The sequence below is a fragment of the Ovis canadensis genome, chromosome 9, assembly GCF_042477335.2.
Source record: "Ovis canadensis isolate MfBH-ARS-UI-01 breed Bighorn chromosome 9, ARS-UI_OviCan_v2, whole genome shotgun sequence".
NCBI lineage: Eukaryota > Metazoa > Chordata > Mammalia > Artiodactyla > Bovidae > Ovis > Ovis canadensis.
In genome coordinates this window covers 86363156-86435244 of record NC_091253.1, presented here as the reverse complement: position 1 = coordinate 86435244, position 72089 = coordinate 86363156, and the positions used below count along the sequence as shown (strand labels likewise).

At 42.2% G+C, this 72089-nt stretch overlaps 1 protein-coding gene across 3 annotated transcripts; it reads right to left on the bottom strand.

Annotated features, from left to right (window-relative positions):
* Positions 1–34662: 34662 nt before the first annotated feature.
* YWHAZ (tyrosine 3-monooxygenase/tryptophan 5-monooxygenase activation protein zeta) lies at positions 34663–69432 on the bottom strand. Of its 3 annotated transcripts, XM_069600491.1 has the most exons (7): positions 69306–69432; positions 68455–68637; positions 65189–65493; positions 41951–42074; positions 41041–41204; positions 40866–40961; positions 34663–36812 (listed from the first exon to the last, which is right to left on the bottom strand). In XM_069600491.1, exons 3-7 carry the CDS (start codon positions 65480–65482, stop codon positions 36753–36755), a joined length of 738 nt encoding a protein of 245 aa, XP_069456592.1. In that variant the 5' UTR covers positions 65483–65493; positions 68455–68637; positions 69306–69432; the 3' UTR covers positions 34663–36752. The 3 variants fall into 3 exon arrangements, with proteins under 3 accessions (XP_069456592.1, XP_069456591.1, XP_069456593.1); XM_069600490.1 differs by lacking the exon at positions 69306–69432 and having other exon boundaries at positions 68455–69232; XM_069600492.1 differs by lacking the exon at positions 69306–69432 and having other exon boundaries at positions 67943–68462.
* Positions 69433–72089: the final 2657 nt, after the last annotated feature.

Here is a 72089-nt window from a genome sequence, read left to right as displayed (position 1 = left end):
AATGGGGTTCTTAACCTTGGCTCTCGTGGGAATCATTTGGAGAGTTTATTTTTAAAATATTTAAGCCCAAACCCCTGAATCTGCCAACTCTGACTTATTTGGTCTGGATTGAGAGACTTGAATATACAAACTGACAATAGCCAAACCACATATGACAACAGAACTCTGACCACCGTCTGTAGCAACCAGCCCAGGAAACCAAACTACAACCTCTTTAGCAACTGGAACCAAACACATAGTACTTAATCTACCTCTGCCAGCTTCCCTAATTTTGGCTCCTGCTTCCAACCTAGGAAGAATCGAAAAAAGTCAAATATACACCCCTAACCAACTCTATAGGAAACCCTTCTTCTCGTTCTCCCATTTCAGTTTCCCCATGCCAGCAACCACAATCAGGGCACCCCTGGAGCCTTCCTTTTTTCCCACCCTAAAGCTTTCCTACTCTTCTGCCTGCCTCTGAGTCTACCAAATGCTGGTGATGGTGGCTGTTTCTCTTGCTAGAGCAAACTGTGAATAAATAGTTTTTGATTTGCTTTGGGTCTTTTTCATTTATTTCCACAGGGTGCAACTCAGGAATTGGGTGTTTAAAAGGTTCTAATGGACAACCTAGGTTGAAAACCATGGCTGTGAATCAGTGGCCAAAGTATAGTCCCTGGACCAACAGTGTTAGCATCACCTGGTAACTTATTAGAAATGCAAATTCTATCAGTTCAGTTCAGTCACTCAGTCATGTCCAACTGTTTGCGACCCCATGAATCGCAGCACGCCAGGCCTTCCTGTCCATCACCAACTTCTGGAGCTCACCCAAACCCATGTCCATTGAGTCAGTGATGCCATCCAACCATCTCATCCTCTGTCGTCCCCTTCTCCTCCTGCCTTCAATCTTTCCCAGCATCAGGGTCTTTTCAAATGAGTCAGCTCTTCGCATTAGGTGGCCGAAATTTTGGAGTTTCAGCTTCAACATCAGTCCTTCCAAAGAACACACAGGACTGATCTCCTTTAGGATGGACTGGTTGGATCTCCTTGCAGTCCAAGGGACTCTCAAGAGTCTTCTCCAAGACCACAGTTCAAAAGCATCAATTCTTTGGCAATGCTATATTTTCTTTATTATTTTTAGGCAATTTCCTCACAGTCCTAGTTTGCTGAGAGTTTTCCTGAAAGGTTATTGAATTTTGTCAAATGCCTCTTCAGTATCTATTGAGATGGCACATAAACAAACACAGAGTCAAGAGGGTAAGTTCTACAACAGTACAGAAAGGAAGTTCTGAGGCTACAAAGGAAGGGCTAATGTAAAGCTTCAGAAGGGAAGTGGTACATGAATAGTGCCTTAAAGGGACAGAGTCTCACTGAACCACGAGGGAGGGAAGAGGATTCCAGGCAGAAAGAACAGAATGACCAATATGCCAGCAAATCTGGAAAACTCAGCAGTGGCCACAGGACTGGAAAAGGTCACTTTTCATTCCAATCCCAAAGAAAGGCAACGCCAAAGAATGCTCAAACTACTGCACAATTGCACTCATCTCACACGCTAGTAAAGTAATGCTCAAAATTCTCCAAGCCAGGCTTCAGCAATACATGAACCGTGAACTTCCAGATGTTCAAGCTGGTTTTAGAAAAGGCAGAGGAACCAGAGATCAAATTGCCAACATCCGCTGGATCATGGAAAAAGCAAGAGAGTTCCAGAAAAACATCTATTTCTGCTTTAGTGACTATGCCAAAGCCTTTGCCTGTGTGGATTACAATAAACTGTGGGAAATTCTGAAAGAGATGGGAATACAAGACCACCTGACCTGCCTCTTGAGAAACCTATATGCAGATCAGGAAGCAACAGTTAGAACTGAACATGGAACAACAGATTGGTTCTAAATAGGAAAAGGAATATGTCAAGGCTGTATATTGTCACCCTGCTTATTTAATTTATATGCAGAGTACATCATGAGAAATGCTGGGCTGGAAGAAGCACAAGCTGGAATCAAGGTTTCTGGGAGAAATATCAATAACCTCAGATATGCAGATGACACCACCCTTATGGCAGAAAGTGAAGAAGAACTAAAAAGTCTCTTGATGAAAGTGAAAGTGGAGAGTGAGAGAGTTGGCTTAAAGCTCAACATTCAGAAAACTAAGATCATGGCATCTGGTCTTATCACTTCATGGGAAATAGATGGAGAAACAGTGGAAACAGTGTCAGACTTTATTTTTGGGGGGGCTCCAAAATCACTGCAGATGGTGATTGCAGCCATGAAATTAAAAGATGCTTACTCCTTGGAAGGAAAGTTATGACCAACCTAGATAGCATATTCAAAAGCAGACATTACTTTGCCAACAAAGGTCCATCTAGTCAAGGCTATGGTTTTTCCAGTGGTCCTGTATGGATGTGAGAGTTGGACTGTGAAGAAGGCTGAGCACTGAAGAATTGATGCTTTTGAACTGTGGTGTTGGAGAAGACTCTTGAGAGTCCCTTGGACTGCAAGGAACTCCAACCAGTCCAATCTAAAGGAGATCAGTCCTGGGTGTTCATTGGAAGGACTGATGCTGAAGCTGAAACTCCAGTACTTTGGCCACCTCATGTGAAGAGCTGACTCACTGGCAAGGACCCTGATGCTGGGAGGGATTGGGGGCAGGAGGAGAAGGGGACGACAGAGGATGAGATGGTTGGATGGCATCACTGACTCGATGGACGTGAGTTTGAGTGAACTCCCAGGAGTTGGTGATGGACAGGGAGGCCTGGCGTGCTGTGATTCATGGGGTCGTAAAGAGTCGGACACGACTGAGTGACTGAACGGAACTGAACTGAAGGCCTAGAGTGATGAGAGTGGAGGAGATGGTAGGGAAGATGGTAAGGATGGTTTCACGGCTGCCGTGAAAGATGAGTGCACAGGAAGAACAGAGGAAAGGTGGAAGAGTTAGTAGGAAATGTAAGGAGGAAAAGTGAAAGTGAGGTCACTCAGTCGTGTCCGACTCTTTGTGACCCCATGAACTGTAGCCCAGCAGGCTCCTCCATCCATGGGATTCTCCAGGCAAGAATACTGGAATGGGTTGCCATTTCCTTCTCCAGGGGATCTTCCTGACCCAGGGATCGAACCCAGGTCTCCCGCATTGCAGGCAGATGCTTTTAACCTCTGAGCCACCAGGGAAGACCAAGGAAGAAAAGTAGGGGTCAAATTAGCCTGGGCTTTGATGGTACGTGGGCTTTCCCAGTGGCTCAGCAGTAAAGAATCCACCTGTAATGTAAGAGCCACAGGAGACACAGGTTCGATCCCTGAGTTGGGAAGATCCCTGGAGAGGGGCATGGCAACCCCATTCCAGTATTCTTGCCTGGAGATTCCCCACGAGGAGCCTGGTAGGCTATAGTCCATAGGGTTGCTAAGAGTCAGACATGAGTGAAGTGACTTAGCATGCCTGTATGGATGCTATGTAAAAACCCACCGAAGCTGACAAAGGTCGAAAAGATGGAATTGCTTAAGAAATAGGAGATTTCTCAGAACCCAAAGACAAGACCACATCACAGAGTCAAGAAGACTGAAACTTGGAGGTAGGTCATGGTGAGCCCAGGCAGTGTTCACGCTTCAATTTTTCTCTTCTCTCTGCAGACAGAAGTGTTTCCTTCTTTCTCTTTTCAGACAGGAATTCTGGTCAATCCAGTCTCTGCGACACCTGTCCTGTGCATAGCACTAGCGTCTGCATGGAACAGATGCAGACACCCAGAGAAAACAACTCTGCGGTCCCAGTGCCAGTTCTTGATGTGACATTTCTGGTTGGTACAGCTCCCATCATGGGACCGCCCCTAGTTCATTCAACTATTGCTAAAGGCCGAGGTCACATTTTTGTGAATATGGTGCCTGGACAGACTGGTTCCAAATAGGAAAAGGAGTACGTCAAGGCTGTATATTGTCACCCTGCTTATTTAACTTCTACGCAGAGTACATCATGAGAAACGCTGGACTGGAAGAAACACAAGCTGGAGTCAAGATTGCCAGGAGAAATATCAATAACCTCAGATATGGCAGAAAGTGAAAAGGAACTGAAAAGCCTCTTGATGAAAGTGAAAGAGGAGAGTGAAAAAGTTGGCTTAAAGCTCAACATTCAGAAAACGAAGATCATGGCATCCGGTCTCATCACTCCATGGGAAATAGATGGAGAAACAGTGGAAACAGTGTCAGACTTTATTTTTTTGGGCTCCAAAATCACTGTAGATGGTGATTGCAGCCATGAAATTAAAAGACACTTACTCCTTGGAAGAAAAGTTATGACCAACCTAGATAGCATATTCAAAAGCAGAGACATTACTTTGCTGACTAAGGTCCGCCTAGTCAAGGCTGTGGTTTTTCCAGTAGTCATGTATGGATGTGAGAGTTGGACTGTGAAGAAGGCTGAGCGCTGAAGAATTGATGCTTTTGAACTGTGGTGTTGGAGAAGACTCCTGAGAGTCCCTTGGACTGCAAGGAGATCCAACCAGTCCATTCTGAAGGAGATCAGCCCTGAGATTTCTTTGGAAGGAATGATGCTAAAGCCGAAGCTCCAGTACTTTGGCCACCTCATGTGAAGGGTTGACTCATTGGAAAAGACTTTGATGCTGGGAGGGATTGAGGGCAGGAGGAGAAGGGGATGACAGAAGATGAGATGGCTGGATGGCATCACTGACTCGATGGATGCGAGTCTGAGTGAACTCTGGGAGTTGGTGATGGACAGGGAGGCCTGGCGTGCTGCGATTCATGGGGTCGTAAAGAGTCGGACACGACTGAGCGACTGAACTCAACTGAAGTGATCCCAGCCCTGGATGGGAGAAGGAACGATTCCCAGAGAAAGGGGACCTGTGACTCATGGACTGGGTAGATACCCCAGAAATTCTCACCTGTGGTCCTGGAAGCCACAATAAGGGGTTTGGACTTTATCCTGTGGGCAACTGGAGAGACTGAGAGGAATGAAAAAGATCACGTTTGGCTTTAGAAATGTGGACTACATGGAAATGGATCATAAGGGGGGAGAAACTCAGGGCTTGGGAAAGTGTTGAAATAATCAGGCCACAAAATGACAAGGCCCAAATTAAGAAAAAGTGATGAGACTGGAGAAGCATTTTAAGGATTGAAGCAATAGGCTTTGGTGACTGATCAGAAGTGGAGGCTGGGGGTGAAGGAGCTGAGAGGTTCCTTGCTTTCCTGCCAGTGGGATAAGGAGGAGAGTGAGCTAGTCAGTAGGACCGAGGCTACAGAAGGTGGAGGAACTGGGAGGGACAGGCATAGAACAAGGAGTGTGGGGAAGTAAGGCTAGCCTTACACACACTGAATGTGAGAGGTACCTGGATGAAGAAATCGATGGGTCACATCTGCTGAGCCTTTCCCCAGACAGACCCCCTTGAAACAAGCTGCATTGCTAATAAAAGAGCATTGGGAGGCATCATGAAATGATTCTCATCTCAATTAGTAATTGTGAAAACAGGAGGAAGCCAAATCTAGAAGGGAGAGTGTGGGCTTTGAAGTCAGTCCATGTGTGTATCCCTCCGCTGTGTGACCTTGAGAAAAGCAGTCAACCTTTCTGAGTCTCAATTTTGTCATCTGTGAAATGGTATATCAGGCTGATCTTATAGAATTATGATGAAAAATAAGTGTAATAATATCTGTAGAGTCCTTACAAAATAGAAGGCCCTCAGGAAGTGGTCACTGGGATCATTACTGTTTTTCACCATCATGTGATCTGGATTTTTGCAGGCAGGCAGAAATGCTGTAGGGCTTCCCAGGTGGTGCAAGTGGTAAAGAATCCCTCTGCCAATCCAGGAGACACAAGAGACAGAGGTTCAATCCCTGGGTTAGGATGATGCCCTGGAGAAGGAAATGGCAACCCACTACAGTGTTTCTTGTCTGGAAAATTCCATGGACAGAGGAGCCTGGCAGGCTACAGTTCATAGGGCCACAAAGATCTGCCATAACTGAGCACACATGCACAGAAATGCTATATCCTCAGTTTCAGGACTGAAGCTGGGTTTCCCGAAGAAGCAAGCCCATCCACTCCCTGCCATAAATGCTTCCTGAAATGATTCATCAAACCTATGGACCATTTAATGAAGCTCTAACGCAGCAATTGAAAGCAAAATAGATGCAAAATTTGGGTCTACACAAGTGATCAACTGACTCTAAGCTGATAAATTTGACTATTGAGAACGTCGGGAGGCATCAGTGCTCAAACTGATGGTGAAGATAAGAACAAGAGCCATCTATGGGCTCTTTATTGCATGTTGAATACTGTTCTGAGGATTTAGAAACTATAAACTCGTTAAACCTTCGCAAACAACCCTACAAAATCAGTGCTATTATTATCACCCCCGTTTTACAGGTAAGGAAACTGAGGCCCAAGGAGGTAAAGTAATCTTCCAAGACTGTACTGCTGGGATGCAGTAGAGCCAAGACTGGCTCCCAGAAAGTCTGCCCTGGGGCTCACAGGCTCATCAGGTCACAAATACTACATAATTCAAACTTATTTTTCATTGTTCTTCCAAAGGACATCTCACTGTTTAGCTGAGCATTGATTCAACTGAGTGTGAGGAATGTTGGAAATAATTTCTTTGGGGCGAATTTCCTCTCTGAAATACATTAGAGCATTTAGCTCCTCATACACCCTCGCTTGCATTCAAATATGCCCTTGTGAGGAGGAAAGAGACTTCTACTGAGGGAGCAGATAGTTACGGCACTTGCCAGCCAGGTAGTGTCCTGCTTCCCATCACAATTTGGGGTAGAGGAGAGGGAAGGATGTTAAAATCTGAACACGCAATGGGAGGGCATCCTTCAGCGGGAGGGCTCCTACGGGGCCTGTCTCGGGAAGCCCAGGCTCAGAGATGTGGAAAGAGATCAAGAATCTTAACCATTGAGGGTCAAGGGCCTCCCTGAGAATCTAAAGAAAACTGTAGACTCTTTCCTCATAAAAATGCATAAGCACAACCCTATATAAAAATGAAGTGAAGTCGCTCAGTTGTGTCCGACTCTTTGCAACCCCATGAACTGTAGCCTACCAGGCTCCTCTGTCCATGGGATTTTCCAGGCAATAGTCCTGGAGTGGGTTGCCATTTCCTTCTCCAGGGGATCTTCCCAACCCAGGGATCGAACCCGGGTCTCCCGCATTGTAGACAGATGCATTCTCTTTTTAAAAAGGGAATTCCTTGGTGGTCCAGTGGTTAAGAATCCGCCTTCCAATGAAGGGGACATGGGTTCGATCCCTGGTCGGGGAACTAGGATCCCACATGTCACAGGGCAACTAAACCCCCACGCCACAACCACTGAGCCCTCGAGCCACAAGCGGGGAGGGAGAAGCCCATGTGCCACAGTGAAGAGCCCGCGTGCCCCAGCGAAGACCTGAGGCAGCCCAAAGTAGATAAAATAGTTTTGAAATGCACAAGCACGACTCTAAATAAAAATACCATAAATCTGGGGGAACATGGATCCCCTGAAATGCACCCCAGAACCTCAGATTAAAAAGCTCTGCCACAGAAGATAGACCAGGCAGGCACTTTAATAATCATTCCCTCCAAATTCAGTCTCAGCTTATTAATTTGTAATGTAACTCCCTGGAAATCTCTCTGTAATATTGAAATTCATTATGCCCACTTATCATGCTCTGCCCTTGAGACACTTGTGAAATTAGCTGCGGAGACCAATTTGGATGGGCAGGCCCCATTTCTCACCTGACACGGCGTTATATAAGGAGTTATGCCCTGCCTAGCCAGTCTGGAGTACCGCATCACTTTGAAAATTCAAATAAAATGACTCAGCCCTCATCCTGATTATGATGGAAACTCTGTTCTTATTATAAGCATCTCCTTCCCTAAATAATGTCTGAAATGCTGAGGAATGGTTGCCGAGTCTGTGATCAGTCCTTCTGAAGCCCACTCACCACCAGGTGCGGCTGTTGCTGTGGTGGTCACAGTGCTCCATGCACCCAAGCAAGTCAGCAATAAGGAGTTTTCTTCAAACTCCTTAATTTGAGAAGTCACCGATGTCCCACCTGCGGGGCTGGCAGCAAGGCCAGCATCATTCTTCAACACATTTTATTATTTCTATTTTTTGGGCCATGCATCACGTCATATGGGATCTTAGTTCCTCAACCAGGGATCAAAATAATTGTCAAGGACCCACAGCTGAGATCCTGGGAAGATTAACAGAGGATTGGGAGGGGTTCCCAAGCAAAGTTGGGAGGAGGTGTGGTTTAACAATTTTGAAATGACTTTTTATATATTCTAGGGTTATGGAGATAAGTCAGTGTGTCACGGATAATAGGATCCAGGATTTTCATTGCTGGAAAATGAAATTATAAATATAGAAAATGCAAGGATGAGAGGTATCAGCATGAGCTCATGGTTTCTAATGGTTTTTAATATAATATAGATATATAAAATGTGAAGATATATATATATATAGTGTGTGTGTGTGTGCATATGTATATGCATTTATGGGCTTCCTTAGTGGCTCAGATGGTAAAGAATCCGCCTGCAAAGCAGGAGACCTGGGTTAGATCCCTGGGTCAGGAAGATCCATTGGAGAAGGGAATTGCTACCCTTTCCAGTATTCTTGCCTGGAGAATCCCATGGACAGAGAAACCTGGAAGGCTGCAGTCCACAGAGTCACAAAGAGTCGGACACAACTGAGCAACTTTCACTTTCACACACATACACACATATGTATATTTATATATTTCTTACTTCTTTCCACCAAGAAGGACAAAAATCACTGATACTCCAGTAGCAGAGAGCATGCCTGGCACCCAGATCTTGGTTTCTAAATCTTTCCCACTGAAAAGCAAGAGGGGTCCGTAGGAAAACAGTTGATTTCAAGGCTGGAGCAGGGATTGGACAAAGTGAGCATGGAACATCTTATGCCAAAAAAGTGTAAAAGTACTCAAAGAATGATGGAAAATTTGAAAGGATATAGAACCAGTCGAAGAGCCCCCTAAAGGCCAAATCTTGGACAACTTAAGCATTGGAATAAATCATGACAGGAGCAAATTATAACCCACTAAACCAAATACAAATACATCGGTAAAAACTGATAAAAATAAATAAATGGGAGAGAAGAGCTCTCTTACAATGTTATACATCAAATGCAGAGGAAATGATGAAGATAGAAAATCATCATTTGGCAATCACAGTGGTAATAACTGATTCATCAATTGACTCATTGATGGATACTAAAGCTAGTGGATTAAAGTGTCATGAGAAACAGGATAGTCACATGGTCTCGAAGAATCTCTATGTAAGACACCTATTAATAACAAAGAAAAAAACTGTAACTTTGAGAAAATTGTCAGAAACCATCACAACCAAGTTCAAATTCAACATCGCTGGTAATGAGGCAAATCAACAATGAATATCTTCTGGCTGAAGCACTGAACTGAATACTTCCAGAGTATTTCCTGTCAAAAATGTATAAGCTAAATCTAATCATGAGAAAATAGCAAAACCCATATTGAAGGACAGCCTGCAGGCTAACTGGCCAGTATTCTTCAAAAGTGTCAGTACCATGGAAGGCAAAGAAAGCCAGAGAAACTGGTACAAGTTAAAGGAGATAATAGAAACAGGACAAGTGAATACAATATGTGACCCAGGATTTTCTTTTACTGTAAATGACATTTTTTTTGTATGATCGGCAAAATTTGAGCAAGGTCTGTAGATTACATGATCACATTATAAAATACCAAGTTCCAGTTTTAATAATTAAACTTGTTTATGAAAGAGGAATTTTCTTGTTTTCAGAGAGATGTACAGTGAATTACACAGGGATGAGGAGTTACCTTGGAGAAGGAAATGGCAACCCACTCCAGTATCCTTGCCTGGGGAATCCCCATGGGTGAAGGGGCCTGGTGGGCTACAGTCCATGCAGTCACAAAGAGTCAGACATGACTGAGCGACTAAGAACAAGCACATGGAGTTTCCGTGCTTTACTTTCAAACCGTTGAGAGTGTTGGAGGGTAGGGAGATGGAATGTCAACATTTGAGCAGTTTGGGTGAATGGTATATGGGATTTTTGGGTACTATTTTCATATCCTATCTGTAGGTCAAAATAAAAAGAGTTTTATAACAATGATTTTCCTGTTCTTCCTGTTTCTGTGGATTGCGGGGCTCAGCTGGTCAGTTTCTTTCTGGTCTTACTCAGGATCTCTTGCCTCTAGAGTCAGATGTTGGCTGGGGCAGGAATATCCAAGATGGTGCCACTCACATCTCCCTCTCTCATCCGGATTTCGGTGAGGGTGACTGGGAGGCTGGACTAGAGGGATGCTGTGATGGAGGGCCCCTCCCTCTCACACAGCCTCAGGGTTTCTCCCTCTCCAGGCTGTCCCATGTGGTCTGTCCTGCAGGACTTCTTACGTGGTGACTGGGGGGAGTCCCACAAGTGCCGAAGTGAAAGTCTCCAGGCCCTCTCGAATCCTAGGGCCAGAAGAGATCATTTGTCACTTCCACCGTGGTCTCTGTTGATTTAAGAGAGCCACAGGGCCAGCCAGACTTCACAGAGTTCCAAGTGGCTAACTGGAGGTCAGGTCTGGAGACCAGCTACCTACCCAAAGCTGATCTGGCATGGGCAGGCAAGCCAATGCTTTCAGGGAACCTGGCGAACCAAGTATGCAGTTGGAGGACCCACACATGGCTGGTTGAGAAGTCCACGGGAGGCTGTTACCTCTGTGTCTGGGTTGAGCCTGCAGATGCTATTGGTCAGCAGGCAGGGTCAATGTCAGAAAAAAGAGTTGGTCACAGATGTAGGAAGAGTGAGGGTAAGCTTGAAACTGCCAGCAATTATGCATCATAAATTCCCTGCATTTAAAGCCTCAAGACTTTCACAGAGGAGACATATTGTATGACATCCTTTATATGTGAAATCTAAAAAGAAAGGATACAAATGAACTTACAAAACAGAAAGAGACTCACAGACTTAGAGAACGAGTTTATGATTGGCAGGGAGAGGGGGAAGGATAGGGGAAGGGATAATTAGGGAGTTTGGGATGGACATTGCTATATCTAAAATGGATAAATATGTAGTGTATAGCACATGGAACTCTGCTCAATGTTAGTGGCAGCTTGGATGGAAGGGGAGTTTGGGGGAGAAGGGATGTAGTGTATGTGTATGTGTGGCTGAGTCCCTTTGCTGTGCACCTGAAACTACCGCAACATTGTTAAGCAGCTCTACCCCAGTACAAAATAAAAAGGTTAAAAAACCCAGCATGACTTTCAGAAACTATTGGTTAGTTTAGGCTAAATTCTTTTAAAAAGAGCAAAGCATTGCAAACTCAGATCAGAGATTTATCCAAAACCATTTTTCTAGCTTATATGAGCAATAATGATTATGATAGCCAACATTTTTATACTCACTGGTACTCACCAGGTGCTATTCTAAAAGCTTCATGTGCCGAGCATCTTGCTAGCCTCTGGGGTTACCATGGTGAGCAAACCTAACCCAGATTTTGTCTCATGCAGTATTCAGACCAGTGGAGGTGGGAGCTGTTATTCCAATGGGTTCACAAATGAGAGTATAATTGCAGGCTGGTGTAGGTTTTCTAAGGATGAGTCAACCATTAGTGATTCCATTATTTTCAGTACTGTTCACATACTAAGATAGGAAAGTATACATTTTCTGGAGAACTTTTTGCTAAAAGGGTCAGATTCCTTCTTAACATCTCTGCTCCCTGATGCTCCATCTGGCCCCTCCCTCTGCAGACTGGGGCAGCTTTTAGCTCCCTATGTTGACCCTGTCTCTCTGCCTCATTTTGACAGGCTAAGTTTTTCTTCTCATCCTAATATTTCTTCCACCTGTTGGGCTTGTTTGGCTACCAGCCCTCCTTCTGCCTCTGGTATAAAAAGGTAATTCCAGAGATTAAAGGGAAAATAAGTAGTTGGCTAATTATTAAGTAGCCTTTCCTGAGAACACTGAAGACATTTTAAAATTGTACACAGCTATCTCCCCATTAGGTCATGCAGGCCTGGAAAATAATGAGTAGTTTAAAATCTCTCCAAGGGGAGCATGAGTAGAAAACAACCTCTCCAGGACCCTAAGAGCTTCATGTGATGGGACTCTGCCTTTATCCCACTGACATCCTTCCTAGGGAAAATCAAAGTCAGGTGATAGCCAGTGCTAAGACCCTAAACACTAGGAAAGAGCCTTGTATGAGTGACTATTAGTGTTACCCATTAGAGAACAGTGTTTTTTGAGGGGTTATTGTTTTGCTTTGGGGGTTGCAATTGGAAGGGGTGGGAGTCTTTGATAGACTTCATGAGTTTTCCGAAGTCATTATGTTTACTCATTTCACACGGACAAAATTTTTGCACTCCCCAAAATTTTGACTTATGGGTCTTGACTCTAAGAATGAACATGTATTATGGTCTGAATGTTTGTGTCCACTCAAAATTCATATGTTGAAGTCCTAACCCCCAAGGTGATGGTATTAGGAGGTAGAGGCTTGGGAGGTCATTATGTAGTAAGGGTGGAGCCCTCACAAATGATATTAGTGGCCTAGTAAAGAGAAAGTGAAGAGGAACTAAAAAGCCTCTTGATGAAAGTGAAAGAGGAGAGTGAAAAAGTTGGCTTAAAGCTCAACATTCAGAAAACTAAGATCATGGCATCTGGTCCCATCACTTCATGAGAAATAGATAGGGAAACAGTGGAAACAGTGTCAGACTTTATTTTGGGGGGCTCCAAAATCACTGCAGATGGTGATTGCAGCCATGAAATTAAAAGATGCTTACTCCTTGGAAGGAAAGTTATGACCAACTTAGATAATATATTGAAAAGCAGAGATATTACTTTGCCAAACAAAGGTCCGTCTAGTCAAGGCTATGGTTTTTCCAGTGGTCATGTATGGATGTGAGAGTTGGACTGTGAAGAAAGCCGAGTGCCAAAGAACTGATGCTTTTGAACCGTGGTGTTGGAGAAGACTCTTGAGAGTCCCTTGGACTGGAGGGAGATCCAACCAGTCCATCCTAAAGGAGATCAGTCCTGGGTGTTCACTGGAAGGACTGATGCTGAAGCTGCAACTCCAATACTTTGGCCACTTCATGCAAAAAGTTGACTCATTGGAAAAGACTCTGATGCTGGGAGGGATTGGGGACAGGAGGAGAAGGGGACGACAGAGGATGAGATGGCTGGATGGCATCACCGACTCGATAGCCATGAGTTTGAGTGAACTCCGGGAGTTGGTGATGGACAGGGAGGCCTGGCGTGCTGCGATTCATGGGGTCGCAAAGAGTCAGATACGACTGAGCGACTGAACTGAACTGAACTGAAAGAGAACCCACGGAGCTCCCTTGCCCCTAGTGGTGACAATCAGGAACGTCATAGTTGTGACCCTCTTCCTCAGGGCCTCTAGAAAACGAAAGAATGCATCCTGTCTGTCCCTTCCACCACTGATGGTGACATGCTCCAAGGTGTCTGGGGTGAATAAGACTGTTGAATTGATGCATACCTTGTGACACAAAGTATGCATATTGATTATAGAGATAACCATGATTTTTCTCAAATTAATTTTAATTATATGTTCACACGTAACATAGTTATTGTGGGATGTTGAATTTTCCAAAGATAGCCAGATTATTCCACATGCTCTTCTTCGATGAAAACTTGCTGTATTTGATCATGTGGTGGAGTCTATTTCTCCTCTCTTTTTGCCTGGAAAGATTCTGTGCCTGTTTTGATCAAGGCCACACAGTAGAAATGACCTGGTGCCAGTTCTTCTTGTGGCCCTTAATTGGCTTGTCATGCTCTACATTCTGCCTCTTGGAAACCAGTCTCCCTGTAAGAAATGCTGCTACCCTGAGACACCCATGATGTAAGGTCAAGCTGTGTGCACAGGACCTGGAAGACGAGACATTACATGGGGAGAGAGAGAGACCAAGGGGTACTGAATGGGCTGGACACAAGAGTGAAAAGCTCTCTCAGGCCTGGGTCCTCCAGCTGTCCCAGACAACATTGTGTAGAACAGAGATAGTGAACCTTCCCTCAAATTCCTGACCTGCGAAATCATGAGCAAAATAAACATGGTTGCTTTAAGCCATTAAAGTTTGGGTCATTTTGTTTCCTAGTCTCAGATCACTCAAACACTGAATAATAAATATTTGAACGTGACCAACAATTGTTTTTTGATCACCCTATATTTAGGCTCTAAGTTGCCTGTTGCAAGCTTTCACAGACTGTGAATTCCAAAGAGGTCAGATTAACATCCATCTCCAAAACGCAGAGGCCCTGAGCCACCAGCTGCTGACTGAAAGCCCACAGGCCTTGCCCTAACCCTCACTCTGCTTCATTCTCCTGGTTACTTCTAGGAGCTCAGTTGTGTGTGTGTGTGTTAGTCACTTAGTTGTGTCCAATCTTTGCAGCCTCCCATGGACTGTAGCCTCCCAAGTTCTTCTGTCCACGGGGATTCTCCAGGCAAGGATACTGGAGTGGGCCGCATGCCTTCTCCACAGGGGTCCACGTGTGCCCTTAAGCCAGACTATCTGCTGGCGACAGTCGCCAGGGACTGTGCGGTGTTACTCCTCTTGGGTTCCAAATCCCACTCATTTTTGCTCATTGCCACTGAGTGCTGTCTCGCTATTGCCACTGCTGACTGGCCTTGTCACTGACTCTGTCCTGGGGCTTGTCTCAGCCACTAATCTCTGGTGTGAGATGATCCCAAAACCTCACCGTCTCTGATGAAGCCAGTCGCTTCACTGCTTGTCCTCACCCCCTAACAAAGGCTCTGTCCTGCTCAAGGAGCCAGGCGGGAAACAGCTAGTCCTCAGCTGGTCCCTTTCTCCTGATTCTGCTTCTCTCCCCTGGGTGCTACACAGCCCACTCACCTGACTCGCTCTTCTCCTCCACCACTCCCCAAACCAGTGGCTCCCAGGCAATCAGTGGGTGCGAAGGAGCCATCAGAAGGAACCCCGTGGTCCTTTTTCCCAGCTTCCCTGCCAAGATGCCCTGTTTGAACAATTTACCAGGATCTTGGGTTGAGGGGAAGAGCAACAAATGAGCAAATACTTATAAATGTTCCTGCTGCTGCTGCTGCTAAGTCGCGTCAATTGTGTCCGACTTTGTGTGACCCCATAGACAGAAGCCCACTAGGTTCCTCTGTCCCTGGGATTCTCCAGGCAAGAACACTGGAGTGGGTTGCCATTTCCTTCTCCAATGCATGAAAGTGAAAAGTGAAAGTGAAGTCGCTCAATAGTGTCTGACTCTTAGTGACCCCACGGACTGTAGCCTACGAGGTTCCCCATCCATGGGATTTCCCAGACAAGAGTACTGGAGTGGGGTGCCATTGCCTTCTCTGATAAATGTTCCTACACTCAATCAAAAACCTTTTTTAAGCAGGATGAAGAATTGGAAGAATTCTTAACTACATCTTTCCTCTTAGATTTTTGCATCCCTGTTTGTGTTGCGTGACCGCATATAGACGTGGGAAACTGTTCAAAATCTGAAAGGTATCCACACCAGATGATGGGGAGCAGCCTCAGAGAAAGGAGCAGAAAAAGAAGATGAAAAGGAACGGCTGAGAGAGGAAGGGAGAAGAAGTCAGGGAGAAGGCATCCGGGCTGGATCTTAATAATGAATGGTGCTCACTGGCTCCTTGGGGACACCCTGGAGCCTCCATCGCTGATATAATTGAATTATTGATGGGAAATATATGATGCTCTGGCTGGAGTTGACAGCTGGAAGACAAGCTGACAGCAATGTGAATTGATTCTGAATCTAACAATGCGGAGACATCTCTGATTTTCAGAGATACTCAAGGCCCCCTGTGGGCAGAGATGGTGGAGATCCAGGTTTTCAAAGGGTCTGGGACTCTCCCTGACCAGGTCTGGAAGCAGCAGGAGAACTTGTCTAGAATCATGACCTTGCCCACTGATTTTTTTTAAAATTGGAGAATATTTGATTTACAATATTGTGTTAGTTTCTGCAGTACAGTGAAGTGAATCAGTTATGCATACACCTATAGCCACTCTTTTTTAGGTTATTTTCCCATATTGGCCAATATAGAATATTTAGTAGTGTTCCCTATGCTATACAGTAGGTCCTTATTAGTTATTTATTTTATATATAGTTGTGTGTACGGGTCAACCCCAATCTCCCAATTTATCCCTCCATCCCCTTCCCTCGAAATGTTCTTTATGTGTGAACTGCCAAGGGCTTCTCTGGGACTCTGGGTATTTCTCAAGCAGTGTCCAACCCCCACTCTAATCTGCTCCCTCTTGTCCACTTGCAGTTGGAGCCTGTACTAGGTTGCTAGTGTTGATGTAACAAATATAGTTGAGCTTCAGTTCCCAGAGGAGATTGGTTCCAGGATCCGAAATCCTACAGTCTACCTTCTATACATGCCATTTTGTATCCAAGGATCAACCAACTGGGATAGTTTCATACTATATTTGCTCTTCAAACAAATCCACATATAAGGGGTCCCACCTCATTCAAACCTGTGTTGTTCAAGGGTCAGCTGTACCACAGTCCAGGTGACTTAAACCAGAGGTCTATTGCCTCAGTTCTCGAGGCTAGTAGTCTGTGATCGAGGTGTCGGGAAGGTGGCTCTGTCTGCGGATTATGAGGGAGGCTCTGTTCCATGATGCTTTCCTTGCTGGGGGTGGTTTGCTGGCACTCTTTGGCATCTCTTGGGCATTTCCTGTTCCATCCCAATGTCTACCTTTATTTCATCTGGTATTGTCTGTGGGTCTGTCTCCACATCCAGATTTCCTCTTTTTGTAAGGACACCAGTCATATTGGGTGTCCTCTAATGACCACAACTTGATTATCCATTCGGTGATTCTATTTCGAAATAATTGTCCAAATAAGGGTCAAAAATATCCTATTACCTCAGTGTGAAATATAGAAGCATATCAAATCAACATGTTGTACTCCTTGTTGTTGTCTGTTGTTCAGCCGCTCAGTCGTGCCCAACTCTCTGCAACCCCATGGACTGTGGCACACCAGACTTCCCTGTCCATCACCAACTTCCGGAGCTTGCTCACACTCATGTCCACTGAATCAGTGCTGCCATCCAGCCATCTCACCCTCTGTCATCCCCTTCTCCTGCCTTCAGTCTTTCCCAGCATCAGGGTCTTTTCCAATGAATCAGCTCTTCACATCAGGTGGCCAAAGTATTGGAACTTCCACTTCAGCATCAGTCCTTCCAATGAATATTCAGGACTGACTTCCTCTAGGATGAACTGGTTGGATCTCCTTGCAGTCCAAGGGACTCTCAAGAGTCTTCTCCAACACCACAGTTCAAAAGCATCAATTCTTTGGTGCTCAGTCCTCTTTATAGTCCAACTCTCACATCCGTACATGACCACTGGAAAAACCATAGCTTTGACTATATGGACCTTTGTCAGCAAAGTGATGTCTCTGCTTTTTAATATACTGTCTCTGTTTGCTGTACACCTTAAATTTACACAATGTTATATGTCAATTATATCTCAATAAAATTGGAAAAAAGAAGCAGCAAAAAAAAAAAAAAAAAAAAGACTTACCAAATAAGGCTCCATTCACAGGTGTGGGGGCTTATAACTTCAACACCTTCTTGAGGGACACAGCTCAACCTGTAACAGAGCCCTTTACACCAGATCTCTGACCTGATTCCTGTCCTTCTTCAGAAAGCAGACTCTGTATTCTGTTTGCTTCCTTGGCCCACCCCAGAGGAATCCCAGCTCACTCCCGGAGCTCCATGCCTATTGGCACCCAGCTGGCTCCAGAGGACTCTCAGGTTAGCACCCCAACCCTGAAAGCCAGGGTTTTTGAACAGTAGAGCGCCCTGGGTCACTGTTGCTAGTCTCACCAGCTTCTACCCAGCCCAGATCCCTTCTGATCCGCTAGCCCAGCTGAACGGCTGAATCACACAGAGCATCAGTTAGCGCGATAATCAACATCAAGAAAGTGTTTTTGCTACAAAGCTCTTGTTATCTCAGAAGCTAAGAGAAAAAATAGAAAACCCTGGATTTTCTCAATCTCTAGGGTAGCCACGAGAGCAAGCACAGAACTAGCTCTGAAAGAATCTTTGTACCAGCCCAGCCCCCACCTACCACTGGAGTGGCTTTGAGCAAATCACTTAGCTCTCTGGCACTTTCGTCTCTCACCTGGAATGGACATGCACTGAACTAAGTATTTCCAAGTTCTTCAGCTCTGCGATTCAAGGTAGACAGGCGGGGATCAGGCAGGAAGTACATGTGATACATGTGATATCTATTTTTCTTGGAAGCTACACAGGGCAGATAAAGTCTCTGTGGTCTGTTGGTGAAACTTTAGGGCCCAGCATACTCTCTGGGGTGGGTAAGGTGCTCAAACTCCTGCACAGCGTGCCTTTCAGAACCATCTCATCTGGCCTGGGGCCCCATGACCTGCTGTGTATCTGGAACACTGTCCGGAGAGCTGGACCGAGGGGCTGGGGTGAGGGTGCAGCTGCCTTGGGGCTGGTACTGCAGGCTAAGGGTCAGGTCAGGAAGATCTAAACCACAACCCACTCCAGTATTCTTGCCTGGAAAACTCCATGAACAGAGGAGTCTGGCGGCTACAGTTCCTGGGGTTGAAAAGAGCTGGACGTATCTGAGCATACATGCACGCACCCGGGCTGAGTCTTGGCGATGCTCAGATGGGATGGCAAAGGCGACAGCAGAGGACCAGCAGGCACCCCGGGGCCCACAGGAACCAGCTCCTAATTTTATGTGGGGGCATCAGGGAGCCTTCGCAGAGGGCCTGAGATTTGGGTACTGAGATAGGCATTTTATTGTGTTGTTAGTCATTCAGTCGTGTGACCCCATAGACTGTAGCCCGCCAGGCTCCTCTCTCCATGGGATTTTTTCAGGCAATAATACTGAAGTGGGTTGCCATTCCCTTCTCCAGAGGATCTTCCTGACCCAAGGATCAAACCCACATCTCCCGGATCGTAGGCAGATTCTTTACCATCTGAGCCACCGGGAAACCAAGGAGAAATTAGTGTTTGCCAAGGAGAAAAACAAGGAGGGCATTCCCATCAAAAAAACAGCACGTGCAAAGGCACCAAGCAATGATGGGAGCTGGAATATTCTGTCACCAGAAGCAGTTAAGCCGTGCTGGAGGGCACACCTCAAGGTAGGAAGGAGCAGAAGGTAGGGTCAGGGTGAAAGCTGTGAACTGTTGTTTAAGTGCTGAAGGAGGAGGCAGGAATGGACCTGTGAGATCTGCGATCTAGCTAGAGCATGACCTGAGGTCAGGTGACTGGGAAGAGGAATTACTACAGTTTGAATATTTGTGCGTCCCTACACTCATTTGTTCACTCCTAACCCCTAAGGTGGTGGTATCAGGAGGTGGGGCTTTGGGAGGTGCTTATGGTATGAGGCTGGAGCCCTCCTGAATGATACTGACCCAGAAAAGACCCCCACACAGCTCTGTGGCCCCTTCTGCCACGTGAGGACACGGGAGCCTGATCCTGGAAAAGGGGCCTCACCTGACATGCCTGCACCTGGTCTCAGTCCAGACCCTGATAAATAAATCCCTGTTGTTTATAAGCTACCCAGTCTCTGGTATTTTGTTCTATAACCTGAACAGACAAAGGCAGGAGCCAAGAAGAGAGTGAGCTGCAGAAGCACTATAGCAGGCAGTGGGCCCAGGGGCTTGGTGGTTGGTGCTCCCTGGCCCTGGGACAGTCCCTTAACCTCTCAGGTCTCTTCTGTGAAATGACAGGGGATCTACAATGGAAGGTATTGTGATTCAATATATGAAGTGTCCAGAACTGGTAAACCAATGGAGACAGAAAGCAGATTGGTGGTTGCCAGGGGCGGAAGGGAGCAGGTGTTCAATGGACATTCTATTTCCTTTTGGAGGGATGAAAGTGGCTTGGAACTAGACAGAGGTGATATTTACACAACTTTGTGAATGTGCTAAGTGACACTGAATTGTTCACTCTGAAATGATTAACATTGTGTAACATGAATTCACATCAATAAAAAAAATAAGAGGTGGTTGTTTTTGTGGAGCATAAAGAAGTGTTTCTCATAATTTGGGGATTATTTTTCCCCTTGTAGAGAGCTTCAAAGAATATTTTTCATTTGTCAGAAATGACACATACTGGCCTGTCATAGAAGACAGTGTAGAATAAGAGAATAAATCATTTTCTTTGACAAACTCAGTAGCGTTTCCAAAATGCTAAAATGCTTTTAATTGCATTAGTTATTGTGATGTATTCAGACTACTGGTTCAGTATATATATTCCTAGTATTGTAAATGTCTTATATGCAAGGGAAAAGCCACTACTGTGATGCACCTAAAATTTGGAGAATCCACTTGAAATGCTGTAGAGAATTGTTCTTTTATCAAGCGCATATTGACTAAAGGGTAACATTTTGAGAACTAGACATCCCACATGTTACTGCTGGGAGGTGGGGAGGAGTGGCTAATAGAAGCAAGGAAGGATGAAGCTTGCTTCTGGAGCTTGGATGCTTTATTCAGCATTCTCAGTGGTACAAAGACAAGGGAATCATGGGGACTGCTTTGGTAATGAAATAGATGAGCTGAGGAGGGATTCTGGGGAATGGAGAGAGCGTGGAGCTCAGAGGCCGGATTACTATGGTTTTGTGCAGGGTTATAGCTGGGGAGAGCAACTGGGGAGCCAAGTGCTTCTTTGAGAGGGCAGAGCCGCCCCAGTTCCTAGAGAGCTGATGATGTCCTTTTAAAGCCTTGCCCTAGATTTGCTAAGCAGGCAGTCCTCGGAGCAAGGTGAGAATGCTCAGAGGTGGGACTGAAAAAGCCTTCTTCAAGGATCATCTTAGCATTTCAGGGAGATCGTCACAGCCTAAATTTCATTAAGGTAGAGATAAGTGCAAGGATTCAGATTACAAGTACAGGAAATACCCCCATTCGAGGTCAGGAGACCCAACTTCCAGTCTCAGTCATGTCACCAACTGTGTAACGTCAGGCAGGTCACTGAACTGGTCCGTTGCCCATGTAAGAGGGGCCTCGGAAGCCCTCTCCAGCAGTCAGCTCTAAGTCTGTGTCATTCTAGAAGAATACAAATAGTCAGGTTGACCAGGTCATCTATGAGCTAGAAGCCTGGGAATGAACGGGTTCTATAAGCTACAAAAGCCATGCAAAGGTAAGAATTTTTTACTGGAGATGGGAAACATTAAGATATGCTTAATTCTCTCAATCATCTATGGGGCAACAGATATTTAGTGAGCTCAGTGCTGGGTGCTGAGAATACAAAGAAACATAGGATAAGCCCCTGACTTGGAGGAGCCTTGGACCTAGAGAGGAAACAGCCAAGGACAGTGAAAGTTGGGAAGGGTGCTGGGTGGTGGTGGTTGGGGGGAGTGGTCCTTGTATGAGGCAGCACTCAATCTGAATCTCAAAGAACAATATTCTAGCCAAGGCTGATTTGACTTCAAGGAATAGAAAGTGAAGTCACTCAGGTGTGTCCGACTCTTTGCAACCCCATGGACTGTAGCCTATCACGCTCCTCCATGCATGGGATTCTCCAGGCAGGAATACTGGAGTGGGTTGCCATTTCCTTCTCCAGGAGATGAACACGGGTCTCCCACATTGTAGGCAGACATTTAACCGTCTGAGCCACTAGGGAAGTCCTCAAGGAATAGAAATCTCTTCAAATGAGGGATTGAGGGATTGAGGGATCTCCTGGAACCTAAGCCAGGAAATGAGTTATGTAGTCCAGGGTCATCGATCTGAAACGGAACACTGGAAAGAACAGAGGAGACACATGGTCTCTCTCTTTTTGGGAAAAAAAAAAAAAAAGGTTTTAAAACTGTTTTTGGCTGTGCTGGGTCCTCATTGCCATACGGCGAGTGGGGGCTGCTCTGGGTGCTGTGCTCAGGCTTCTCGCTGTAGTGCCCTCTCTCGCTGCACAGCAGAGGCTCTAGGGTGCACGGCTCAGTAGCTGCAGCCCTTGGTCTCTAGAGCACAGGCTCAGTAGACGCGTGGGCTGAGTTGCTGCACAGCATGTGGGACCTTCCCAGATCAGGGATCAAACCCGTGTCTCCTGCATTGGCAGGAACCACCTGGAAACCACCCTCTGAACCACCAGAAAGAACCCACCTCTCTTTCATTATGTCTCTCCTACTCCTCCCTCCTCTCCTCCATCCCTCACTCTCTCTCATTTCTGACTCCCTCTGTGTATCTCTTCCTTTTTCTCTGTAGATCAGCTTCTCTGTGGGCTCATCAGCCTGTAAATGAGCCCCAAAACTGCTGCCTTAGGCTCCAAGCCCAGAATCTAGATACACTTCTAGTACCATTTCTGATTTGCTTTGTTTTTATTTGCTTTGTCACTACCTGACCACAAGGTACAGAATTCATTTGAATTCTAGAATGATTGATCTAGCTCAGTTGTCCAATCCAGGACACCCAACTCACTAGCCAACCACTGGTCAACTGTTTGGGGCTCAGCTGACCATCTCTGGTCCAATCAACAGAGTGCATAGTATTGGGAAGTCTCTCTTCCAAGGGCCAGGCAAGCTACAGGGGAGAATCAGGCTTGTTTGTTGATGCTGAATCTAGTGGAGAAGAGAGAAGGGAGATGGCAAGGAAGAGAGAGGGCAAGGAAGTAATATGAGTGAAGGACCTTTTGGCATCATGAAGTATAAGTTCCTTTTGGCATCATGAAACAGCTTGAGAGGTTCAGTAAAGGGCGCCTCCATCTAGTGGTACTATAACTGGAAAGGCCTGGCTGCCAGCCTATTAGAACAGGCAGTGGCTGTCAACAGCTGGACTGGTGCTTGAATCTGATGCTTGACTCCAGCATTCAAGGCTGAATATCACACGTCTTTAACTATTATAGAAGCTTTTCACACATCTGCATTTTTACTGAAGGTTGTGGCCCTCTCTTATCAGGTTCCCCTGCCCTCACTTCCTCCTTTACCAAGTGAACGGTTCTCAGCCTGAAGAATAAGAGTCAGCTCTGCGGGCTGGGTCTGGACTGGTTTTCACCTCCAGGCCACCTGCGGAGTGCATAGCACAGCTGTTCCTTCTGTCTGCTGCTTGGGTCTGAGGGGACTTGACTTGCCTGCAAGAGTTTTGAAGCTGCATTTTCCCTTTTCAGCCTTTCTGGGGATAAGAAGGAGGAAGCTAATGTGGTTGGATGGCATCACTGACTCAATGGACGTGAGTTTGAGTAAACTCAGGGAGTTGGTGATGGACAGGGAGGTCTGGCGTGCTGCAGTCCATGGGGTCACAGAGAGTTGGACACGACTGAGCAACTGAACTGAACGTGTTTGAGCCCCATGGAGGCTGCAGAAAATTCTGGCTGAGTGAGCACTAAAAACGGGGGAAGTTTCTGAAAAGCGTTTCTCAGCCAGCAGTACTTTAGCCCTGGCTGGGGTGAGTCTCTACCATGCTTTGTGTACAGGTGACTCATCTGAATGACTCCTTCTCTCGCTAGAGGGGCTACTGGTTCTTATGGGGCATCTCCTATGTGCTAGACACTGAGCTATATATGACATATATCATCGTATTCAATCATCTATAGTCCACGCTCAGATTCACTGCACAAACTTTTCCATCCCAGACATCCTCAGATTTCCCACAAACATCCCACAAACTTCCCCACCTATTTCATATGGAGGTCTGGATATGCTGTGTAAAAAGCACCATTTGGAAATAAGACAGAGAAGAAGAAAATGGCATATCCTTTTCACATCATAGCAGGTAAAAGAGCACCCGAGAGTGTCTATAATTGCCCTACCCAATGCAATAGCCACTAGCCACTCTGCCTGTGAGCTTTTGAATGGTGGCCTCTGGATTGAGATGTGCTGTTAAGTGGAAACTCTACACTGGACTTCATAGACTTAGCATGGAAAAAAATTGCAACATAGCTTATTAAAATTTTTCATGTTGATTCCATGTTGAAGTAATAATACTTCAGATATACTGGGTTAAATAAAATTCATTACTAAAGTTAACCAGCTCCTTTTTAAATATGGCTAATCAGAAATTTTAAATTGTGTCTGTGGTTTGTATTTTATTTCTGTTGGGAGGACTGGTCCAGCAGAATGTACTTAGTGCATCTCATTGTTTCCTATTGATTAAAAGTTCTAGATGTAATGAAGTTACTTGTTAATTTATAAACTTTTTTCCAGTAGAGATGCAGATAATTTCTGTTGAGTGGAACAAATAACCCTTAAGATTTCACTGGTTTTATATCTAACCCAGCAATTGTGTCCTAACATTTCATGACTCAGTCATTGTTCATTCCTAACATCTTGGCTTTTCATATGTTCTTTGTACTGGTCATAACATCTTATTGGTTCCCTAATTAATTAATGAGTTTTAAAAAATCCTTGACACATGTTCATTTTACATTTAAGAGTTTTTTCTTAACTTTTTGAAAAGGTTTTTTTAAAAAATAAGTGATTTTTACTTTTTAGGCCATCATGAATAGCATGCAAGCCACATATGTTATTTTAAATTTTCTTGTAGTCACATTAAAAAGTAAAAATTAATTTTAAAAATATATGCCTTTTAATTCTGTATGTGCCAAATATTATCATTTTTACCTATAATCAACATAAAAACATTATCAAGTGTATTTTACATTCTTTTTTCATACTAACCCTCAGAAATCTGGCCCATCTCAGCCTGGACCAGACACATTTCAAGTTCCTAATAGTCACACGTGGCAAGTGGATCTTGCATTGGACAGTGCAGGTTTTGACTCTAAACGTAGAAGTAAAGGAATATGACCAACAAATAAAGTCAGCTCCGGACATCCAGGGTCCACAAGTGAGCTGGAAGGCAGTTGTCTCTACAAAGACAACCAGAGGCCCCAGGGCAGAGAAGAGCTGTACCTGAGGAGAGTGCTCAGGAAATACTCATCCTGTCCACCCACCAGCTGGGTCCACCTGAAGAAAATCACCTCTCTTTCGGGTTTCTCTCATGCATGCATGCTAAGTCACCTCAGTTGTGTCTGCCTCTTTGCAACCCTATGGACTGTAGTCTGCCAGGCTCCTCTGTCCATGGGGATTCTCCAGGCAAGAACAGTGGAGTGGGTTGCTGTTTCCTCCTCCAGGGGATCTTCCCAACCCTGGGATCGAACCCATGTCTCCTGTGTCTCCTGCATTGGCAGGTGGCGCCGCCTGGATTTCTCGGTTTCCTCGTTTGTAACGTGGAGGGGTTGAAGTTCTCTGAAGTCCCTTTTGTCACTGATGTGCCATCATTCTCTGAACTCCTCCTTGGGAGCACCCTCTGGGGAAGTCAGCCACTTTTGGAAGCTTCTGGGTACTTCTGAGTCTTCCTCTTGTCATCTCTTGACAAGAGGCTGGGAGGCTGGGAAATGGATATGGAGCTGCCCACTCAATCCAGAAGAGGATTCTCCCTTTGGGCCAGTGGGTAGGATCTCTTGCTTCATGAAGTTCTATAGTCAATCTTACGCAACAGAAGATGAAGGAAGTTAATTCTCTTCTGAGGATTCCAAGAGACTGTGAAGGAAATTAGGAGCCAGGATGTAACAAAGAAGAAAGAGAAACTCCAGGTTGATGGCTCACTTCAGGAGCTGTTAACTGTTGATTTCTGTAGGAGAAATTCTCTGGAGCCTTAAGACCAGGGAATTCGTCTGTAGATGTTCTTGCGTAAATCAATGAGGGGAAGCCAAACGGATATGCCTTCCTCCAGTCCAACATCATGTGCATCCTGTGAGGATCCAACAACTAAATAACAGGGAGATGCCTCACCTGCTGGTGCCCAGAGTGAGGGGCTGTGGGACAGAGGCTCAGGGACATCAGTTTCTGTCTGTAGGTATAGGGACTGTCTGAAGATGGGAACTTCCTGTGAATCAATGGACAGCCTCCGAAGGCTGGGAGATACAGGCCTTTGAGGTTCCAGGCAAACTCTACTAGGAGAAATGTTCCACGTGGAGGCTTAGGACCTGTCCAAGTGCTCCCCTGTTTAAATCACCTTATATTAATAACAGTTGTGCTTGAATTATTGACCACATGTGGGTCGTACGCCTTTTATTTCAGCTTCTCCAGTGACCGGCACATTATCTGGTCCAGAGCAGCTACAGTAGATGCTGAATTCATGCATGAATCTATCAAACAGTTCACCAGTGGATAAAGCAATGAATAAATAAAAACATGATTCTTTCATCAGATGGTTGTTGGACTAGGTGTTTTTTTTCCAGGCTTGAGACTGGAGAGTTTAATGAACTAGGAAAGATAGGAGAATCAACCCTTTCTCTGGCACTGCACAGTCCTTTCTTCTGACATTTCTACAGAGCAGAATGGCCAGGAGCTTGTGAAGCAAAGGCTCCCTTTTCTCCTGGCCCACGACTTACTGAAGCCATCTCTGGACAGAAAGAGGCGGTGGGGAGGGAGAAGCAGGGGCCGAGATATTTTCTGTCACATCTGGACTTATCCATTCAGGCCAGTTCCACGTGTCACATCAAGTCACAGCAGGGTAGGCGCCTTACATACAAGGGCAGCATTATGAGTCGTGAGATGCTAGGGAGGGCACAAAAATAGCTCCTCCCTTGTTGCCTGAAATCCCACCATGAGGAATGCACTGATAATTTATGTCTTAAAGAATAATTCTGATTTTAGGAGTTCTCTATTACACTGCATAAAAACCTGGGTGAACAGGCATCCTTCGTGGTTTTCAGCTCATGTCTCGGGGGCCTGTAGGAAAAGTCATAGCACAAGATGCCTGAAATAAAGTCTGCTGTCTTTGTCCCTTAATGCTGCAGAACACTGGGCCTTTTCCTCCCTGGAGCTTAAGGGTTTAACATCGGGCCAGTTTCTGGTGAGGGAAGGTGGATATAACACTCTGACTGCAGGCTATTAAGAGCCAGACAGATCCTCGTGGAGGTCCTTGTGTGAACAAGAGCGGACCCCACCAATCCACAGGGCACAGGACAGGCCCTTTATTATTATAGATAATAAAGCCTACCGTGGACTAGAACCCTAGGAGCCAGGTACATCTTTAAAATGCACCCTAAGCTTTCCAAATTTGCCAATAACTCAAAGTGATACTACTATTATCATTGTCCCTTGAGGCTATTTTTTATATTAAAAAAATAGCTGTTAAATATAAAACAGACTTCATTCTGGAAATACGGTCTTGGGAGCAAATTACAAGTGAGATTCATTCTTCTAACACAATATATTTGAACACCTATTTCTAGTAAGTCATTGTTGCTTACTATGTATGTGTACAAAATTGCTTCAGTAGTGTCCAACTTTTTTGTGACCCCATGGACTGTAGACCATCAGGCTTCTGTCCATGGGGTTCTCCAGCAAGAATACTGGCTTGGGTTGCCATGCCCTCCTCCAGGAGATCTTCCAGACCAGAACCCACATCTCCTGCATTGGCAGGTGAGTTCTTTAACACTGGCGCCAACTGGGAAGTCAGGTAGGTGTTTAAGAGTCAAAAAGGGAAAAATCTTTTTGTTTGTTAGCACGGATGTCAGAAGGTTAAGGCTTATTTACAATTGTTTGCTAAAGATCTATTTTGCGCCATGTTCTATGCTGAGTGAAGAACAGAATGATCAATAGAACATAGTTGTTGCCCTCTTGCAGCTTAATTCACTGTCCCTATTGGGTGTAACTTGGCTGGGGTGTCTCCAGAATGCTTGCCCTGAGTAGGGAGGGTACACTTTTCCTGGTGTCCTCTTGTATGTGCAGACTCTAGCTGAGGATGGTTTTTTCATTGTTGAATTCCTGCTAGAGGTCAGGATAATTTTGGGGTCTCCCGTCAAGAAGGAGACTGTGGTATTTGGGCAATTTATTTACATAATTTTAAAACAATGAGAATGTTGAATAAATAATGTGCCCTCTACTTTCTTAAGAGAGATTTTTTTTTTCTTTAACAGCATCAGTAATGGGATGGGGATATCACATGCCTCGTGTTACAATACCCTAAGGACCCCAGGTCATTTCAATGCAACTCTTTGAAAAAAGGGCACAACCTGGAACTAATGAGAAAACATCAGGGAAAAATAAAGTACACAATCGAGAAAAGAGACATACAAATCAATTGGTCTGTACTCTGAAAACATGCCATGAAAACAAAAACCAAGAAACTGTTTCAGGTTAAAGGAAACTAAGGAGATGTAACTAAGACCCTGGATTGGATCTTAGACCCAGAAAAGAAGTTCCTTTCTTCTGCCACAAAGGTCATTAGCAGAACAGGCAGATTTGAATAAGGTCTGTAGATTATAGTATCACAGGTGTAAATTTTCCGGTTTTGATAATTATATAGTTTTATATAAGATTATCTTATTTTCTTTTGTTTTGGCTGTGTGGTGGCTTTCAGGATCTTAAGACCCCTGACCAGGGATTGAATCCAGGCGCCCCCTGCAGTGAAAGCGTCGAGTCCTAACCATTGGACTGCCAGGGAATTCCTGTGACTGTCTTTTCTCTTTTCAAATAAACACTCAAGCATACACTGGTAAAGAGGCATCAGCGCTCAAATTTACTCTCAAATGATTCAGAAAAATTACTTAGGGAGAAAAATATGGCAATATATTGACATTTGGAAAGCCTAGACGAAAGGTACATAAAAATTCTTCATATTATTTTTACAACTTTTCTCTAAGTCAAAAATTTTACCGAAGACTATTTCATGTTTGCTACTCTTAAGAATATGCAATCAAAAAAGGTTTTTAACTCTAAATCACCTAAAGTTCCACAACGTTGATCCTATTTCTTTGATGAGAGGACACTCTCAAATTTTGCTAAATGTTTTAAAAGTAAGATACACAGACTATATTAATCAAAGTTTTAAAAGTAAGATACACGGACTATATTAATATATGTTTTTTCTTAATGAAAGACTGATTATAAGGCTTTCTTCTCAGGAAAAAGTAGTTGCTGTTTTGTGTCATTAGACAGAAAGATTTTATTTTCTGGGAAAAGTAAAATTCCTCACTGGTGTTTTTGCTTGTTCCTTGAAAGAAAAAATAATCAAGTAGGAACATGTTTTCTCAGTTTACTGAGCTGAGTTTTTTTAGATTACCTGCCAGATTATTCAATTATTATTCAATTACCTAGTCAGTTTTTTTCAGTGTCTTCCTGATTTTCTTCATTTTGGTTTCTATTCTCTTTCACCTTCTTAGTCATATCAAAAACCGTTTTTTCCAGTTTCTTTCAGATGGCTCTTTCACTCAAGCTCTTAGAGCGCTAACCCGTCCATTCTTTTGCAGTCTCACCCTTGTCATTTTTCACTGAGCTGAGACTGTTTTGAAAGTGGAGATGAAGATCTAATTGCACATCCTGTTAGTTTCTTTCCTTCACGGTGCACTGATGGAGGGATGGGTGGGTAGCTTCGTTTTCCATGTCCTCACCTGGCCCACTCCTCCTTCGGCGGCCAGTTGCACTGGCTCCAACGGGGTTGCATTAGGTGGGGGCAGCTCTCACAGGACGAGACCCAAAAAATGAGCATTGCTCTCCTCTGACCATGACAGATATTAAAAGCCAACTTTCCTAGCCATCCGCTGATTCTTTGGAGACCAGTCACAGATTAAATCTTGAGCTCTCTCCCCATCAGCTGCTGCTGCTCTGCCCTTCAGCCAGGCAACGCTTTTAGACCAAGCTCCTGGTCTTGGTCCTGGCCTCCTGGAAGCATGTCCACGCTCTTTGTCTTCAGAAATCCTGAGAGCACAAACCATTTCAAATGCCATTACTGCTCCCCATCTGCTATCAGCATCACCAGCTAGACATTGTCTCGACTCAAGAATTCCCAGTGAACCTAGCTTCACAGAGCATCACACAGTAGATTCCAGAAGTTTTTGAAATGCCCCCTCCTTCCTTCCCCTGAGCAGGCAGGTGGTGGTGGAGGGACAGGCCTAGCACTTTTTAAAGCTTTCTCTGAAGAAACTGTCTTTTTCAATTTTTCTGGCTCTTCAACTTTGATCCTTAAGATCAAGTGTGGACTAAAGTCTCTAAAAATGATTATCTGGATATCTATCTTGCAAATCTTGGGAAAGAAAACAAAGGACCAACAGCTGTATTTCTATTTGACCTAAGTACTTCTGTGTACAGATCATAAAAAAGTCGATTTTGTACTTTAAACTCAAGTCAGTAGACTTTCCCTACAGAAACCAATTAAGAACTGAAGAAACCAAGAGATGAAAAAATATTGAAAAATTTAAGAATTGGCTACACGTAAGGTACGAAAGGAGATGCCTCAGTGACTTAGGCCTGAATGCAACATGTTTCCTCTAAACATTAAGGAGTGAGGAAACTCAGGCTGAATTCGCTCAAGTGGTTTGGCTGGTATGACAAAATTCTTCAGACCCCAAAAATTCTCCAGGATAGACCCAGAATGTGCTATCAAAAGTTCCTGGAGACGTTCCTCTTTCACGTTGAGACCCTTCATTCCTCGTTTCAGTGTTTCCTAACATACTTTACCGGCTCAGTTGTTCTTCCAGCCAAAGCTCTGGTTCTTGCTTCCTGCTCCTGCACAATTAAATGGAAAGGATGGGAGTTTTAGGGTGTAATGCACGGGGTGTCGATCTTTAAGTATGGACAGCTTCACGAATCTTGCTATTTTCCGTATTTTTAAAACTGCCAATCATTTTACCATTCAAGCAAGCTTTTGACTAGTTTATTGGCCCTCTGTACTTTGTTTCCATTTAGTTCCTTTCCTTTGACTTTCAATGCCCAGAACTGGGTTAATCATAATCCTCGTTTCACCGCTCTTCTTGAATGGATCTCTGAGTATTTATGAACCCACTGCCCTGCTCCCAAGCAGACAACCAGTGACGTATTCACCTTGTCTTCCCATCCTAGCCCATCCCTCTCCGTAGTTAACCTCTTCTACATTTTGTACTTGTCATATGAGTCCTTGGTACAGAAAGTTTTATCACGTGTTTGCCTAGGCAAAAGATCTGCTGTTTTGAACTTTATATTGTACTGTATCATCTAGTTTACTCGGAGAAGGCAATGGCACCCCACTCCAGTGCTCTTGCCTGGAAAATCCCATGGATGGAGGAGCCTGGTAGGCTGCAGTCCATGGGGTCGCCAAGAGTCAGGCATGACTGAGCGACTTCACATTCACTATGTAGTTTACTGAGGCTGTTTTCTCAATGTTATTAAAATTCAACCATGTTATTGACAGGACCGTAGTTGACTTACTTTCATGAATGAAGACTATCTCATCGGGAAAATATTTATCCATTTCCTTTCAATGAACGTTTGGATCGTCTCCAGGTTTTTTTCCAATAGTTTAGCTCTGAATACTCTATTTCAATTTCTTAGGGCACACATGCAAGTATTTTTAAGAGATGTGTTCAAGAGAGAGAATTGCTTGGCTGTAGGGATATTAATGTTTAACCTTACAAGATAATGCCAAATTGTTGTCCAAAGGGATGTGATTTAAACTCCAATCAATACTGTATGTGACATTTCCATCCACACCATCTCCAATGTCTGGTATGGCCACTTTCAAACTGTTATTAGTCAAATGGAGTAAAATGGTAGATAAATTGTGGTCTTGGTTGGCATTTCTCTGTTAAGCCTCTTTTCATGTACTTAATGATCAGATATTTTTCTTGTATAAAAATGCCTGTTCTGAATCTGCCCATTTTCCTATTTTTATTATAATTCTTTACGTATCTATACTCGCTTTTTGGCCAGTCTTTCCTCAGTTGTTTCCTTCCACTTCCAGGTGTAAGAATTCCTATACAGTTGAATTTATATTAAAGTTCATATATTAACTGGGCTTTAATGTTTCTAGTTTTCTGGGTCCATCTTTACCAGACTTTTCCTTACAAACTTCAAGGTCAGCAAGTTACTCACTTAAACGTCTTATGACCATTCCAAAGTTTGCTTTTAAATCTTTCATCCTTCTGGTTTGATTTTTGCTGCCTGGCTTGCGCAATCTTACCCAACAAGCAATTGAACCTGCAGCCTCTGCAGTCAAAGTGTGAAGTCCTGAGCACTGGACCGCCAGGGTACTCCCTGGATTTGATTTTTGTGCATAAGTTAACAAAACCAGAAGAACTTGCGTTCATTAAAACAAAACATAAAAATTATGTGTTACCTCTCTCCTCTTGACAGAAGTTTTAACCTAACTGCTCCCAAACTAATTCAGAATCAGTAAGGTGAAAAACCTGTTGTGACATGATCTGCTAAGCAGACTTTTTGTTTTGCAGACTGAAGCTTTTCTTTTGGGGGGGGGGGGGGGGGCGGCAGTTGTTGAAATGTTTTACACACCCTTGTTTTCTCAAATACCCAAACATTACATATTCCCTCTCCACCTAGACTTCAGCAACCTGGACACTAAGTTATTATAGCTCAAAATTAGAATCCCTGAGACTGGCTGCTGGTAGAAAGCATTTTAGACAAGCTCCCCTGATGTGATCAAAAGCATTACAAGTGAAAAGCCACAGGTGTTAAGAAGGCAGAGCCTGTTTCTTCCTACAATCTCACAGGGCTTCTCACCTGAGTGCAAGAAGTCTTTCAAGTTCTGTCTTGATGCCTTTGTGCAGACTGTAACCTCCATCAGGTCCCATCCATTTTCCAAGTCTGACTCTGACATAAAATCTCTAAATAAAGTCCACCTTAAACACTCAGAACAGTGGCTGGCCCTAACCAACCTCTAATATTAAAAAATATAAGTACTGAAATATTGATAGGTTTTAAAGTTCTTGAATTGGAAATAATTTTACTAATTACTTTTTAGTAAGTTTGGGTTTTCAGAAATTTATGGTACTTATGAGTACTTACATGAAATACTCAACTGAATCCCTGGCATCACCTGCTGCTGCTGCTAAGTTGCTTCAGTCATGTCCGACTGTGTGTGACCCCACAGACGGCAGCCCACCAGGCTCCCCCATCCCAGGGATTCTCCAGGCCAGAGTACTAGAGTGGGGTACCACTGCCTTCTCCGTGGCATCACCTAGGATTGATAATAGCTGTGCCTAAGTATATCCATTCAATATATTTTGGTTTCTGCATCCAAGACACACATACTTGCTTGACCAGCACGATGGCTGGATATTCTTACATACTATGGGTACACAGGTCAGAAGCAGATGTCCTTGATATACTTGGGGGCTGACAGTCAGACATAGACTTCAAAGGACCAGGTGAGTAGTATAACCAGACTTGGATGTACACAAGCAACTTTTTTAGTTTTCAGACTTTTAAAGTAGACCTACCACTGTAATGGGTTCTTAAACACCATTTCTTGATACCAAAAGTATCGGTTTCCTTAGAGGCATGTTGTAGTTTCCGAAACATAAAAAAAAAACCAGAAGACCTATGAAGACCCAGTAAGCAGATCTTATGTTTAGGTCTCCTGTATTTTTACAGGACTGCGATTGCTGTCAGTCCCATCAAGGTAACAGAAAAGTACTTTATAGATGCAATTTCATTCAGGAAAGGATCCAAGCCCAGCCATTTCCCAGGTGCCTAGTCTAAGCCACCATTTTAAGACTGCAAGTATTTTGATTCCACTATAACTTCCTATATGGTATGTGACAAAATAAACTGGCTTATTTCTTGACCTGTTTTTCTACAGGAATGTGTCTCTCTCTGAGCACATAAGGCCATTTAAAGTTCTCACATACTTCAGGCTCTCCTCTAAGGGAATAGACTACAATGTTCCTGCATCCATAAAAAGCCACCCTCCCCTACTGGCAACATAAACCACTTAGAATGACACTACCACCACTAGAAGTCTCAAATTCTTAGACCTGCACTTAGTCAACTAAAGACTTTTAAACCTCTCACCATCGATCAATAAAGTCAAGTCACTCAGTCGTGTCCAACTCTTTGCGACCCCATGGACTGTAGCCTACCAGTCTTCTCAGTCCATGGAACTCTCCAGGAAGAGTACTGGAGTGGGCTGCCATTTCCTTCTCCAGAGGATCTTCCCAACCCAGGGACCGAACCCGGGTCTCCCACATTGCAGCCAGATGCTTTACCATCTGAGCCACCAGGGAAGCCCAATAAAGTTAAGACCTGATCACAAATAAATCTTTGACTGCAGATTACAAACTGGCTTTAACTAGTTTTAAAAATATGCTCTGGGCCATGGCAAGATTGGTGACTATTTTTAGAGAAGACAAGAAAACTCCTATAGTTACTAAGCCCCTTGACATTACCTTCTTTTAATCCTCTTTGACCCCCACCCCAACTGGAAAAGCTAGGACCACAGGCCAAAGTGGCAGCAAAATTCAGACTTTAACTGATCACACTGCTGCCCACTCACGAGGCACAGCTCTCAAGTGGATATATACATTTAACAACTCCAATACTACACATACACCAAATACAAAACATTGTTGAGGTCTCCAAATTCCTGGGAATGTAGACAGAAACAAACATGAAGCCTGAACTGGGGGCAATTTAAGAAATGTTATAAAAAATTTATTATTCGGATCTCAAGGCAAAAAAAGGTCTCAGGTTGAAATCTTCCTTTATCTACTGGGCACTACTATGCAGAAACATAGTAAAAGCTAATATTAATGAAATTTTATCACAATTTCAGAATCAAACTAGCTTAGCAGATGACTGAGGCACATAAGTAGGCAAATGAGACAAGCTTTAGATTTTATTTATAATTTATGTGAATAAGATCCATCTCCTCAGTCTAGCTTCATTCCCTGTAGCTATAAAAAGATTATTTCATGTCCTTGGCCTGGTGGTCAGAAGAAATAAACAGAAAAAGAAAAGAGCTGTGAGTGAAGATGCATTATCATGTTGTCCCAAATGCATAAGAGATCTTTTACTCCTTGAAAGAAAGACCCCAAGGCCTCCATTGCACTTTTATTTGAATGTAATATTTGGGACAGTTGTCCCAGAGGGCTAATTCCCAATTTAATCTGAGGTCATAATAAAACAAACAACAAAACAGTATTTGGGATTTCAGTTTCTCACCCTTATCATCAAGACTCACTGCCTCCCATCATCAGTATTTATTGAGCATTTACAGTGTACTAGGCACAATAGAACATACAGAAAACATTGTCCCTGCTCTTGAGGAGCTTACATTCTAGAAGAAAAAAAAAATACACCTCTTTTAAAATGGTTATTTTTGTTTGGTGTTTTCTGCAAGGTACTGAGGAGTAGGGTGAGCTTTGGGTATTACTTAGCCCCATCATTATTTAAAGAGAGGAAGGGGAGGAATTTAAAGGCAAAGACAATGACAGACCATTCAGGATAGGTAGGGTGTATAGGGAGGTAACACAATCTCATCAACTCAGGAGAGATTCACTGCAGTGAATAGGAAGAGGGAAATAGTCTGTGGGATGCAAGCAGAGGAAGCAGGGTGTCCTTAGACATTGAGTGGAGCCAGAAAGATCATGCGGCCTTTTCCCCCAGTACATGGCCACCAAGTAGGAATGGTTGGTGACAAGACAGAGGCTAAAAAAGGTAATCCTGTGCACCTGACAAATAGAAAGAAGAAAGGATCAAAATTGAAGGCAGGCTATAAGAATACCAAGAAATTCTTAAAAACAAAAGTGATTTGGAAGCACAAAACTTACAGTTAATGCTACCCAATGTCATGATGGGCCAAGAACACTGTGGCTTCCTAAGTTAGAAAATGCCATATACCAAAATTTTAAATGGAATAACATTACTTTTTTCAATCAACTCCCCGTCTCTGAAAAAAATTTTCAGGGGGAGGGGGGAGTATAGGACATGGTTGGGAACAGTAGTAGTTATCTTAGTAGTATTTTACTGTTATGATAAACTTTGTATTCAAACTTGGTAAAAGCCCATTAGCTGCCAAGAGGGAATAAGGAATGAATTTCCAAAAATGTACAATTTTCTTTAGAGAAGTTTCAGAACCAAAAGACTAATTTACATGAAAAGCTGTAGAGAAAGTAGTTGAAAAGTCCATTCATAAAACTTTTATTCCACTTACATGAACTTAATACACGTGTTCTTAACAATTATGCTTGGATTGTTCATGAAAATCTCATAAGACATTAAACAAAGCTAGCCATCATCTCAAGTTATTTCCCTGTTAACTATTTTTACAGCACATGCATGTTAGGCAAGTATCAAAAAAAAAAAAAAATCACAAAAGCAAAAAAAAAAACCAACTAAAAAAAGTTAAATACATGGGTTTTTGTTTTACTGCTGTGCTTGATACACATGAAGTAATGAATATCAAGCAATTCATTTTTACTGCATCTTTACTTGTACATTTGTTCTTAGGTTGCCTAAAACATTTAAATACAAATAAAATGAGTGTAGCAAAAATAATGAAAGCAAACAGCAGGTAACTTTACAAATAATGGAATGTGAACCGTTTCTGCCCTTATCCAGAGTAAATTGGGTCACAACTAAAGGAACACTTCTGTAGCTGCAGTCAACGGTGTGCACACTGAGTCTGAGTATTCCACAGATAACACATGGTTTAACATGCAATATCCATGGGATATCCATTTCTACTACAGCTTTGTAAATGCTCCAAACCTAAAAAGTACCCACAACTACACCTGTGATTGGAACCAATTATCCCTTTTATTCCCCACCAGGACATACCAATATGCAGGCAATTTTCTTTGCTTAGACATGGAAGCAGTTTTAACACTGGCCCTCGTGAAGCCACAATGTACCAGAAGTACTATGCCAAACGTTTATAACTCGTATAAAAATCCCACATCCCCATATTGGCCCCCTCAGGATGAAAACAGACAACTCCCTAAATGTTAACTGGCTCTACTCCCCTAATATTAAACATAAAAACCACATGGGAAATATAGAAATTCAAATAGAAGTAACATAAACCTGTCATAAATCGTAAACAAAAAACTATTTGTGGGACAGCATGGATGACAAATGGTCTACTGTGTAAATTTTAGAATGAGGCAGACAAAAGGTGGAAGGCAGGTTAATTTTCCCCTCCTTCTCCTGCTTCAGCTTCGTCTCCTTGGGTATCCGATGTCCACAACTAGTTAAAAAAGAAAGAAATAATTTTTAGTATATTTCAGCTCGAAAATTTTTTATTATATACGCCAAGGTACCAGAATGTAAGCACAATTACTGGAAGGCTTAAAAAATAGCAGCACTGAAAACAGCCTCAAGATATAAAACACCTCCAGGAAACTATCCAATATCCTGTGATTAAATCATAATAGAAAGTTAATATGAAAAAGAATGTTTATATGTGTAACTGAATCACTTTGCTATACAGCAGAAATTAACACAACATTGTAAATGAACTATACTTTAATAAATTTAAAAAAACACCTGAATATAACACATTTCCTACCTAATCATTCTCTCAGCACAGTAAATACATACCAGAGTTATCTTTAAATAACAATATCAGATTAAGGAAATTCTTGGCTATTCATAGAAGGTAAAGAAAAAGTAGATGAAATCATAGAAATGCCAATTCTAAACATCAACGGCTATCCGATTATAGCCTGTCTTCAAACGCTGCAGTGTGTGAGTTCAGTGCAACTAAACCATACCCCCCACCCCGGCCCGCGCTCAAGGCGCGCAAGGCTGACTTGACTACTTCCACCTCGTAGCTTTAGACTTCCACTCTAAGGAGAGTGCCACACTCTGTGACATTCAAGAGTCAGGAGCAAGTCTGGACTAAAATACAATATAACTTTACTAACATTTTTAGTTTAGGAAAACACACCTTTTGTGAATCTGTCTGATTCAAAATATCAACAGTTTTTCTAAGTCTAACCACCCTAAAATGATTTTTAGAGGTAATCAGAGAAGGACTATTTCAAGATGACCTTGAAATTCTATACTGCTTCACACTGGAAAATGAAAGAGGGGGAACCTTATTAATGTTTTTCTATCCCCTAAATTACCCATTAGTTTTACTAATCAAATACATTTCTGGCCTGGAAAGGAGACTCTTGGAACAATCATACAGTTAGCTGAATGATCTCTAGAAGTCTGTACTGCTTTTATTAAACTGGGAGTCTTGTAAGACAAAATAAAATTATCCTTCAACATTATCTTTCCACTTCTAACTTTCAAGGATCTTTGTATTTTTCACATAAACATGAAAAATTGGATAAAATGTGTTTCTCTTCCCAGGGTTATGTGTTGACAGTGTATGTCAACTGGATTCAGACTCAAATATTCGTTTCTACAAAAAATTTCTTTGCTTGACATGTGAGTGAGTGGACGATCAACCCTATAATGGTAACAGGCGATATGACCAGGGCTCAGAGAAGGCACATAATAGTGATAAAATCAGAATCTGAACCTTGGGTTTTCTTCTCACTCAGCTCTTCAAGTATGCTCTTCAAGCTATACAGATACCAAAATTCAGCTGCAAGTACATATTTCACATCAGGCCCTCTCAAAAAGTGCTGACAATACAATTTAGTAGTGACTGGGTCTCAAATTCTACCTTTTAGAAGTACCTCATCATTTCAAAGCAGAAAAATATGAAAAATTAGCTAACAAACTGCAGTACTTCATTTAATGTACATAAAATTATTCGCTCTTTAAAATGGACTATACCATACCCTCTTGAAAATAATAACCTTCCAGTGTATAGGAAACCCTCAATTATACTTTCTAAAATAACTTTCAGTGTTTAATAACTAACAGCTATACAATATTGTTGAAAAAACTGCTGAGAACATTCAACACTAGAATATATAAACTGGTCCAGAAAATTGGCAATGGACTAGATAAAATAAAGCTGAGAAAAGTGAAATGTATACAGTGATGTACAGTCCCCAGAAGAAACGGACCTAAAGCTAATAAAAAACCAGTAGCACTAAACTATAATCTTCACTCCTAGCTCTTTATCTGGCACGTGACAGATACTTAACACTCTTTTCACTCAAGCCTCGTAACTTCAAATTTAGTATCTATGTGAAGAACGTGAAAACCCTGACCTATCAACCACCTGCAATATGTAGACTATTTGAATTTCAATGCAAGTTTAAAAAAACTATTGGGGGGAGAAAAAAAAGACAATATACAACAAAGACAATACAAAAAAACAAGCGATAACTGAATGCAAGAAATTCACTATTAAGGAATTAACTGTGTACTTTCTCAGTGTGATACTGGCATTGTGGTTTTAATCTTTTTCAGTCTAGAGCAGCAGGCCTCAACCTCGTTGGCACCAAGGATCAATTTAGTGGAAGACAATTTTTCCATGGACCAGGGGCAAGAGATGTTTTGGGGAAGATTTAAGTATTTTACATTTATTGTGCTCCTATGAGAATCTAGACAGCATATTAAAAATCAGAGACATTACTTTGTCAACAAAGGTTCATCTAGTCAAGGCTATGGTTTTTCCAGTAGTCATGTATGGGTGTGAGAGTTGGACTTTTCCAGTAGTCATGTATGGATGTGAGAGGTGGACTATAAAGAAAGCTGGGTGCAGAAGAATGATGTTTTTGAACTGTGGTATTGAAGAAGACTCTTGAGAGTCCCTTGGACTGCAAGGAGATCCAACCAGGCCTTCCTAAAGGAAGTCAGTCCTGGGTGTTCACTGGAAGGACTGATGTTGAAGCTGAAATTTCAATATTTTGGCCACCTGATGTGAAGAGCTGACTCATTTGAAAAGACCCTGATGCTGGGAAAGACTGAAGGCAAGAGAGGGGGCGACAGAGGATAAGATGGTTGATGGCATCACCAACTCCATGGACATGGGTTTGGGTAAACTCCAGGAGTTGGTGATGGACTGGGGTTGCTGATCTGACAGGAAGTGGAGCTAAGGCAGTAATGCAAGTGATGGCGCTGTAAAAACAGATGAAGCTTCACTCACTTGCCCACCCACCACTCACCTTCTGCAGTGCAGCCCAGTTCTTAACAGGCCACAGACCAGTACCAGTCTATGGACCAGGCATTGGGGACCTTGGTCTATAGTATACCAAAAAGGGTAATCATGACCTGCCACAGTAATTCTTTTTTTTTTCCCTAAGAGACTAGACAAAATAGATGTCAAGACTATGCAGGGTATCTGAAATTTTATAACTAAAGTTATTAATGCCCTACCCCTAGCTACATAAATACTGTTGCTGTTTAGTTGCTAAGTCATGTCCAACTCTTTTACAGTCCCATTGACTGCAGCCTGCCAGGCTCCTCTGTCCATGTTATTTCCCATGCAAGAATAATGGAGTGGGTTGCTATTTCCTTCTCCAGGGATCGAACCTGTAAGTCTCCTGCACTGGCAGGCAGATTCTTAGCTTTGATCCACACCAGAGAAGCCCTACATGAATACAGAGGCAACTTTAGGGTCACCATTTTTAACAGACTTCAAAGATAACTTAAGCATACTTTTGAAACTAAAAGCAAAACTCTCCTGTGACTAAAATGGAAAGAACAGAATTATTTGCATTGAAATGAAAAATAAAATGGCCTATATAACTGAAAGTCCAAAACCATGAATTACATAATTATTTTAAAAACATGAATTTTAATAAATATGTAACTAGTAAAAGGGCACATTTTTAGTCCTTGGTCTAATATTTCAGCTTCTGTTGGTTTTCTTCAGTTTTTAAAGCAGATAGTATCTTACATTAAAAACAAAAAAAAAGGATTAGAAATATTCCTGTCGTAGTCTATAAAACATATATAAGCATACTTCAGAGATATTAAGAGTTCAATTTTAGATCACCGCAGTAAAGCAGAAATCAAAGTGAGTCACATAAATTTGTTTCCAGTACATATAAAAGTTATATTGACACCATACTGCAGTTTATTAAGCATGTATTATGTGTTTAAAAAAACCAATGTACATACCTTATTAAAAAATACTTTGTTGCTAAACAAAAGTTCATCATCAATTGAACCTTTAGCCACTGAAATCTTTGTTGGAGGGTTTGAATCACTGAAAATTACCAAAATGTGACCCAGAAACATGAGATGAGCAGAGAACCCTGCTCAATAGAGTTTCAACAAGGCTTCAATGTGTAAAAACTACAATATCTGAAGTACAATAAAACAGAAATGCACCTGTAATTTCTTCATTATTAATTCACCATTCACAGTGCTGTTAGGTACTTACTGTCAAGTTATCTCTCAGTAACTGCATTATTAGCGTGCTGTCTTTGTATGACTCTTCACTTAATGTATCAAGTTCAGCAATGGCTTCATCAAATGCCTGTGACCAAAAAAAAACCACAATTCAGTGCTCAAATAATGACTACTGAATTTCCATGTAACAGGTAAAAAATACATACTGTCTTTGCAAGAGAGCAGGCTTTCTCAGGGGAGTTCAGAATCTCATAATAGAACACAGAGAAGTTAAGGGCCAGACCCAGTCTGATAGGATGTGTTGGTTGCATTTCCTTTTTGCTGATTTCAAAAGCTTCTTGGTATGCTTGCTGTGACTGATCCACAATCCCTGGATAATAAAAGGCACCAAAATGTATCAATGAAAAGTACTTTGTTTTCATCCCTCGAACCAAATCTTTACTCATCCAGTAATAAATTCTGAAATACTAAGCTGCAGCAACTTTAAAACTGGCCCTTAAATTTAAAAAAATAAGCTTCTGCTAGAAACCTACCCTAGTCACTGATCAATGTCAAGACAAAATAACTCTGTAACCATCTCAGTATAATTTTTAGTTAGTCTGTACTGCTCTACAGTTATGCTGTAATTACTATGTCTTAAAATTGTGAGGAAACATTCCTATACATAAAATTGACTTGTGAGCAATCATACATTTTACGAAACCAATTACTAGGCAGTAGGTATACAGCTGACCCTTGAACAACACGGGGCTCAGGGATGGATACCAACTGTTGATGCAGCTGAAAATCTGAGTATAATTTTATAGCTGGCCCTTCACGTCCAACCTTGTATAATGTAGTACTATAATATTCACAGGAAAAAAAATCCCTGTGTAAATGGATCCGTGCAGCTCAATCTGTGTTCTTCAAGAGTCAACTGTACAGTCTCAGGAAAAAGGAAAAAAAGAAGGGAAGGGACAGGGACTGGGGGAAGAGAGAGAAACAGAGAGGAAAAGGGAGAAAGAGCAAGGAAGAGTGAGCAGAGTCCATTTGCTGCTCTTCCAACAACAGAACGGAAGAGACCACCTCTGGCCTCTGTGACTTTGTAGCGCCCAGCAACAGGCTGAGGCAGCATACCTTTCTTGTCATCACCAGCTGCAACCTCAGCCAAGTAGCGATAGTAGTCTCCTTTCATTTTCAAATAGAAGACTTTGCTCTCTGCTTGTGAAGCGTTTGGGATCAAGAACTTTTCCAAAAGAGACTTGGGGAGAAAAGAAACAGTCATAATAAGACTAAAATATTTATAAAATTCAGAGAATCTGCATTTCCAAAATACACACCACAACTTAAGTGATAAAATTTTAATAGCCACTCATTGCCAATACTACTACTTTTGAAAGTAGTAGGGTCATAAATTTGTGGTTTAGAAGCAGAAGCAATTTGGACAGCAATACTCGAAATTTGAAATTACTGTTCAGCTTACTATTTAAAGCTAATTTGAATACTGGCCTTTCCCTCATAATGCTTATTAATTTACATTCTGATAAAGACTACATGTTTCAATGAATGTGAAAGCATGAAAGTTGACAAAACTTTATTATCATGTGTTATTATGTTTTATTAATATATATTTAACAAACTGGCAAACTTTTCAGTTTCAAGGCAGTCATGACACTAAAATGGAAAGAAGACAGAAATTAACCTTTTGAGACTATGAAGGTATATGACATAGGCAGAAACTATTAATATAATAGACACTACCAGAGTCCATGACAGAAGAAGCAGAACAAAACTTTATTTATAAAACTACAATTAAAGTAATACCTTCTAAGGTAAAAAGCTGTTCAAAGTAAAAGTTCTATTTTTCCTATCTAAATTAAGACACTGGTAGGAATATGAGAATTAAAGATCTGAAGAGTAAACCTTTAGTTCATTAAAGTGATTCTCAGCTAACAAGTTAAATGTTTACCAATCACCTCAAACACGTAAAACTTCACCCTACATAATTCTGTTCAAAACTATAACAATCTAATTAAATCCATACATGCTAATAATTACACTCTACAAATGATTTCAGAAAACCTTGACTTCACTGTATTAGGGGGATTAAGGCACAATAAACTAGTGATTTTTTAAGGAGGAGAAAGATAATATTCCAGTAGTAGAATCAGGCAAAATGTTAACTGTTTTTTAAAATTCTCCACTTCCTACTAAATATACTCTACAAATCAAAGTCAATTTTCAACTGGGCTTAGCCCCAAACAAGTCTCAATCTTTACAAGGAATAAGGGTATTTAATTCTTGGTTTCTATTCTTATAGTTGCCCAATAGTTTAGTCTATACAGCACTTCCTTATATGCCAAACAGTTTGAAAAATGCTTTTAAATAGTAACTGTAACTTTTTATGTTTATCCCATTATCATGTTCCAAATGGTGAGTGGGTGAGTAAGCTTTAATCTAGCTTCTCTCCCCTTCCTACAACTTAAAACTACATATACTCAAATGAACTGGGTAGCTCCAAGTTGGCAGTAGGACCAGGTTGCAATGCATTACAGGAAAAGATTGGAGGTGACAGAATTCAACCTGAAATAATGTTTCCTGTGATTATTAGCTGGCCTGAAATCAGAAGAGCACTTTGGTTAGGTAACAAAATTCTTATTACACGACACCTCTCGGCTGCAAGTGTTCTGTCATTCATTCCTTCATTCAGTTTTAAGGCTTCCTAGGTGGTGCTAACGGTAAAGAATGCAGCTGCCAATAAATGCAGGAGACTCGGGTTTGATCCTTGGGTGGAGAAGATCCTCTGGAGTAGGAAATAGCAACCTACTCCAGGATTCTTCTCTGGAAACTCTCAAGGATAGAGAAGTCTCGTGGACTACAATCCATGGACACACGCACACGCACACACAGTGTGAAACCTCAACCAGCCTCAAAATACAGGGACCCTCTGGGGTTGGAGCACCACTGCCTTCTCTGACGGAGGATGCCCACAACCGAAGACTTGGCAGAATTCAAACTTCTGCCGTCTTGTCCCTTAGACGCCATCATTCTCTTTTGAGGCATGAACACTCTGAACTTTAGGGCTGGTCTTTGAGGATCTGCCTCAACAGCATAAGAGCATTCCATGTAATATAGTGGTTTTTAAAAATAAATGCCCAGGCCTCTTCAAGTTTTATATCTTAATACAAAATGTATTCATTCAACTATGGGAGACCGTACAGCACAATGGCTTTGGAGTCAGTCTAGGTTTAGACTATGGCACTCCACAGCTGGAAGGGTCAATTCCACTTCTGACTGGCTAGGCTAAAGGTTATGCTATGAAGTCTAACTAAAGAAAACGTGTATTGCGATTAACCAGAATTCACAAATAACTTTAAATTAAACAGCATGAAAAAAAAAATATATATATATAAATTTAAAGAAGTCTCCATGTATTACTCAATTGTGAACTGCTCTTTGGCTCATTTATGTAAATTTATGATTATACGAAGAATATCTCCAAATGAAAGAAGTGACAAGTAAAAGCCTAACCATGAAATCAGTTCTCTAGGTATTTCTAATTCATATTTTACTGCTTCAACATTTTTTTAACATTGACTTATTCTCCAAAACTTAAATATCATTGTGTGAGGCACTGAAAACAGTGAGCAGGACAGAACAAGGATAAAATGTCAAGCAGGGAAGGCACTATAGAAACTAAGGATTAACACAGCCTGGTCACGTCCTTCCACTTTTCAATGACTTTTATCTAATCCACTGTGTATTTGTAAAGATAAAGGACACAAACGTGCAGTTAGTTAAGGGAAAATCATTTAAAGTAAGAATACAAACTTGGAGAAGTTACTTAGGCAAGGTGTCAATAAATGTCGTGAGAATTTGTAACCCATCTTTTATGAGTGGTAGCTTCTCTCTCTCTAAAACTACCATTTTACATTAGGGTAACTCACACTGAGAATTTTTCAATTAGCAATTAAGTACCTCTTCCTCCAAGGTGAACACTGAATTTATCCAAAACATCTGATTTAAAATAATCTACTTTTTAAAGCCATTAACTGGATGCACTCATCTCACACACTAATAAAGTAATGCTCAAAATTCTCCAAGCCAGAGGAACCAGAGATCAAATTGCCAACATCCGCTGGATCATCAAAAAAGCAAGAGTTCCAGAAAAACATCTATTTCTGCTTTATTGACTATGCCAAAGTCTTTTGACTGTGTGGATCATACTAAACTGTGGAAAATTCTTCAAGAGATGGGAATACCAGACCATCTGACCTTCCTCTTGAGAAATCTTTATGCAGGTCAGGAAGCAACAGTTAGAACTGGACATGGAACAACAGACTGGTTCCAAATAGGAAAAGGAGTACGTCAAGGCTGTATATTGTCACTCAGTTTATTTAACTTATATGCAGAGTACATCATGAGAAATGCTGGGCTAGAGGAAGCACAAGCTGGAATCAAGATTGCCTGGAGAAATATCAATAACCTCAGATATGCAGATGACACCACCCTTATGGCAGAAAGGGAAGAATTAAAGAGCCTCTTGATGAAAAAGGAGAGTGAAAAAGTTGGCTTGAAGCTCAACATTCAGAAAACTAATCATGGCATCCAGTCCCATCACTTCATGGCAAACAGATTGAGAAACAGTGAAAACAGGGACAGACTTTATTTTTTTGGGCTCCAAAATCACTGCAGATGGTGACTGCAGCCGTGAAATTAAAAGACACTTGCTCCTTGGAAGGAAAGTTATGACCAACCTAGATAGCATATTCAAAAGCAGAGACATTACTTTGTCAACAAAGGTCTGTCTAGTCAAGGCTATGGTTTTTCCAGTAGTCATATATGGATGTGAGAGTTGGACTATCAAGAAAGCTGAGCGCCAAAGAATTGACGCTTTTGAACTATGGTGTTGGAGAAGACTCCTGAGAGTCCCTTGGACTGCAAGGAGCCCCGACCAGTCCATCCTAAAGGAGATCAGTCCTGAGTGTTTATTGGAAAGACTGATGTTGAAGCTGAAACTCCAATACTTTGGCCACCTGATGCGAAGAGCTGACTCATTTGAAAAGACCCTGATGCTGGGAAAGACTGAAGGCAGGAGAAGGGGACGACAGAGGAGATGGTTGGATGGCATCACCAACTCCATGGACGTGGGTTTGAGTGAACTCCGGGAGTTGGTGATGGACAGGGAGGCCTGGCGTGCTGCAGTCCATGGGGTCACAAAGAGTCGGACTCGACTGAGCGACTGAACTGAACCGGAACCTACAAGTAACAAAAGGCAAAAGCCAGGCTGCTTACTGGCCTAATGATAAACCAAAAGGACCTAGTGCCAACACAGTGGTGAATGTTTCTGATAAAATGGTGACTACAAAAAGTTGAAAAAGCAAACTCATCACTCTGTACCCGTTAAGTAAATACATAAGAGTTCTTTCTGTCACTTATATCTCAGTAAAGCAGTTAAAAATAAAAGGTGAGACAGGGATACATGACAAACTTAAAATCTTTTGATGACATAAAAGTAAAAACCATTAAGATTTAAACAAAAAAAGCAAGACAGACTGGATTAAGGATTAAATTTGGTTCCAAAGGCTAACTGTGAAAGAACAGAACTGTGGTAGACTGACTCCAGAGATGGCCTCCACCATGCTCCTGAGTCAGGGTTAACTTTGTTGATTAGCTTTAACCAAACAGAATGTGATAAAGATGACTCCTATTCCAGTTCCAGACCTAACCCTTATGAGGACTAGCAGTTTCCTCTATTGCTCTCTTTGAACCCTAAGCCAGCGTTAAAACAAAACAAAAAAACTATCCTGCTAGAGAGCAACGTCAAGTCAGCTCCAGTCATGAGACATGTTTAGTGAAGCCACACGCGTACTTCAGACCCAGCGGAAGACAGCAATGAATGACTACAGCCAACACCATGTGAAAAACTGTCCAAAAGAATCCAGACAAGCCACAGAGTCATGAAAAAGAATTAAATTACTGTGTTAGTTTTAATCGGTTTGTCATGCAGCAAGACACAATTGAGAAAATAAAAATATTACTTCAGTAATAAATGGCATTTTAACACTTAAATTAAGCACTTTATATGGATTAATTGATCCTTCCATAACCTTACCTCTGAGAGACAAACTACAATTAGCCCTGTATCATAGAAGACAACAAACAGGGCCCAGCAGTGTACGTGCTCAAACTACAGCTAAGCTGCAAAGGTGCAACTCCAACGAGGCAGTATGACCCGCTCTACACTGTCCTACATTTCCTCTGCCTACTAAGAAGCAGAACATGATTCAGAGATAGAAATTAGAAACCAAAGTTAAGGATGATGTTTTAGCTCTACACTGTGCTGATGAGACCAAATCTAGAGTATGTTGTTCCTTTAAAAATAGAGATTTCACTGCCAGTCCAGTGGTTAAGACTCCACTCTTCCACTGCAGGGGACAAGGATTTGAGTCTTGGTGGGGGAACTAAGATGTCAAACGCCCCACCCCAAAATATCTAGACAGGCTTTGACAAACTGGAGGGTATCTAAGAAAGCAAGCAAGAATGTTGATGAAACTAGAAACAGTCATGAAAGCTGAAAAAAAAATTTAACATGAATGGCTCCAGAAGACAAGACTAAATTTAGGCAGAGGCAGATTTCTGCTCAGTATGAGAAAACTTATGAAACAAATTTGGAATAGGTCATCTCATTAGATGGCAAGTTCTACTCTTACAGAAATTTTAAAGGAGCAAATCACTATTTTTCAGAGATTCATAAATCAGATGTGGTTTCATTCAACTCTGAGATATGGAAGATACCAAATTCACTGAATTAAGTTAACTAGAGGTGATTTAAGTATGTTAATTTATCAGATTGAACAAAGAGAAATAAACATTCAATTTTCCAGATTTAAAAGCCAGAGGAGAAAAGCATGATGGAAGGGACAAGACCATGATGGGAATAAAAACAGAAGTGAAAAAAAGGAAGCTGCACTTCTTAGAAAGCAGGAGTGACAAGAAAAATTGGAGAACAGAAAACAAAGAGTAAAGAACTAATAGCTATTTTCAAAACATACGTAAACCAGAATACCCTGCGCTAGGTATATAATACAACCTCCTATGTTTCATTCATGTATACCAGGTACAATGAAGGTGATGACAGCTGGGACACTGTGACAATCTAAATTTAAAAGGAGACAGCATTACACAAGGAAAGATGCAAACAAGGTGCCACAATTTCTATTTCTAAAATGAAGGTTAGGCTGACTACTAATGTACCTTTCACTTGTGAAATTCTCCATATAACACAGTACCCTGACTTTCTAATCTAATTTATAACAGGAAAGGATTTTCGTGTCAAAGGCAAGCTTTCACGTTGTGCACCCACACACTGGACAGGGGCTGCCATGTGAACACACAGGGACCTCGCTGAAACAGAAGCTGATTTAGATTTACAGTAGTTTCTCAAGCACTTAAAAAAAATCTGTTTTTGACGATAGCTACTATCTTGTAAAGATAATCATGGTCATTTAAAAAATACCTAAAATCAATTCGCTAAATTAGAGTTAATGCATGTTCTGACTTTATGCAGTAGTCATCTCAATAACGGGACTGGAAGCATAAAACCTACATCTGAAACGTCTCTCTAAATGGTTCATAATCCAAGCTAAATACATGATGTAATTCTGGAGAGGTTGCTGAACCTTAATCTCATCAACAGACATAAGGGTTTGAGATTTTAGAGTTAAAAAAGATTTTTTTTTTCCTTTACAGTATCAAGTACAATTAACTTCCTAGGTTGTAAAAACACTTCAAGATATATGGGGTGAAGTAATGATTTCCGCCCCCAAGTTAAACTACCCAAGGCAGAATATATAAACAATAGTTTCTAACACGTCTTGATCCAAAGAAGGTCAATGCTTTGACTTTGGGAGTGTATTAATACTAAGGAACCTTATAAACTGACAGGTTATCTAGTTCTGATTGCGCTTCTTAAGGCTCAACCTGCCACCACTACAATAAATATTTAATCCTAACCATGGTCAAATATTTCTAATAAAAGGTTTGTAAAGTGAAAATCCACCTCTATTCTAATGATATACCTCTCTCTCTCACTGTCCTTCAATCTGACTACAGACTGAATATTAAGAGTAAAACATCAACTCTTTAGGAACAATTAAGACTAGAGAACACTCTAAAACACCAAAACTGCTGCTGACCTGGTGGCGGCAAGGCCCTAATTTCTGGGCATCCAAGCATTTCTTGGAGCAACAGTTTGGGGTAATAGAAACAATATAAACTAAAATCAGGCAAACTTATATCCCTGTCTAATCATTAATTTTGAGATCTCAGGCAAGTTAATCTCTCAGAACCTTAATTTTCTCATCTATAAAAGAATTAAACAAAATTTAATTTTATATAATGATTTATCCTTTAATAAAAACATACAAATTTAAAATGAAAATCTACTTCAAAAGGCAGCTATGAGGTCTGAGTATTAATATAAATAGGAAAGCACCAGTCACAGTACCTGACACAGTAGGCACACTCTGTTGCTGCTGCTGCTAAGTCGCTTCAGTTGTGTCCAACTCTGTGCGACCCCATAGACGGCAGTCCACCAGGCTCCGCCGTCCCTGGGATTCTCCAGGCAAGAACACTGGAGTGGGTTGCCATTTCCTTCTCCAATGCATGAAAGTGAAAAGTGAAAGGGAACTCGCTCCATCGTGTCTGACTCTTAGTGATCCCATGGACTGCAGCCTACGAGGCTCCTCTGTCCATGGGATTTTCCAGGCAAGAGTACTGGAGTGGGGAGGCACACTCTACTCAGACATAAATTTAAAGCCTGGGGATCTTGACATTCAAAAATCTGCTTTAGTGTGCTCCCTGGTGGCTCAGACGGTAAAGTGTCTGCATACAATGCAGGAGACCGGGTTCAATCCCTGGGGAGGGAAGATGTCCTGGAGAAGGAAATGGCAACCCACTCCAGTATTCTTGCCTGGAAAATCCCATGGATGGTGGAACCTGGTAGGCTACAGTCCATGGGGTCAGGTCTCAAAAGAGTCAGACAAGACTGAGCAACTTCACTTCACTCTCAATTTTAGTACTCTACTTTGGGTTCAGTCATCAAAAGTTTGTTTATCTAGTAAGAGTGGTGAAATAATGCACAAAAAAACCCTTTCATTTAAAACACAGGATTAAATTACATCAAAGTACAAAAGATAAAGGAAACATTTTCCATTAGTACTTATTCTTTTTACAGCAAACGTGTAAAGGGCACAAACTACAGAAACACTGCTTACTAGCCACGTCAACTTGACAAAGTTCTGGAATTTCTCTGGGCCTCAGGTTTCTCATCTGTAAAAGAGATACTGGAAAATAGGTACAACTTCATGAATCTCTCCCAACAGACGCCCAGGGTCCAAAGATCCCTTTTTAAGAACTGCTGACTGACTTAAAGCAATCTGAACCATCCACCTTTCAATATACCAAGCTCTAAATGTATATTCTCCCTCAAGCTAATTCTCAGCAATACACTAGTTTCTGCCAATATCAACAATGGACTAACTAAATCATGTTACACTCATAAAACACTATACTGACATTACAAAGAAGTTGTGTGCCAATATGGAATGGAGCATAAAATGTAATCAAAGTGTTGTGTGTGTGGCTACAACTTACAGGACAGTTTCTATATGGCCCTACTTGCATATATTCTTCAAGGACAGGACTGTTTGCACAGGCACTGTAAGTTCCCGGGATGCAAAAAAAAGACTGTAAGAGATGACCTCTGAATAGCTGAGATGATGTGGAGAGAGCTTAATTTTTTACCTTTATATCCTATGTTCCGCAACATCTGTTATTCAGAACAATATAAAGTGGAATTTAATTATGATTTTGCACCTTCAACTTTTCATGTATGTACTCTCAACCTGCTTACAGGCTCCTTAAAGACACATGTTTTGCACATATTAAGCACTCAAACATCAAATCCCAAGGCCAAATTAACGTGCTATTTTAACAGCTTCATTTAAATGTAACAGAGGAAACTTAGAACAATCTTGACTATCGAGAGCTCATCATCTTCGCAAACTTCTAAACAGTTTAAGTAAAATGTGATGGCAATTACTGAAGCTGATATTGAAGGTTAGATAATGAATATTTTGCTCCAAGAGGAAAAACGTTCTGTTTCTTTAAAGACCTAAAGTCAATAAAGTAAAGTCGCTCAGTCATGGTCGACTCTTTACAACCCCACGGACTGTAGCCTATCAGTCTCCTCAGTCCATGGAATTTTCCAGGCAAGAGTACTGAAGTAGGCTGCCATTTCCTTCTCCATTAAAGACCTAATTCTTCAAAAATGACAGGTGTCTGGTTGCTGTTCTACGCACATACATTCAGAAATAGCAGCCAAAGGGCAAGCTAGGTACATCCCAATATGCTTTCAGGATCCTTGGATAAGCTCTAGGTTCTATGCAATGACTCTAGAGGGGGCAACTGAGGAAGACAAAACAACAAAAATTCACCAGAGATAGGGTGGGAGAATAGTCTGAGGCAGTAAGGTGAAGTAAATCTGTTTGGAAGTCAGAACACCCAGATTTCGGTAGTAAAACTCTGCCACCAAGAGCAAATAGAGGAGTTTCAGATAAAAAACCATGATACACCCCCTCATTCAAGCTACTGTATTTTATAACAGCATTCTTTTCAAAACCTTCTTTCCAAATTTCATCCCAGGAAAGCTTCTCTAACCCACCATTCTTCCTTTATTAAGTGAGAATCAGACATTATATAGACTATAATGGGTATTTACTAATTTTTTGAAGTGTTTACTACAGCTCTGAAGAATGACCACCTGCCATGAAGAACTCGTATCACTGGGCTATAGGCTATGATTTGGCTTGTCAATTAGAATGAAATGAAGTGAAGTGAAAGTCGCTCAGTCATGTCTGACTCTTTGTGACCCCATGGACTATACAGTCCATGGAATTCTCCAGGTCAGAATACTGGAGTGGGTAGTCTTTCCCTTCTCCAGGGGAGCTTCCCAACTCGGGGATTGAACCCAGGTCTCCTGCATTGCAGAAGGATTTACCAGCTGAGCCACAAGGGAAGCCTGTCAATTAGAATACATGAAGCCAATTAATAAAATTAAATTTCAAAAGAAAATTACAAGTTATAAAGCTGGGATATCTTCCCCTTTCAAAAAAGTAATCCATTCATTATAAAATGACATTAGCACTTTGGCAAACTATATTTAGTTCTATGTGGCTCAGATGGTAAAGACTCTGCCTGCAATGCAGGAGACCCAAGTTTGATCCCTGGGTCAGGAAGATCCCCTGGAGAAGGTAATGGCAACCCAGTCCAGTATTCTTGCCTGGAGAATCCCATGGACAGAGGAGCCTGGTGGGCCACAGTCCATGGGGTCAGAAAGAGCTGGACACAATTGAGGGACTATCAAAAGGATCTGCCTACAATTCGGGAGACCCAGGTTCAATCCCTGGGTTGGGAAAACCTCGTGGAGAAGGAAATGGCAACCCACTCCAGTATTCTTGCCTGGAGAATCCCATGGACAGGGGAGCCTGACAGGCTATAGTCCACGGGATCCCAAAGAGTCGGACACAACTGAGCAACTTCACTTTCACTTTTCATTGATTAGAAAAAATCATATTTACGGGGCACATCTATTGTAAAAAAAATTTAATGGGTACTTTTATACTATAGGGAGTTTTTAGAAGTCTCACTGCTGTTTAAATTTGAAAATATAATGTCCCAAAAATAATGGTTTGGTAACAGAACAACAGCATGTGTATCCTAATATGATACACCAAGGAAGGCACAGTGTCATTCCCAGGAATTTTCCCCGAAAATGCACAATCTGAATTTACTCATGAGAAAATCACCAGATGAATCCAAACCAAGGAATAGTTTACCAAAAACAGAAACTGGCCAGAACTCTTGAAAAAAGTGGCAAATACGTAAAAAGGCAAAGACTGGAAAACTGATCCAGATTAAACTAGAGTAAGGAGACAAGACAAACTGTGATCCTGGACTGAATTCTGGACCAGAATTCGGCAATTATGGTGGTACACTTTGTAAGTGCTATGGGTTACATAAGTTTATTTTATCCATTATTTTATTAATTTATTGATTTTGACCATTAAGAGAACCAGGTAAAGGATACATGGGAACATTTTAGATTATTTCAAAATAAAAAGTAAAAAAAATAACAGGCTAGAAAAGACCATTTAATTACCATATGGTAAAAGAGGATACTTTCCCTTTTGGTTATTTAATATTACAATTATTATATAAAAGTTTTAAAGAGGAAATTGGATTCTTTTTCTGGAAGATTATCATTGAGTTCTGCACTCCAACCTTATACCATTTTTCATGCTCATCTGACTTTTTCAAATTTCCTTATCAGGCTGGTAAAACTTGTGTTTAGGAGATAATACGAAAACGAGTGACGTAGTTGTAAATAAAAATATGAGGGGTGGAGACGAGGTTCCCACTTCGTTTCAGACTATATTCCACCAACTGGTCACACTTTAATTTCCATTAATGTAAATATACCTTAAAAAAAAATCACTAAGCAAATACTAAATAGTCCCAGAATATCAAAGCAAAATAATCAACTTCTAATGAGACATTTATGGACTACAATTTGAAAACAGCTGGGGAAGCATCTCCTTTGACTTGACCTCACTAGATATGTGTACACTGGAAAGACCAAGCCTCTACAACCCATTCCTCTCTTTTAGATTGTATAATCATAGCCCTTTTCCACGAACACAACAAAGATAAAGAGGTCAGGATATAGATATTACACATTTATACCAATCAAGCATAAAAAATGTTGATGGTTAAAAGGTGCCAAGAACTTGAAGCACAAGGCGTTCAAGTGTGATTCCTGTTATTTTCAAGTATAAAACTCTAAAAATGCAGTCTAAAACTAAAGCCATCACTTTTAATGAAAATGTTATTCTTCCCAGCTTGCAAGATGGGATTTAACCTTCACTAAAAACACACCTCTAACTTCTCTAATATCCAACTTATCAAACAATTCAAATACATGAAATTCCAATGAAACAAAAAGTGGTCACTCTTTGCAAATTAAATGCAACTGGATCTCTCCTAGATTTACCAACACCCATACAAGTCAAGCAACTAGACAAAATCTTGTTGTACTTCAGCATCTTGATCTGTGAAAATGAAAAAACCAGGTAGGGCATATGCTCCTTTAAGCCTAAAATCCACTGATTCAATAAAATTCACCTCCCAATTTATTATCCAATTTAAAAACTCAGAAGCCCCACAAATGTCATTTTAAATATCTTCAATATGAAATTTATTTCAACAGCACAATGCAGAAGGTCAAAATTCTGGTATTGCACAATTCCCTTGTGCACAGAGAATTTCCCAAAACTTTCATTTTGAGGAAAGAGAGTGAAAAGAAAGTGGCTATTGTAAAAAGAAAGTGGCTATTTTCGTTGAGATAAAAGGCCCATCAATTTGGAAATTGTTCTCTTACTCCCTCTTGTGGCTGGATTGCTTTCTTTTCAATTACAACTTCATCAGTTGCTTCCAAAAGTGCTCCACCAAAACTGCTAGAGAATTAGGTGGTGTCAAGAACTGATTTGGGGCTCCCCTGGTAGTTCAGCTGGTAAAGATGGGCCCGCAATGCAGAATACCCAAGTCTGATCTCTGGGTCAGAAAGATTCCCTTGGAGAAGAAGACAATGGCAACCCACTCCAGTAATCTTGCCTGGAGAATTCCACACACAGACCATGGAGTCGCAAAGAGTCAGATATGATGAAGCAACTAACACACACGCGCACACATGAATTGATTTAGTTGGTATTTGTACACTTTTTGACTTTCTGTGCAATGCTGGCACAAAGTAATATTTTAGGTGTTTTATGAATAAGGTCACACTGCTATAAATGGGCAGAGCTGCTGCTTAACTTCAAGGATGGAATCATACAGGACTCTGACCAGCCACTTAACTGAATGCATTTTCCATTAGTAAGAACTGGTAAATCTGCACCATATAAGTTTTAGCATATCAACAAGAAATTTGATAAAGCCAAGATTCAAAATGCACCTCCTAAAAATTAAGATGGTGAAACATACCAAAAAGAACTTACCGAGTATTGACTGGTAACTGCTAAAACTGACACTAGGGGGTTTTCCTTCTCCCCTTCCCCAGAGCCCTTTTCAGAGCTGGCATTACTGTTGACCTGGGCTGAAGTTTCTCACCCATCAAAGCTCCATTTCCCAGTATTTCCATCACGAAGGATGCTTTGTTTAAAAAAAAAAACAACTCATTTTTTATAGTGTTTTAAAAACTTGCATATGCACATTGTATATTATGTACAGCTCCCTAGTGGACCAGATTTTATCAGCCACTTTTTAAATAGAAGGCTGAAGACCAGTTCTTCTGAATTTGACCAACACAGCACTTTCCCCTCTAGGTTGCTGAGATTTCTATGAACAGAGGCTTTTTTTTCCCCGTTAGTATTATTTTTTAATTTTACTTTTTACAACGTTAGTTGGTTTCTGCTGTAGGGCAATGTCAATCAGCCATAACCATACATATATCCCCCTCTCCCTAGTGGGCCTCCCTCCCCTCCCCCATCCCACCCCCTAGGTCATCAGAGTGCAGGCTGGGCTCCCTGCGTTATACAGCAACATCCCACTATTGGATAGTGTTGAGTAGAAACTTTTTATATTTATTATGTTTTTCTTTATAGCACACAGCTTATAAAATAGCAGGTGATAAATTAAACTTATTAACATTCTCCTAAATTTAATATCCAATAAACTAACCCTCAATGCAGTGATATCAAAGAAGCACAGAAGTGATACCAAAGAAGGTAAGCAGTATATTTGCTATTTAATATCAACACAGGGGTGTACTAACTCTACATAAAATACCCTACAGGTAGATGCTACTGTTATCATTTCCATTTTGAATATGTGGAAACAAGAGTCACAGAGATGAAACACTTGCCCAAGGTCATAAAAAAATGAATCAAAGAAAATTCAAACCACCAAAGTCTACGTAGACTGTGCTAGGTTATGTCACCCTTTTAAAGTAAAGCAGCAGTTTACATTTTTAGAAATGTTACACAAGATTATTCTTCAAGTCTTATCCCTATGATCCAATTAAGTCTGATGATAATGGACTTAATGGTGGAAACGATCAAAGAGGAAACTGAAAGGAAAGGTCATTACAAGAGCATGATTCTTCTGATGTCATAAACATCTAGCAGAAAAATACTCATCAAATTACTGACTTGAGAACTTGCTTGTTCTAAGTATACTACAACTCACCTACATAAATCAATGTCCTCAACTGTCCATTTCCCAGAATAACATTTTGTAATGTGTTTTGAGTAAGATTTTTACCAAGTGCCCCCGGGTTGAATGTGGTTCAAGTGTTCCTTTGAAATTCTGGGCAAGAATGTATGTTTTAATGTATGTTTTAAGAAGAAAAAATAATTATGATCTGACAATTCACAAGTCTTGAATGTTGATTCAAGAGAAGCGGGTCTATCTCAGAAACACATTTATATTTAATCACCTGGATGAGAAACATTCAACTCACCACTGGGTTCCTGGGTAATACTGTTAATTTGAAAGAACCCCCAGATCCCCCAACTTGTTTGCAAGACAGAAGTTAACTTCCACTAAAACATTTCTAACTTCTCTAATGTTGTCCAACTCATTAAGCAATTCAAGTCAATCCCTGTACCACAAAAATTGGGCACTCCTGGGACTCCTGGTTTTAAAAGAACGAACATGCATACAAGTCAACCTATTGGACAAAGTCTTAGCTTGAGTTGCTTCACTCTATAAATTAACATTTGGATTATCTTTATGTTCTTTCTTTGTCATCTGTTATAACCATATTTTTATTTGGAGGAGAACAGAAGAAAGCTCACAAATCCCATTGTGAGAAACTAAGAAAAAGATTATATGCTGAACTCTTATATTAATCTATTCCAATAAAAACAAATGTGAATGTGTGTCATCAACAGGGCCACACTGCTAACAAGTCACCTATATTCATCCATGCTATGCTGTCCCCAAGACCCATACTATAGCAAAAGAATGTCAACAGAATAGAATTAGTGAAATCTGCCAAGATATAAAACTATTTTATAGCACACTACTACTTATGTTATACGTTAACAGAAAATGTAAAACTGTCATCAATGACAAACTGCAATTGCATAGCAATTTTTACAGATACAAGTTTTTCATTATTATAGGGAAATGCTCACTGGAGAATAAAATGGAGAACAACCTGTTGCAAAGAAATGTACTTAGTACAATGGTAACTGATAAGAATGTCAGTTGGCTAAGCATGCCGTTTTTCCCAAGCCAAATTCAAACTTGTGCCACCTAAATATTAAGCATATCATATTCCTACAGTGTTTGACAAATTAAATACGAATGTCAACAGTCCTGTCTTTAAGGGGAATAAAGGAATAGAGCCAATCCTAAACTCAAAAACAACTCAGACATCAAGATTAAAGAAAGTTATTAGATTGCTGCAAAAGTAGTTGCAGCTTTGCATTGTTGGAACTTTGGTATTGAAATACATTCTTAAAGTAAATGTGGTTATATTATACATTATTTTCATGCGCCTTTCTTGCTTTATGTTTCTTTGCTAATGACATTCCTATTGCTATTTATTTTAGACTGCAGAAATGTTAGACAAAAAGCAAATTACAGTGATTTTAAAATTCAAGTTCAAAATGGGTGGTAAAGGAGCAGAGACAACTCACAACAACGAATTTGGCCCAGAAACTGCTAACAAAGGTACAGTGCACTGGTGGTTCAAGAAATTTTACAAAGGAGGTAAGAGCCTTGAAGACGAGGAGGGTAATAGCCAGCCGTTTGAAGCTGATCCCCTCACAACTACACAGGAAGTTGCTAAAGAACTCAACATCCCCCATTCTATAGTCATTCGATATCTGAAGCAAATTGGAAAGGTGAAAAAGCTCAGCAAGTGGGTGCCTCCTGAGCTGACTGAAAATCAAAAAATCGTTGTTTTGAAGTGTTTTCTTCTCTTATTCTAAATGAATCATTTTCCAATCTGATTGTGACGTGCAACAAAAAGTGGATTTTATGACAACCAGTCATGACTAGATCAGTGGCTAGACCAAGAAAAAGCTCCAAGGCACCTCCCAAAGACAAATCTGCACCAAAAAAGGTCATGGTCACTGTTTGGTGGTCTGCTGCTGGTGTCATACACTATAGCTCTCTGAATTCCGGCAAAACCGTTTTATCTGAGAAGTCTGCTCAGGAAATCGATGAGATGCATCAAAAACCGCCACGCCTGCAGCCAGCACTGATCAATAGAATGGGCCCAATTCTTCTCCACAGTAACACCCGACCAACTCCATGTCACACAACCAACACTTCAAAAGTTGAACAAGCTGGGCTATGACTACAACATCTTGCCTCGTCCACCATATTCACCTGAACTCTCACCAACTATCATTTCTTCAAAGCATCTTGACAACTTTTTGCAGGCAAAACATTTCCACAACCAGAAGGAGGCAGAAAATGCTTTCCAAGAGTTCATCGAATAATGAAGCATAGATTTTTATGCTACAGGAATAAACAAAAACTTTCCTCTGTTGGCAAAAATGTGCTGACTGTAATGGTTCCTATTTTGATTAATAAAGATGTATATGAGCCGAGTTATAGTTATTTAAAATTCACTGTCTGAAACCACAATTACTTTTGTACCAATCAGAGTAAAGAAACCCTCAGGCCATAAGATGGAAATTGGCAATGGCTTGTATCAGGGACAAGAAGACCAAACAAGAGCCAAAGGCACAGAAGGAAAGCATTTGCTTTATAAAAAGATAAGAGTAAGCGCTATCTGTATGCAGCACAGAACTGGGAAAAGAACAGTAAAGGTAACAAGTCCAAGTGAATGACCACCACTAGCAATGTAAAGTTTGTAACTTAGCTTCTGTCCATTAAAATTAGGTCAAGTTTATTCTTACAACATCACTTTCTTGCCAATATGCTTCTGAGTGGGAGAGTGAGGGATAGAACTACTACTAGTGGAATGGGAGTGGCAAATAATCCTGGGTACTACCCACAGGAAATGCACCACACAAATGAGTATCAACATGAATGTAAACAGTAGAGAACCAATGATGCAGCCAACATAGCAATTAACTTACAATTAGAAAAAACTCAAAGTTGAGCCCAAGATGTCATTGTTAAAAATCTAGAAAATGTGCTAAAAATTAAGAGGTTAGAAAGAATAGGTAGTTTCAAAAGGAAGAGGAGCTCCTGATTGCAGCACACTGAAGCTGACAGCAGAGGTTCAGTGCTCAAGAATCTGTCTCCCAATGCAAGGGAAGTTGGTTCGATACCTGGTCAGGGAACTAAGAGCCCACGTGTCAACTGACAACTAAGCTCCACACGCTGAAGCCCGCACACCACTGCTGGAGAGGAGCCCACACGCCACGACGACATATCCTGCAACTGCAACACAGATCCTACATGACACAACTAAGACCTGAGGCAACCCAGTAAACAAATACCAAAAAAAGAAGAAAAAAAATTCCCTGAAGAGCAGTGTTTATGCTCAATGCAAAACCGTAATAAAGAGAGCCGGAAATCAGGATGAAATCACAATAGGGATTATCTCAGGAATTAAAAAAAAAAAATTCTAAGGCCTATTAGCATTTCAGTGGACTACATTAAGTTTTTCTGAGCTTAGCTGACATCAGAACACCCATAATTTTGACTTCCTCTTGCAATGCAGGAGATGTGGGTTGAATCCTTGGGTTGGGAAGATCCACTTGAGGAGGAAACGGCAACCCACTCGTATTCTTGCCTGAGAAATCCAACAAAGGAGCCTGCCGGGCTGTACAGTCCATGGGTCGAAAAACAGTTGGACACAACTGAGACACTAGTCAACAGCAAATTATATTCATGGCAGGGGGGAACCCGTCTTTCACACATTGAAGCCCCAATTCCAAAAACCCAAAGTTAATACTTAAATGATTATAAACTATGATGGAGGGTACTGAAAATCTGCTTCTGATGTTAGCAGGACATAGGTAGCTCTGATTTTCTTTATAAAAGCACAACTTTTTTTTGCATGTCTTGGAAGAGGCAAAATCCGGCATCATTTCCTTTGGGTAAAGTTTCTGCAAGGCCATTAAGTCCCAAATTCATTAATTTATAACATAATTGACCCCTTCATGCTCTAACCAGCACCCTCTCTCTCTTCCTAATCTCATCTCCTGCAAAATTACTGCAAAAGGCTTTTGAATAAAGCAACTGTTTCTACCTAATGCTCTGACAGAATGAACCATCACTTAATTTGCTGGATTAACCAAACCTCACTTAACAGACTGTCTTTAGGCCAGGCCTTTTTCATTCCTAGGTAAACACCAATAATGCCCATGTCGTTTTATCTTTGGGCTAAATACTTCAGATACATTTTTCAGCTACTCTCTGAAACCCCCTTTAGTTTCTATCAGCAGTTATACCATTATTGAGTCCTGTATTTGTTCCCCAAGCTATGCCATTATACTTGGATATACTTACTTAAAATGCTATGCTATTTTTGTTATCAAATTTAAGTATGAAAAGAAGCATTTCTAATGCAATTACACTGCATGTTTTGAAAGGAGACACACACACATCTTAATTACTTGGGTTATCCAAACAATTGAAAGATTAGAAAAATTCTGATTACTTTCTTTTAGCTTCTGAGTTCTTACTCTACTATGTAAACTCAAATTACATTTTATAAAGGTTGCGTCTCTTTTAGCAGCAGGTCTATGTACATTCAAAAAGGTCTTAGCTCCACACTAGAAATGGGCAAATGAACACACACATTTGTTTTAACTGAAAATGTTTAGAATACGTACAAACACAATTTGAACTACTTTTCAATTAACCAATTAACTAGGATCTTCTACTGTACCACTACTGAGATATTACCGTAAGATTTTTTTATGAGTAAAAAAATGGGCATTTAATTTTTGGCCACACCCTGCAAAACATATGGGATCTTACTTCCCCAACAAGGGCGTGAACCTTCACTCCTGCATTTGAAGTGTGGAGTCTTAACCATTGGACCACCAGAGAAATCCCCAAATTGGGTGTTTTTAGAAGAAAAACTGAAAAGCAAAATTACTCTTGGTAAACTATAAAGATACTCTAGGGTATCTTTATTTCCCTACCTCTCTAATTCAAATGCGTCTGCTGGGGCTGAACACAATTTCTTCCTCTTTCTTGGGCAGATCAGAAGAGTCAAAGAGTTCATCATAAGTGTACATGTTTCTCCTATACTTTTAAGATTTTTCTTAGGTTTTTCTGCTTGAATTTCAATTTTTAATTCTGTAATCTATTCCTTAGTTCACTTTTAACTATCTTCACAGCGCATCTAATCACTAAACTTCTCCAGGTCCTCTATTTCTCTTTCTAGAACAGCAGGAAAGACTTCATTCTTATATTAAATATAAAGTATTGCTTGGCTGAAAAAGGATAAGTAACCTGTTGCTCTTGACCAAGCTGTTACTCTTCCCCTTCCCACCAAATAGTAAACACCTATCTTTCCATTGTTTCTTTCCTTTACATTTCATACACCTCAGACTTCCCAAATTTACAAACTACCTCACCAGGTACAATAGTTAACCGTTATCAAGAAAACTCTTAAAAAGACTGCTGAATTTTATTACCAAAAGACTGTCCAATGCAGTTTTTAAAGCCCAAGGCACTTCCCAGCTTGCTCCTGCTTAATGGCAGTTCTATGGAGATAAAAACCAGTGCCCAGCAACACCACCTTAAAAATGTAGAGAAGCATAACAAAATGGAACTCAGTCAAGTTAACTGAATCACACAACAAATACTGTTGCCAACTGTTATAAATGACAGACTCACAATTCTACTAATTCATGTCCTAATAAGGAAGCCATTCTTTAACTTATTCCAGTGGCTTTCATTTCTTAAAATGAAACCTTTGAAAACTTGCTGGCCAGTATGGGTCTCTGTCCTTGAAAGATAGAGAATTTTTAAGGTTTCTTGGATCCTTTAAATTTCATTCTTAGATTTCCAAGTTAGAGAGACCGCGATTATCTTATAGGCAGGTTTGTACCACTCTCACTGCTTTACAGAGAAGCCCCAAACTGAGATAATCAGGGCACCAAGAGCTCTACCTGATCTTCTCCACAGTCCTATGGAGTAGATATTATTCCCATTTAACTGAGCTCAGTTTTCTCTGATGAATATCTTCAGGCCACCCGGCCATTTAAAGGTAACACCAGTTACGACTCAAAACCTGCTCTTTTAGGCCGCTATATTATTGAGTTTGAATTAGGTACAACCTAGTATGCATATGCTCATTTCATTTTACATTTCATCAGGTTCAAGATAAAACCACCTAATTCTTGGCTTCTTGTGACTTTAGACAGAAGAGGTATCAACCCCTTCCCCCACTGACACAAGAACATTTGGTCTAAGATCTGCTAGAAAAGGCTGACTGCATTAGTTCACATACTGTAATTTCAAATTTAACAACACAAGGAAGAGAAGAACCGTAATTTCGCGTAAAGAGAAGTTCATGTTGTGAAGAATAAGGCCAGTGACCATGTTCTTCAGTAATGCTCTAAAACTTCTGTATAAAGTAACATGGTCCCTGCTCTTTCACTGCTTAGTAAATAGTATAAATTAAACAAACATTTGATAAGTACATTTAACCAAATAAGAGTAAAGAGCTCTTCAGAGAAACTTTGAACCATGGAGGTTAGTTCCTACTAATAGGAAGACAACAAATATTTTCTTAGGCAGTATAGAGCAATGAAGTCTGGTTCATTAATGATGCTATCAGCCAATAATATCAATTCTGAAAAGCAATTATCTGCTTATTTTTCTCAAATTAAAAGTCAAAGAAAAAACTAGAGCAATAAAAATTACAACTGGTTACATTTTTATTATATAAGATATTGAGATATAATTAGGCACACGTTCACTAATTATCAAGCAAATCAGGTCAAATCATTTTTTCTCTAGAAGCAACAGTTCTGCTATATTTTATTCTTCCATTTTACTTAACAGGAAAAAAGGAATTTTATGCAAGATGTTTCCTGAGTCAACAGGACCTGTGTGAAGAAAGATGATCGGGAAAAGAAGCCTGCCTGTAAAGAATTACAGTATCTGTAAATATCCAAGTTTCCCCAAGCTGAAACAGAAAAGGCTTTGGAAAATTAGCCATACTGCTGACCTAGTTTCACCTCTTTTTCAAAAGAAGCCAAAAGCTCATTTACTTAACAAATAATTTGAATATCTACTATATATTAGCAGGGATGAGCCATGCAAAGATCACTAATGGAGCTTCACTTCTGAAAAGACTAAGGTTGGGAGCAAAAACTTTAGAATTCTCTGAGCCTTTTACATAGTAAAGGAATTAAACTTTCATTTATCTATACTTTCAAAGTGGAAATTTCATTTATACTTTCAAAGTGGAAATTTCATTTAGATTTGGTGCGAAGCCACTGTGCTATTCTGAAGGAGAACACAGTGACCAGCAACCAGTATCAAACTCCCTTAATAATCATTTCAACAGGAAAAGCTATTCAGAGATTAATCCAGATATTCTCACCCATTGATCCAACGCAGTATTGTTTTTCCTTGATAAGGAAAGCAAAGGAAAGTAAAGCTAAAACTGCTAGTCTTTTCCCAGGAAAAGTCTCACGATGGGAGCTTTTATACTTTTTGTGTGGAAAACATGCAAATACCTACCTGGAATTGCAAATAAGCTGTTAGTAGAGGATGAATGTTACCACATCCCCTTTTATTCCTAAAACTGACATTTGTCTTAAGGGAAATAACAAAACTCTTAATTATTTAATCTATCAGATATAATAACGGGGGGAGAAACATTAGAGTGAACAAAATTAAATAACACACTCAGGTTCTTACCAGTAAACAGAGCAAGGAAGGTGGGGAAAAGCCCAATAGCATTTTTTTAGTTATAGGGAAACACGGTATTTCCAAATTTTAAATAGTCCTATCACATTAGCAAAGCATAAGATAAGCATTTGTCACTGAGTCTCAATAAAAGCATGGAACTCCCTTCTCATTTTAGTAATGAATGATAGCTATCAATATAAAGATTTCAAGTAAGCAATCAAAAACAAACTACCCACAAGATAGATACCACATGAGAAGACTGTAGCCCACATTAAGATAGAAAACGTTACTCTTCTTTAAAAAGACAGTCTAAAGTAAATTATCATTTGCGAAAAATACTCATAATTTAGGAACTGAAGCTATTCCATCAGCGTTAGACTACTGTAAAGGAATCATAATACCATTATAATTTTAACAAAAACTCCAAACCCCCATCAGAAATAATTCTGTATTGCTTGTTATAGTACTTCTTCCGTGAACAAGATTCAAATACTAAGAAATGCAGCTGGATTTTCAGAGAAAGTGGGATTCAGCCTCTCTATATATACCAGAGCCCTGTCAAACAGAGACTCATGTGTATGTAAGAGTACCCATCTGCAATGTAAGAGTAATCATTTAGTTAAACCCACATTAAACATTATTCCACGAATTCCCTGTTCGTTAAAATATGAAAGTGTTAGTGTATACAGGCTGTTATATGCTAAACGGTTGCACTGTCCACCAACTTATCCTTATATTTCAACTTTTTTGGCACAGAAAGTCGCCATTTGTAAGAAAATTTAAAAATTAACCAAAATGTAATGTTCAAGTCTTTTAAGCTATTTAGAGAAGCAGTGCTTCAACGGAGTAGACACTGAATTCTTAAAATGCTTCTTGACTGAACCTGGAAAATCAAGCTTTGAGTTTTTCATAATCTTTTAATGTGGTTGTCACGTTCAAGGTTGACTTCCAACACTTAAATGCAGAAAGGCAAAAACAACTGTCAAGCCAGTTTTCTGCACGGCTGACTCATTATATTAACATTTCAGTGGCTAACCCAGGGAAGGCTACTAGGTCTACCATGTCTACTACATCTAACATAAAGCAAGAGAGGTAAAATGTCTGCATCTATATACTTTTAAGAAAATCAGCTCTAGAACTACTACAAATATTCTAACCACAACTGAAATGATAATTTGATTACTTTACCTTTTCAATTAGAACAAAATATACTACCAATCTATTTGAGCTGACTGATAATCATTACAGAATTCATTTTATACAAATCTAACCACAATTGTTCTAACATTTTAGTAATGACACTCTGAAACACTTGGAAATCTAGAACACCCCATTTTTAAAAGGAAAAGAGAAACCAAAGAAAGAAAAAGCTGAGAGTAATGGAACTGATAATCGTTACAGAAACTCTGTATTACAGTGACACTAGACTGAACGGTTTCTCACCAGTACATCATTGCAGATATCTCTTAGCTCGGTCTCTATTTTCTCTCTGTATTCTCGAGCCATCTGCTGTTTTTTCTCAGCACCTTCCGTCTTTTGCTCAATACTGGAGACGACCCTCCAAGATGACCTACGGGCTCCTACAACATTTTTATAAGCAACTGAGAGAAGATTCCTCTCCTCATTGGATAATTCAGCTCCTTGCTCAGTTACAGACTTCATGCAGGCTGCCATGTCATCATATCGCTCAGCCTGCTCGGCCAGTTTGGCCTTCTGTACCAGCTCGTTTTTATCCATGACTGGATGTTCTGCAGGGGAAAAAAAGTAGCATTTAGATATTTTTTCCAGTAAAACAGACTAAAAATCATAGCCTTTGTAAACATGTTAACACTTCAAACTTAATTACCAATGGAAGATTCTCTATGTGTGGAATTCAATGGAACTTCACAAAAAGATGCTCAGAATAAGAAAAAAAAAAAAGTGGCATACTCAATGAGCATAGTGTACATTTAAAGCCATTAAAATCAGTTTAGCAAAACTAAAATTACATTATCTCATCTTTGTTCACAAGATCCTTAATTTCACATAAAGTTGAAGCACACTTGACTAAAAGGCTGCCTTAAAAACCAACCCTTATCTTACTTGGTCAAAATCTCAACTCTAGTTTCAAATATCACTGGGTAATCAAAAATCAAGCAGCTTTTCTTTAGTGAAAACACCATCTATGAAGAATACGACCATACTTTCAGAATCACGACTCCTGTCAGTTTTAATGTAATTCATGTCCTATTACTGTTAGTATCTGCTCTTGTCAAGTGTTTAAATTTTAGCCAATAACACTCCCACCCCAAGCCCACTGATCTTTGCAACAGTTGATCAGCATGCCAATTTCCTGGAAGAAATGACCATATTGCTTATTTTAATACTGTGACTGTAAAACCACCACCAAGGATCAATAACTAACCCTAAGGCTTCATTCATCTGTACCTTGTTACATGCACATGGGCTTAAAAAAAAAAACAACAAAAAACCGTGAGTCCTGGAACTTCAATTCTTACTATCTTTGAGCACTAAAATGTAGATACTAAATGCTTCCCAGTGTGATCAGTGTTTCTGATGTCACTGTTCAGTTTAAATGCAGACTTACTGCCTTGTTTCTAGTAGTCAAAAATTAATTGAATACATTATCACTCAAGCTGCCCTTATCAAGACTTCCTAATTCTTCCTCATTTTAAAGCTCTGGACTTTTCAATTTCCCCCTTATTCTATTCCTTAAGACATCCTTCTGAAAGATCCTAAAGCAGCACAGGAAGATACTAGCCCCTACAGTGGTCCCAAAGGGTACATGACTTACGATGAACAGAGGAGTCACTGTACGGGAATTGACTCCCTTTCTTTACCTTCCCAGGGAAATCCCACAAAACATTTCTTTTTAAAAAACCAAATCGGAACCAATCCTTTGTATTTAAACAAGTAACTAGCTAGCCTTAATAGGAAGTATACTGTTTTCAATGTCAAACCCAAAATCTATTGTCGCATAACCTTCCTAGCCCTTACTTCCAATTACCAATTCTCCCCCCTAGAAATTAAAAAATGCTCTCCGGCTAATGCTACTTCTAAAGAAAATTATCTACAACCAGTATAAAGGTTCCTCTCCCAAACCCCTCGGTAAAGAGGGGAAGTGGACTAGTTTTCTCAAAGAATAAGCAGCGCTCCCAGGACTCGCCGCACCCATTTAACCCTTCACCGGCGGAAGACTTCGAGGTGGGTGAAACGACAACAGGCCGCCTGTGACTTTAAAGGGCAAACCCTTCTGTCCGCGCCAGCCGCAACCCCCCTCCTTGGCTCCGCCCAGGCTGGTGCCTCCGCGCGAGTCCCCCCGTCTCCCTCTTTGTCATGGCGGATCTGTGTCAAGGAGCCCAACCTACAGCCTAGTGTTAATTCCCGCACCGGGGCCCGGGGTGGGGTGGGGCGGGGGGCGCGGGGAGGAGACGCGAGCCCCCGCCTGCGCGGGGAATGGGGAGCCGCCCGCCCGCCTCGCGGGCACGGACGCCGGGGCCGCCCGCCCGCAGAAGCGGAACCACGAGCGGCCGGCCGCGGACACACCCCACTGTCCCGTCGGCGTCCGGCCGCCACCGGCCGCCGCGGGTGCTCCTTTAGTCTCCGGGGGCCCGACAGCTGCAGCCGGTGGGGGAGGGGGCGAGCCACACCCAGGCGAGCCGGGCCGCCGCCGGCTGTTACGCGCTGGCTCACCCACCCCGGTCGACACACACGCGCGCAGGAACCCTCAGGTCTACCAGGTCCCCGCACCCCCGGGAGGACGAGCGAGCCCCGTGGTCCCCCGTCTTCCCTACCCTCATCGCTCTCCCCTACCTGGGCTCCGAAAGCCCCCTCCTCCACGCGGAGATAGAAAGCCAGCTCCATCCCCCCCACTCCGCCGGAATATTCAAGTTCTCCCTGCCCCCTCCCACCCCCGCGGAACCCGGGAAATTCGGCTCGAGGTCTCAGGCGAGCCCCACCCCGGGGCCGGCTCGACCGAAGCACGGCCTCGCCCCGCTCCACCTGGCAGGCGCTTCCGGGCCGCCTTGGCTCGCAGCCCCGTGGCCAGGGCCGACCCTCCCGCCGCCGCGCCGCCGCCGCCCGGCGGGGGGAGGAGGGCTGGGTGCCTCCGCAGCGCGGGGCGCGGAGGCTGCGCCGCCGAGAGGGCGGGAGAGGCGGGGGGAGGGGACGGGGGGCGGCGGGGAGGGGGCGGCTCACCTGCGCCACTGCAATGCCCGCGGCCGCCGAGTCATTCTCTCTCGGGCGGAAGCGGGCAGCTGGGCGGCGCGGAGGAGGGGGCTGCGGGGGGGTGGGGCGGGGTGGGGGGGGGCGCGAAAAAGAACGGATCGCGGCCGGCGCTGCCTCGGTCACCCTCGGGAGACCGGCGACCGGGCGGGTCCCTGGGGGAAACCTGGCGTGCGGGCGCCCTTCCCACCCCCCCAACGCCCGGGGACCGGATCAGACCGGGCGCCCCTCCGGGCCGAGGCGTCGATCAGGAAGCAAGTAGCCGGAGGCGGCCGCGAGCCGCCCGCCAGAACCCAGCGGAAGAGAAGCCGCCGCCCGTCTCCGCCTGAGGAGACTCCGCCTCAGCCCAGCGCCGCTCCCAACCGCAGGCGAGCGGGGCTTGAGGGGATGCGGAGCGGGGACTGCTCCCGCGCTTTCGGATGCTTGGCCTGGGACAGGAAGAAGCGGCGCGAGGTGGCGGCGGCGGTGGAGGCCGAGTCCCTTACCTGTGTCCGGAGTAGGTGGCGACGGACGGATGGGGCTCAGCAGTCTCTGGGCGGCAGCGGCGAGGCTGAGACTCTGTCCCTGGATCTCGCTGCTCACAGGCTACAGCCGCTCCGCAGACACGGGGTCTCCTCCAATCACCAGCCCCGGCAGCAGGGGCACCACACGCACGATGACGTCAAACGCTGCTATGGCAACCGTTGATTGGTGCCCACAGCTCTGGGGGCCCAGAGCAACCGCCGCTCCCCAGCGCGCGGCCGTCCTGCCCGCCCGCGCTGGAGGGCGAGTGGAGGAGCGCGCGCGTCCCCTACGCTCCCAACTCTCCTCCCTAGCCCTCTCGGTTTCCAACTTCTCTACTCCTGTCCTGAGGGTGCCCGTACAGAAAGCCCTTTTTTTCTTCTTCTGGTCACCAGTATCCCCACCGTTTCCCTCGCCTTCCCCACGGATGTCCCGCAACCCTTCTCCGGCTCGCTCCCCCAAAACCAGCCGGGAGGCAATTTTCCCCCACCCCCACTTAGGGTTCGTGCGACCCTTCTGCGCCTGCGCCAGTTACTCCCTCAAGAAGGGGCGCCCGTTCGGCAACATCCGGGACCTTTCACACTCTCCCCCCCCCCCACCCCCTCCCATCCGCCTGGCCCGCCCCGCCCTCCGTGCTTCGCGGCGGTAACTGCCCCCCGGGGCCATCCGCGGGGCTAGATTACGAGAGCGGCTCCACGGCGCGGGCATTATGATCTGGACTTGGGGGTGGGGGCGATGTGGCGTGCTAGCCCCCCAGCTTCCCCCGACACACTCCGGGCGGGGCGATCGGGGCGCGCGGCCCCTCCCTTTTTCCTTTCCGCTGCCGCCCCTTTACCTGCTGCCTCAGGGACTGCGGCCGGAGGCCTTTTAAGGCTCGGGATAGAGGGAGGCGTCCGGTCCCAGTACGTGGGCTGAGCCACCAGTTGGTTTTTCCAATCGGGGCTGGGGCATCAGTGCGCAGTGACAGCTGCGAGGGGACAATGGGTGGGCACCAAGTGGGAGTGAGGTGTGGCAGGCGGAGCTGGCGGGAGGTGAGGCCTGGGAAGAGGCTCTCAAAAGGCCTTCAGCCTCTGAGAGGGAAAGACGGCGTCCTTAGGTGGAGGCTTTGAGGGGACCCTGGAGGCCGTAACATGACAGGAGGCAGAGAGGTTTGACTGTATTCCCTCATTTTTCGTAGGTTGAATTTTTTCTGTCCAAAATAAAGCTTTCACTTAGAGACCTCATGCTTCCGTGGTTTAAAACGTGATGATTACCTGTTTCCTCCTGACAGGGGGACGCGCTATTCCCAGGGCCCGGGTTGACCGAGCGGGCGGTGGGCCGCGGGCGGGGCGAAGAACAGGGACCCGGAGCCAGGAAGAGAGGAAAAGAGAAGGGCGGAAATTGCAGGTGCCGCGTTAACGTGCCAACCTAAAACGGTAGGGCCTCCACCCAGTCAACTTCAGGAAGTTCAAAGACATGCATTCACTGTGTGAAATGTCTTTGATCCGTCTTCCTTTAGGTAATTGTTAGAACTTAAAAAAGATTAGTACCTGGATGACCTACCAAACCAACTGCAAAAGTCATTGAGAGTTTCTAGAACTCAGAACTCTTCTTGCTACCCATGTGTGAGTTCCATCTTGGCCTCGTTTATTTTTCCAACATCACTTTATTGAGCACCTACTGTGGTGGTTTGGTCGCTAAGTGGTGTCCAACTCTTTTGTGACGCATGAATTGTAGCCTGCCAGGCTCCTCTGTTCAGGGGATTCTCCAGGCAAGAATACTGGAGTGGGTTGCCGTTTCCTTCTCCGGGGGATCTTCCCGACTGGTCTCCTGCATTGTAGGCAGATTCTTTACCAACTGACCTAAAAGTCACTTCAGTCGTGTCCGACTCTGTAAGACCCCAGAGCCGGCAGCCCACCAGGCTCCCCCATCCCTGGGATTCTCCAGGCAAGAACACTGGAGTGGGTTGCCATTTCCTTCTCCAATGCGTGAAAGTGAAAAGTGAAAGTGAAGTCGCTCAGTCGTGTCCGACTCTTAGCTACCCCATGGACTGCAGCCTACCAGGCTCCTCCGTCCATGGGATTTTCCAGGCAAGAGTACTGGAGTGGGGTGCCATTGCCTTCTCCGCTGAGAACATACTAGGGCCCTGCTTTAAGCACAGCTGACGAAAGAGCCTTCCAGGAGTTCAGCCTCAAGTTCCCCAGAGGACTGAATTTATCAGTAACCGTCATGTAAAATGTTTCCTCACTCTTCCAGCGCCTGGTGCTTCGGAGCGCCTTGTCTGTTCTGTATGATGGGTTCAGTGTGCCGCAAGAGTGTTCTACAAGTAACGTTTGGCCTGAAGTTCCAGCTGGCAGTTAAATAGTAAAATATAAACGAGAAAGAGGATTTTCTACTGACCAGTTCAATTTCAGTGTTTTTAATTTTCCCGTCGGAACAGATTAATAGTGGACAGAATGGATGAATAAATTGATCAGAGTTTTGTTTCTGGGATATTAAAGTCACCTTTCTTTGACTCCCAAGCAAATTCTTTTAGGGAGTGACTCACTTAAAATGACTAATATTTGAAAAGCTTTCTTTAAAAGAAATTCTTGTCTCTAGTTTTATACCAGATTTCAGCACCAGAAAGACAGAAGATACTAAGTTTAAAAAATATTTCCTAAAAGGAAATTGATGGGAGTTCCCTAGTGGCCTAATGGTTAGGATTCCAGGCTTTCACTGCCATGACCTGGGTTCTATCCGTGGGATGAAACAGATTGCTCATAAACCTCACTCCATCAAAAAAAGTGAGGTTGTTTAATATCTCAAGTATATATATATAGATAGAATATATGCCCTTTGTTTTAGAGGAAGTTTAGGGATTTTGCTGCATAAATAAGTTGTGGATTTACCTTAGGAAACAGCTAAATTAGATTTATGCCTCCTGCTTTTTTGGTGAAAGGACAGTAACTATTAGGTTTTACAAACTCAGATCAATGTGTTCATGGAATAAAGTGTAATGAGGTTGCAGGGAAGCAAGAATAGGGAATGTCATGGAAGCCCCAAGTGATAAATACTTTGAGGAATAGGAATAACATATGGCAAGGATAATTGAAAACAAATAGAACCTATGAACTTGAACGCTAGGACATTTACTAGAAACTTTCACTAGTAGTCTGACTTGTTTTACTTTCTTCAGTGCTCAACCCTGTTGGCTCAGTCAAGTTGCTTAACTTTCTGTGTCTTGATATTCAGTTCAGTTCAGTTCAGTCGCTTACTCGTGTCCAACTCTTTGCGACCCCATGAATCGCAGCACGCCAGGCCTCCCTGTCCATCACCAACTCCTGGAGTTCACTCAAACTCACATCCTTTGAGTCAGTGATGCCATCCAGCCATCTCATCCTCTGTTGTCCCCTTCTCCTCCTGCCCCCAATCCCTCCCAGCATCAGAGTCTTTTCCAATGAGTCAACTCTTCGCATGAGGTGGCCAAAATATTGGAGTTTCAGCTTTAGCATCATTCCTTCCAAAGAACACCCAGGACTGATCTCCTTCAGAATGGACTGGTTGGATCTCCTTGCGGTCCAAGGGACTCTCAAGAGTCTTCTCCAACACCGCAGTTCAAAAGCATCAATTCTTAGGTGCTCAGCTTTCTTCACAGTCC

Excerpts from the sequence above, each read along its gene's own strand:
- YWHAZ (XM_069600491.1), bottom strand. The coding sequence starts at position 65,482 with ATGGATAAAAACGAGCTGGTACAGAAGGCCAAACTGGCCGAGCAGGCT. Across the intron at positions 42,075-65,188 it reads ATATCTGCAATGATGTACTG|TCTCTTTTGGAAAAGTTCTT; the intron begins GTGAGAAACCGT and ends TTTCTCCCCAAG. Across the intron at positions 41,205-41,950 it reads AGCTGGTGATGACAAGAAAG|GGATTGTGGATCAGTCACAG; the intron begins GTATGCTGCCTC and ends TTTATTATCCAG.